This window comes from Lytechinus variegatus, chromosome 12 (genome assembly GCF_018143015.1).
Source record: "Lytechinus variegatus isolate NC3 chromosome 12, Lvar_3.0, whole genome shotgun sequence".
Lineage (NCBI taxonomy): Eukaryota > Metazoa > Echinodermata > Echinoidea > Temnopleuroida > Toxopneustidae > Lytechinus > Lytechinus variegatus.
In genome coordinates this window covers 2829622-2901710 of record NC_054751.1, presented here as the reverse complement: position 1 = coordinate 2901710, position 72089 = coordinate 2829622, and the positions used below count along the sequence as shown (strand labels likewise).

At 35.4% G+C, this 72089-nt stretch overlaps 2 protein-coding genes across 2 annotated transcripts; one reads left to right on the top strand and one right to left on the bottom strand.

Moving 5' to 3' along the window:
* The first annotated feature begins 29659 nt into the window (after window positions 1–29659).
* Window positions 29660–38076, top strand: LOC121424648. Its single transcript, XM_041620379.1, has 6 exons — window positions 29660–29871; window positions 32737–32981; window positions 34043–34102; window positions 35301–35486; window positions 36073–36156; window positions 36614–38076. Exons 2-6 carry the CDS (start codon window positions 32748–32750, stop codon window positions 36752–36754), a joined length of 705 nt encoding a protein of 234 aa, XP_041476313.1. The 5' UTR covers window positions 29660–29871; window positions 32737–32747; the 3' UTR covers window positions 36755–38076.
* Window positions 38077–57531: 19455 nt separating this feature from the next.
* LOC121425552 lies at window positions 57532–64916 on the bottom strand. The gene is made up of 6 exons (XM_041621634.1): window positions 64692–64916; window positions 63417–63735; window positions 62560–62595; window positions 61649–61831; window positions 59897–59956; window positions 57532–58502 (listed from the first exon to the last, which is right to left on the bottom strand). The coding sequence occupies exons 2-6, from the start codon at window positions 63624–63626 to the stop codon at window positions 58254–58256; spliced, it is 738 nt and encodes a 245-aa protein (XP_041477568.1). The 5' UTR covers window positions 63627–63735; window positions 64692–64916; the 3' UTR covers window positions 57532–58253.
* Between the last annotated feature and the right edge of the window lie 7173 nt (window positions 64917–72089).

Sequence of the window (72089 nt, the reverse complement as noted above, 5' to 3'; positions counted from 1 at the left end):
AAGGAAATGCATAAATGGACATTTTCTGCAAATTATGGCAAGACAACTCGTTCAAGAGCAACGCTGGACATCAAGTGGTTTCATGTAAAACATAATACTTTTCAGAAATGTTTAATATTCCTGCGAAGGAATATTGCTATATAATCCTAATGATCAACCTTGTCTTGACATCGTCTACAAGAAGATTAAAAAAAAGGCAGTCATGCTTATAATCAAAAGATATTGAAAATTAGAATTAAAACGTGCTCTATTATAATACACGTACGTAGCAATATAATGGTTAACATGTCGTGCTGATATGATATTGTTCTCTAAGATAAGAACAATTCAAAATATCTAAATATTAGATAACTGAGGTATAGTAAGAACTAAAATATGCATTGTACAGAATATGATATTTACAAAATTTGGCACTTTGCACATAATGCAGTCACAGTGAATAATGTGGTTTACTAATACACTCAGTCTCTTTTTAAAGAATGTATCTCATATTTGCTACAATTGTTGACATGTATGAAATTATTGTATTCATAGTATACTTAGATGTAATAAAAAATAACAAAATTCCAATGTATACAAATAAAAAAATATATCTAAAAGTGATATATATTCAAAAAGATTACATTACAATAATGAATAATGAGTAAACAACAAAGAGTGAATGAAATTATTCAAAATAGCAATAGATATATCAACCATCAAAGTAATCATCAATCATCAAAGTAATCATCAAACTAGCAAAGAATTGGAAGATTGACATCTCCATGGTTGGACTAAAAGAAGGAAATACAGATCTATACTAAACTACTGATCATTCAATTGAGGTAACTGGAATGATTGGCAGGGGGGGGTCTTCAGCTATAAAGCTCTGACAAAATACAGACACAAACCTAGAGCCAAAGGATCAACAAAATTCAGAGCATCCCCCCCCCCCCATATATTTGGATACAAGTAGTACTAGATACAAGAGAAAGAGGCAGAATGATTGCCATGGCATGTACCTATCAAAATAAACTGGATTAAAAAAACAATTATTTAACATAAATCTCCTTTTAAACAAACACATAATCATTTAAGTACTTTCTCTTTCTTTAAATTGTATGTGAGCAGATAATAATGAATTCTCTTTAAAAAATGATTACTTAATATAAAACTATACATTTGTCGATGGATCAATAGCACAAAATAGCATATTTACTGCTTGACACCAAATTAATTTTTAATATACTGAAACTTTTTTGTCAAAGTTGTTTCACATAAGAATAATTTAAAAAAATCTATATGGGCATTTAAAACATAAAATTGAAAATAGCAAAACTGAGGCAGTCCTTAGAGCAAATTAACGAACATGTTTATTAATACACCAATCATCATTCATGCCACATCGAAACAATTTGCATTTACACGATAACAATGATAGTGATTGTGAAAATGATAATACTAATAATATAATAATGTTCAATCACAAAAAAAAAAAAAAATTTAATAGCAACAAAAGGTCAAAGACCATGTACATGAAATTGAGAAGTGCAATAGCAGGTGTACTATATCACAGCAAACACCCTGTGTAATGAGAGCCCTGAGAAGCATGTTAAATGCACAGAAATGTTCATCTACTAAGTACTGCATGCATAATGGGCTTAACTTATTAAAATTGTGAAATTTGGGGAACACATTTTCTATCAGGGACAAAGAAATGGTGCTTTGTACGAATTTGATATTCTTTAACTAAGAAGGATAGCCAAAAGCCCAAACAAATTTGGTTGGAAACCCCAATGTAATGCCAAGAAGTTGCCTACTTGAAAACACTCTCTATGTTGTCTATGAAGCTAGCTTGTTCAGCAGTTTGAGGAATACGCAGATAGCGACACTTCCTCAAAGATCTCCAATCTTCTTCTGTCATAGCCTTTGAGGTCGATTGGTCCTCTTCCCCACATGCAGAACTAGACCAGGAACAGCGTCTTGGACTTGGCTGGAACTCTTTGTTCTCACGAATCGGAGGCAAGATGATGGGTGGAAGATTGAGAGGAGAGACAGGTCTTCCTGGATGTTCATTCTTCAACACCCTAGAGTTGGATCTTGTAGAATGTCCCGCACCAAAGAGATGACTGGTGTGCAGAGGAGACGGAGTACGCATAGGGTAGACCTTGCTGACCTGTCGCTTCCGCTCTTCTGGTGCTAGAATGCCCTCAACGAGAATAGGCATGGATGTCTGCTGGTCATCGATGGCTGCCAAGTCACTCAAACTCACGGCTGGGCCTATCTGGGTACGTGACCTTGCAGCATCTGCACACGTCTTATCTAGAAATTCCTTTATCCGAATTTGGGTGCTGTCCATAAACTTAACATCATTTTTCTCAGGTAGCTGCATGCTCCTGTAGTTGGAAATTTCTAGACACTTCGCTGGTTCTAAATTTGGACCCGGCTCCATTCTTATCTGGAAACTCTGAGCTGGCTTGCATCTCCTATGTTTCTTTGGTGAAGTGGGTTTGGTGGGCACCAGGAACTGAGCCAAGCCAGAACTTGGTGAAACACTTGAGAACTTCTTGCTCTTTGGTCTATGATGTGTGGGCACTGTGCTTGTTGTGGGAGAACGGAATAATGGGGGTCTCCTGAGTCTGCTCAACTTGTGTTTTGCATCATTGATTTGCTCACCATTTTTACACTTCACACCATCCCCTTCAATATTTCTTTTCCAGTCATAATAATCACCACTGCCAAACTTTTCATTTCCTGATGAGCCATATTTCAATGCTAATCCATGTCCATCATCAATATCTGCCGATTCAGATGCAGCAGTTTTGCCTGAAACCTTTGCATTTCTCTCATCATTCTCATGTCTGCCTATTACTCCATCCACAACATTAGAATTGGTCTGGTGACTATGTGAAGTTCCATGAGAACTCTCTTTCACTTTGTTTGAGAAAATCTTTGATTTCTTCAAGTTTTGTTGATTTTTCATGGATGAATAACTCTCCTGACAAGTCTCTAATTGTCGCCTCATAGATCGGGTCCGTCGGCAAAATAATTCCCTTTCAATTGAGTTGAGACGAACGACGTTTTTCGAATGGTCCGCAGCTTTTATCGGAGAATACATTTTTTATTGGGAGCAATAGCTGGGTCTACACGTCACGTATAGGGAAAATTACCTCGCCGTGAAGACGATGATTTCTACCGGGCCGGCCGCGCCCTGGCTATTGTGTTGTTGGGATGCGTTGCGGGGTCAGGATGCGGGGTCGGGTTACTCTGTGACACTGCGTGGAGTGCGGTGAAACTCGAAGTCCAAAAGTTTCGTGAAGAAGTCGTCGAGCTCGTTGTCTATAGTTTCTACAATTCAGACTTTTGCTGAACTTCAAAGGCCTTTTCATGACTCCGATACAACCATCCATAGGCCTAGATCTACATGTACTTGGCTGAACACTGATGGGGCGAATCAAACAACTCTACACCAGGCCAGATCTTCACGCCGAGTTCAGCGCCAACGCATAACAAATGCAAACTTATGACATATGAATATTTTCACTAATAAAATACCGCACCATACACAGTCACACCTTTTGCTGTACCGCATAGGTCCATACGGTATGTACGTAAAGTATAGAGTGAAGAATCGATGAATGGGTGGCCGATAGGGGAATCATGGGGAGGGGGCTGCGCGGGCTTCAGCCCCCGCCCTACTTATTCTGAATCCGCGTGGACAAAAACGTAAAAATGACTGATTGATCTGATTGTGATTTTTTGCATGGATGCAGCCTGCCCACCCCCACCTCACTTTCAAAACTGCGGCGGCCGCCTGTTAGTGTGACCCCAAACTTGTTGCATACCTCACTCCCTTTTTCACGAGAAAAAAACAGAACTTTTATATATCACTTCAGTTTTGTTTACTGTGTGCCCATAGCCCTATATACTACCTTGCTACTACTCCATGACGTAGATCTATACTCTACGGGATGGCCGGAGGCCTTGGGGAAAAACCATGACCAAGAAAAAAGGTATAAAGGGAAAGAAAAGGAAGAATTAGGGTGAAATATTTAATATCATTTTCTGAATATCTTATTAAAAGCTGTCACAAAAATTGATTTTTGTAACAAAAATGTCGAACTAATTGCCTCATACGCCGTATATCTCCCCCATCAACATTTCGGCTCATATGTACTGCTATATACTACTGAAAGGGGTAGAATACCTGAACAAGAACCAGTCTTCAGACAGGATAGTTTTAGAGTCACACAATAACATTAAAAGGCTTTATTCTACAGATAACTCATAACCAAGACCATATAGCTTTAGCAGCTTTCCCAAACTGAGTCGCACTCCTCTCCCTTACATGTATCAAGCAGTCCTCAGTAATATATATGAAAGCTTCTAGTGCAAACAATACTGTGTATGCCTGTAAACCCTTACACTACTGCTTTGTCCGAAACTCCCCGAAACTTTACCTATACAGTGCGTATCAAAAAAAAGTTTACACTTAGAAAATATCCTGTAAAATTATATATTTGTAATATCCTGACGATTTTTCCACATTTTAGCATTGGTACAGATCCATTTAAGCAAATAACGATATAACTGTCGAAAAATATTTCCGCTTGAGCGAGCACCACTTACTTTTGAAAAGTTGGTGAAAAATGATTTGCGCAGAAATTTGAAATAGTTATGCGAATAAAAGTAGACCTTAATCATGAAGAACACGTGGAAATTAGTTAGTAAAATTGATTTGAAGATATCTTTACCTTTTTAAACTTATTTCCTTGCCCAAACACTTCGAAGAGTGCATTACGCCCCACCCCACTCCCCCACACCGAGTCCATCGTGACGATATTTGCTTTACACTGAGCTGTGATTTACATGAAATGGCTTAGGCTTGATTTTCATTTTGTTAATCATTGCCAAGCTTGGGAAAAGTGTGGAGAAACAAGTACTAAATGAAAAATCAAATGTAAACCAACTTTATATGATAAAAACTTAGTGAAAAATGCTGAAGATGTCTGATATAAACTTTTGTTCAGATTCAGTTATGTCCTCAGATCCAGCTGGCACAAAAAGGGTAAAGGTTGTGCTTACTAAGTGTTGATATTTCAAATTTGGGCGGCAAAATTGTTACAAAATGCTTGAATATATCCGTTTTATGTCAATTGGCTAAGAGTGCTAGAGAAATTTATGACAAATGCTTCGCAGGGTAAGTTTGATTTCGCCCTTTCCCCTTGACACAGCGTGAAAACAAGCATTTCTGCGCAAACAGATTTCTGCCAGCTTTACAAAAATGGACAGTGCTCACTCAAGTGTAACATTCTGTCAAAATTTTTACTGTCATTGGATAGATGAGACCCAAACCCATAATTATATGTGGAAAAATTACCCACATGTTGTATATTTGTTAATTCCCATGGCTTTTTCAAAGTGTAAACTTTTTTTTGATACGCACTGTAGTGCTGCATGGGGCCGTTTCATAAAGCTGTTCGTAAGTTAAGAGCGACTTTAAGAACGACTGGTAAACCCTTCTCACCAGTTGTTCTTAACTTACGAACAGCTTTATGAAACGGACCCCAGTTAGACCAAATGAGACCTACAGGCAAGTGTACACCCCATTGCATGGAATTAGACGAAAGGCATGAACAGGGAAGGAGTCGTGCCACCCCCCCCCCCCCCCCTATTATCGGCACAAAAAGGGGGAAAAGGGACTCCGACAAAAAAGTGGAGGGGAGGAGAAAAAGGGAGAAAAGGAAAAAAATGAAAAGTAGGCCTAAATAAAACAAGGCGAATACTTTGGAAAATAACATTCATGCATGTATTTTTTCGCTCATGCTTCGCGCTCCTATTTCTTTTTCAATGAGATCTTGTTCATTATAACTCGCGTATCGAGCTTTCATTTTGTTCGATTTGCAGTTTGATTTACTATGAAATAAGATTCTCCATTTTAATGTGAAACGAAGTTTTATTACTACTTGAGTGCATGGATTGCCATTGTTGCTACCTATAGACCTTGGTATTCTTAAAGATGCTAACGCTATGCCTAAATCTGGGAACTACGAAATTCTATGGCCTATTACAATAAAATACAAAAGAAATAGTGAGACATTATCGACTTTTTATTTATTTATTTATTTATTTATTAGAACATATTTAATCAGGTACAAAAGATCAGTTTGTTTTTCATCAATGACCTGATGAAAACACAACATAAATCATCAAATAAAAAATGAAAATAAAGTCAAAATCTAAATCAAAGATAACAATACTTAGTAACATAAATAAACAAATATTTTTACTTAAATGATTATATGAATCAAATGAAAATATTTTAAATTATTAAAGGGGAACAGTGACTAATTTTAAAACTATTAATTGTATAATTCATTCGCTGATGAAAACAATAAACAATGAAATAATTCTGGCACAATAGAAAATCGAGTGAAAAAATGGCAATCAATTATATGTCTAACCTGTAACTATAAAATATCAAAGGGTTAGGATCATTACAAAATAATAGCAACGCGACAATAATGTTTCAATTTACATATTACCGTGGCATTCACATGACTGTTCTGTGAATCGTAGATCAAATTTTAAAATGTTATACCTTTCCTATCTTACATCCTATTCAATGACATTTTCAGCATTATGCTTGTTAGATTTTCATCAAACAGATTTTTAAAATACATGGAACCAAAAAACCATTAAACTGAAAAATTAAGTTTAAATCTCAAAATAAAATCAGTCAATCCCTCCTCGTCAGCAGTCAAAAGAGTGAAGAAATGTCTGTTCATAGGTTAATGACAGAAGGTTAGAAATTTCATTCTTACAAACAATGTCAGAGTGCTGTCCTTGCCATACAAGTATGCCCTCACATTAAGAGTGTATGGATGTAAGCAAGGCAATTATTAAAAGAAAATACTCGATTGCTCATTAGACAACGTCATTGACAGACACAATCAATGACAATGGAATGACGCATATTAAGATTATACAAAACATGAAGATATCTAAAAGGCAGTCGATGAAGATGAGCTGTTCAAAAAATGTTTTTCAAGCTTGTTATAAGACCACGGAGACAACATGTGATATGCGAGTGACAAGTCCATGAAATCAGGAGTCTTCTTCAAGCATGTCAAGTTAGAGAAATTTCTGCTCCTTTTTTATTTAAACTCTTATCATGGTGTATTGTATATGCTTTATAGTCAGAAGAGGATTCAAGGTTTCCATGATATTTGCTCCGACGACAATTGCCCCGTTCTAAATTCCACACACTAAAGGAATGGCCAACTTCAACAGTGGGTTTAGCATTATACCCTAAACCTAGCATAAAACCCTATTGCAACCCCAACCCTACATCTTACACGAAATTAAGTCCGGAGCAATTGTCACCGATTGTTTTTTTTTTTTTTTGGGGGGGAGCTTATTGTATTTTGCAAGGGTAACATGGCTTGAAAACTAATCCTAATTAATCATGACAATGGCTAAGCTTTCATAATTGTAATTCTTTACGTGTTTTATTCTGCTTCTGTTCTGTAACTCCCGTATGAACTCGGCACGTCCAGCTTTTTATGATGGTATGACCGTGATAACGCCAATCTGGTATATAACCAATTATTGCATAGCAAACATTTCACATTATCAGGCATAGTGGATGACCTAATAGACGACAGAAATTACTCTTTTTTTTAATCAAAGTTAATCCAATGGCAAGGCGGGGATTCGAAACCATAACCTTATACGAGGCTAGTGCTCATAACTACTAGACCACATACAAGCAGTTACAAAAACATGGGAAAAAATACAATAAGCCCCCACTGCCCCCTCACAAATTATTGGACTGCAGGTTTGTATATTTCATTAGTTATTTTTTAGGCCCATGCTGACAATGCTCTTTTGCTTTCGGACTATCGAATATTAGGAATTATGAACCTTATTTTATTATATTATATCCTTCGGTATAAAAATATATAAATATCATTTAAAAAATATATCGTTTTCTTAATGATCCTTGTAAATAAGGGAACTTCTGAATAGTTCCATTAATGATCGGATCACGAAACATGTTAACCAGTGGCGTACCGTGGGTCATGGCATTGGGGGGGGGCACCAGCAAAAATTTTGAGTCACTAAGTGAGCGCGCGAAGCGCGCCCAGTTGCTGGGTATACTGACCTATTAGAGACATTTTAAGGACAGTGCCATCAAACGGAAATGTCTCTCACTGGTCAAATAATGCGAGCGCGAAGCGCGAGCTTAAAATTTTTTAAATTCAGACCTAAAAAGGACATTGTAATCAATCTTTTGTAATCATGATACGTACTTGTCTCGCTAAATAATGCGAGCGCGAAGCGCGAGCTGAATTTTTGTAAATATTGACCCCCAAATAGGAAGATTTTAAGGACTATATTTTAGGAATCCATTAAGATTATACACATCTCACCGTAGTAATCTAATGCGAGTGCCAATAAGCGCTTGCTTATTTTGTTAGGATTGCATCTAAACATGCACATAAAACACTATTAATCATGATTAACATACCCATCTCACTAATCAAATCTTGCGAGCGCGAAGCGCGAGCTGAAAATTTAGGAAATTCAGAACTGAAGAGGGGCATTTTAAGGCTTGTTTGTAGGAATCCACGAAGACCATACATAGTTTATTAACCAAATGTTGCGAGCGCGAAGCGCGAGCTGAAAATTTTTGATATTCAGATTAGAAAAAGGGACATTTTAAGGACTGATTCTAGGAATTCATACTTCACCAATCCACTACTGCGAACGTGAGCACGGACAGGAAATGTTTTATATTAAGACCTTAAAATGGGGAAATCACTATTATAAGTAGTCATGAAAAAGAAGCATACTATTGTACATAAAACAATAATATTAAACTCGAAGTGCGAGGAAATATATTTGGCAGTTTGGTGTATGTGGTGTGGTGGTATATGGTATATGCTCGGTAAACAGACAATGCGAGCACCAGGAACAATGAAGACATAGGCCCTGAGCAAATTATGTCTCATAAAGTTATGAAAAAAATGTTTCTTATGTAATATAACATAATTATGATATAATATAACATTATAATGAACAATAATGCTTTCTTTCCCACTACGTTTCTCTTCCTTTCTCTCTCTTTTTCTCCTTTTCCCCCTTTTTTTTTGGTCAGCCGATTGGGGGGGCACGTGCCCCCCCATGCCCCCCGCAGTTACGCCACTGATGTTAACGAATCATTTAGGAGTATTGCCACAAATGTTCGGAAAATCAATTGTTTACCAGACTACCGGATAACTTGGGTTATGTATTTTGCGTCTTTCAATAAGTGAACCTATTACCTTTTACAGCCTACGAAACCCCTCACAATTAAGAACAAGTTAAGTGTTTATCTGATCTTGGGTACTTAAAGAGGAAATACGGAAAATGGTTGTATCAATGGTATAAAACACCTTAAACATTTCTGTTCAATTATTCTTATAGTTTCTTGAAAAGCGTCTCGAGCACTGTACAGAGTGGATGTGGGGGCGGTACAAGTCCAATTCATTATTATTACTACTGTATAAGTAGATCATTCAATCAAGAACAATTGTTGTGTCAATTCCAACTATTTTCATTAATTGCAGTTTAAGGATCCTTCATTCTCGAGGTCCATGCATGAATTCCACTTATTCAACTTATTTACATAAGTATATATATAATTCACGAGCATGGCGTATAGTTCAAGATTCAATTTGTGATTTATTCTAAACTTTGATATTTTTTTTTTCATAATACCCCGTTCATAATGCGATCTTCACGGTTTGAACGGGAGTTAACCGGTCGATTGAGAGTATACCCTAATTCGAGTTTGATTTCAAATAGAATCGGATGTAATACTGTATAAAATAAGAAAGTATGTGGTATTTCAAAGTTCCCCTGACATTTCTGAGTTAAACATCGACATTGATATTGCAACACAGGTGGACAAGTCGACGATGTTACACATGCACAATTTCTTTATTAAACAATGAGAATTTTACATTTTGTTAAACGAGAGAATATTGAAAAAAGTAATCTATTATGAATTATAAATTATATTCGATCACAAACAACAAAAAAATTGATGTTAAAAAACAAAGTGCGAAAGGAATATGTGACGATTATAAATGTTGTAGTGGTTTTTGGTTCCTTCATTTCCATTCCGCTCATTCTGTACACATCACCATTTTTCTGAAACTAAGCGAAACTTAAAAGATATTTTCATATTTTTTTTTTATTTTCTTCGTCCGATTTTGATTTAAAAAAACTCATCATTGTTTCTTTCTCTCAATTCAAATTATTAAATGGCCTACTCGTTGGGTCTGTACTTGGGTATGAATCAAATATTTCTCGTGTTAATATTTTCTAAAATCATACTCATTATACTGGTGACTGCGGAATCGAAATTAAAGAAAGCAGAAATAGAGGTGCCGACGAGGGTGCCGTGGTCGAAGGCGACAGATTAGACACGCAAAATTCAGGAGTTCGATCCCCTGCCACAGTACCTATTCCCATCAGCAAGGCATTATATCAGCCGTACTCATTTTACGCATTCTTGGCTACTTTGTGTGCAATTGTTTTTGTTTAATGGAATCCAATGATTTTGAAGGGTGTTGAAAATGTTGATATAGACTAAACTTATAAATATTTACCATTCATTATCTCCGGAAATTAAAACTATATTTGTCGTTATCAAGTGGTTCTGATCCTCCTCGCCTTTCTTTATGTAGGTCGTTGGTTCGAATTCCAGCCATTGCAGCTCGGGCTAAAGCCGGAGTACGAAATTGATAATCAGCTATTCGAATCTTACGAAACGAGGTATCGGACTTCGAACATCAGATCAGGAATGACGAAATTTGAGAATATCGAACATTCGAACCTTTGTGATATGAACTGCAATTGTATTATAGACCTTGGAATGATGATCAATTTTTTACCCAGATTATGACTAGTCTAATATGCAGACTCTGAATGGCTCGTGAGGTGGATCTGCTGGTTTGCGAAGCAAACCAGCCTGAAAGGGCGAGCGAAGCGAGCTGCAGCCTCAGTAGACCTAGTCTGCTATGCAGACTCGTTGAATCAGCTGAGGTACACACACTGCAGATGTGGGTCTACATTTGTAGACTAGATTATGACTGAAATGAACTTTTCTTTTGAGGCATAAAGGATTTGCCAACTTCATTACACTTAACGTAGAGGGCAGTCGACTACTGATTTCAGTCTGTGCTCGGGAAAAGCTCGAGCACCCACTTGTGTTATGCCCCCCCCCCCACGGGGGGAGGCACTAACTTTGATGAGTGGATACCATGTGTGACCAGACAAACACGTAAAAGGGATGTCATTTTTAAGATAGGGTACTATACGTACGTATCGTAATAAGAGTATCAAAAACACTAAAATAATGAAAAAATTGTATCTATTTTTGCTAGAAAAGCTACGTGTTTAGGGTCAAATTGCGAAGGTATAACAAAAATTAAGACTAAAATGTTCAAGAAAGGATGTACTTTTTCCCCCCAAGAGTGAACACTACGTGTTTAGAGTACCGGAGCGAGGTGTGGGAGGTGGGGCTGTAATAAACCCAATGATGTAGGTAAAGGTAAAACCGACGACCGACGTCCGTGACATAACAATAAATAAAATATCGCTATACTTGTTAAGGGGTTCAATTCGGGAAATGCTTGCCAATAGTTTCGGGGGGGGGGGGGGCACTCAGTATATAATGCATATAGTGGGTATGTGCCGCGGAGGGGACCCCCATTTTTACACTCAAAATTCTGTTCCAAGGCATAGCATTTTTGTCTTATTGAGAAAAAGAATAAAGAAAGCCGCTCCAAGGCATAACATTTTCTTCTTATCGAGAAAAAGAAGAAAGAAATCCGCTCCAAAGCTTCGCATATTTTTCGTTATGCCGTTCCGGTCGCATTGATATGCTTCAAGGAGCTGCCAATTTTGGTGAAAGCGGCCGTAGAGCGCTTTTCGACCATCGCCTCAGCGCAAGCGGCGGAGGCCGCTGCATCATGCTTGATTGCCCGTTCCATAGGGATGCATACGCACTCACACGCTGGCGATCCGTTCCAAGGACCCCCGTTTTCACAAACATTTGTAGTTCCGAAGCCCGTTCCGAGGACTCTCCTTTTTACAGGAAGCCCGCTCCAAGGTCCCCGTTTTTTGCCTCGCCCGCGGCATACCCCTACCACTTTTTTGTCGAGTGCCCCCCCCCCCCCCGGGTCATATATCACACGACCCGTAAATCAAGATGTCATTAAAGTGGGTGTTAGGTAAAAAAATAAGACTGGGGACTATCTCTTTGACATATTTTTATTATGTTGAATGAATTTTCGAAAACTGAGACCTCCCCATTCAAATAACATGCACAACACAACATCGAGCGTGAGTGGATGAGTCAATATCAAGAATGCTATGGCTATAATTATGTCAATTTTCTGTTTGGCGAATAATCAGTTTCAGAGAAGAGATATTTCTGGAAATTTCATTATCTTCATTTTTTCTTCATTCTCTCACTATTTCTTTACTTGATAAAAAAAACCTTTAAATCCGTAAAAAAGATGATAGAAGGATAACAGTGATACGATGAGCAAACAAGTGAGAAGGATCCCAAAATGACTGATATCCCTTCTTTTTTGTTGAAAATTCACCACAGGCCCTCGTTGATATCCTCTTGTTTATTGTCACGACAGTCAGATAGCAAAAACAAACTGGAGAAGAAAAGGCATTTCGAAATGAAAGTTTTATTCTTTGCAACTGCAAGTGGACTATACCAGCTGTGATTATACTTTATTTGTATAACTATCACTTCGTAATTAATTATTTGATCTTAAGGGAATAAAAACAACATTACCAAGAAAATCTTATCAGATATTTTTTAGATTGCGTCTTGATGTGTAGCAGAAGAGGAAAGAAGGCCTTTAGACATTCTATTTTTACTTTGAATTGAAAATTTCTCGCCAGATGCCTGTTGGTAGCCTTTTATTGTTCTGTCTTTCCCCACTCATGAGCGAAGCATGTCAATTTAAATTTTATTTGAATATCATTGGTATCTGCCAATATTCAATACAAATTGCAAAGTAGTACAAAACAGAATACAATTTGATAATCAAAGGTGTATAATGATGGAATGTACATCAAGACTTTGCATCAAAGGTGCAAAATTTCCAAATAAATGTGGAACGAAGCGAGAGAGATTAAAGAGTATTTATTATGATTGCTTTGCTCGTATATTCAGTTGAATTCCTTTCCATCATCCTCATGCCCTTCTTCTGCTTCTTATTCCTTCTCCTTCTTTTTCGTCATCACTATCATCTTCTTCTCCTCCTCCTTCTTCCTTTTCTTCTTTTTCTTCTTCTTCCTTTTCTTCTTTTTCTTCTCCCATTCTCAATTTTCTTCCTGTATTTCTTCTTTCTGATCTTCATTTCATTCTTTCTGCTCGCCTCCTCCTCCTCCTTTCATGATAATTTGAGATAGGCCTCGAATACGAATTTGCCACCCCCAAAAAGAATGAAAGATAGATAAATAAATAAAATAAATAAATAGATGAGTAAATAAAAAGTAAATAAATAAACAAACCAAATAAATACTGAGCAGCTTCTGTCATGCGTAATCTGGATTTCTTAGGTTTTTTTCTGATTTGATCGGGTGACGAGAGTTCACAGTCCCCCAATAAAATTCAACGACCCCGACCATGGATCTTCTTCCTCCATGCTCGAACGATGACCTGGTCAGCGAACCGAAGTTCCAAAACCATGTAAAAAGTGGTGTTAAAGAGCTAATCCCCCTAATAGAATGTTAATTGTATGGTCAATATTGTCCTAAACTCACCCCCAGCCAAGAGGTTCGACAAGTTCGATGGCCTGGTGGCATGTACCACGGACCTACAAAGAGATGTATCGACCACAAATACTATGCTTTTTTTTCACCGCAAACCCTAATGAATGAGACCAAACAGCGTAGAAAAGAGGCGGCAGATGATCACCTTAACAGTATTCATTGAAGATAAAGCCTGTCAAATACCGCCCTTTGTAGCTCGCCACATTGAATGCAATTGTAAGGAGATAACTGTCCTCTTTAGCAGCATTACTGGACTATGCTGAATCCTTTGGGTGTATTGTTGCTATTCCTGACTTCCGGTCAATGGTACCAATAATATTTGTTTGAAGGATTAGAGTCGTCCAGGAGATACACCTTCAGCTTTTCCATGGCCGATTTTCATCTCTATTTCTTTTTCTTCTGTTATGATTTTCCTTGTATTTTACTGGTTTATTAATCTTCGTCTGTGAAATTAAACGCTCGCCGACATTTTCAAAGTTCACTTGGTCATGATAGTTGAAGTACAGTAAGTCCAAAGATTTTGTTAAATTGAAATATACAAAAGAATTCCTTTAAAATCAATAAGGTAATTACACTCATTGATAATGATATATATCAACCAAAAGAACTATTTGGTAGAAATAATGTGCATACCGTAATTATTTGTACATTTGGGGGTCAGTTTGACAAATTTCTTTTCAAATAGTTGGGAAATTTTCTAGTCACGAGCCCCAAATAAAAGGAAATGTTAATAATGAAAGCAAGAAATCAACACATTCAATTAGAAAATAGAGGGAAACTCTGACGTGGTGCAGCAAATCTTAATAAAGTTTACATCTTTTTTTTACTGGACCTATTGTAGAGAAAAGGATTTGTTCCATTATCCAGTCAAGAAGAAATTCGGTAGAATTACTGCACAAAAAATAACTTTATTAAATTTATAATGAAATAAAAGCATTATAACAAATGTCAAAAATGTTGCTAAAACACGAAACACTTGAACATGTTGAAATACACCTGATTTTACAAATTCAATGATTTAATAATTTTAATAATTTAAGAGGGGACGCGATGGCTCAGTCGGTAGAGTGGGGGTTTCGTATTCCACTGACCGGGTTCGATTCCTACTTGGTGCGCTAGTGCCCTTTGGTAAGGCATTACATCCTCGTTACCATGTCCACCGGAGAGGACCTTAAGCAGTCGGTCCTCTGGTTGCTTGATTCAAAGTATTAACGATTTCTTATCAATCCCTATCAATCAGGTAAAAAATCACCAACAATTCATAAATCATTGGGGAAATAAAACTTGTAATGCTGAAAGAAGAATGAATACCACTAAGAAAAAATGTTTTTAACGGAGAAGCTGATTTTGTACTTAATTCAAGTTTTAATACATTCAGGATCGGTTGAAGATGATATAGTTGTATAAATACCATGTTCGAATCACATAATGAGCAGCTGCTGCAACAGTATTAGTAATGTATGTATTGTAGTATTAGTAGGATGAGCAGCAGCAGCAGCAGCAGCAGTAGTAGTAGTAGTAGTAGTAGTAGTAGTAGTAGTAGTAGTAGTAGTAGTAGTAGTAGAAATAGTAGTAGTAGTAGTAGTAGTATAAGTAGTAGTAGTAGTACATGTAGTATAGTAGTACTAGGAGTAGTAGCAGTCGTAGTAACCGTGGTCGTCTTCGCCGTCGTAGTAGTAGTATAACCACAACCGAAATCTAGTTTATTGGAATATGAGATCTAATGGGTTACCCCTTTCGTAATGGAGTGTCTTTGTACGACCATGAGAACGGTGTTGTTTCATGGGTTGACAATCAATTCATTATTTCGAAATGTAGTACGATACTTCGTTCTTCGTAAGAAAATTGTTAATTACTTTTTTTGAAGCGCCATATTTCTTGTTGAGAATCTGTAATGCTCCACTATCCATTACGCAAACCAGCAATGTATCAGCGGAGGGGGTTCAGAGGCCCCTGGTGGGGTCGAGGGGGCAGAGCCTCCAGAAGTTTTGGAATATAAGGCCTTTTAACTGCCCAGAGGGGCTCTAATTAATATCAACAGAAAAAATACAAATGCCAATTACAAACTGCACAATGTTAATATTAAAAGAAAAGTGACCAGTGACCTTGGGGACTTTTTCACAACATACCAATATTCTATTCTCTTCCTTTAGGGGGGTTCACATTATACAAGCTATGCTTTTTAGTGAATCCCCCATTTCCACAGATACTTTTCTCCTATCCAAACTATATATTATTCGTCTATAAAATATTTTGTATTATTTTTTATATGTTATCATGATTATTATTAATGTATTGTAAATATTTGTTATAATCTATGAAAATGATTTGCATCAATATTTGTTATTTCTGTTGGAAATAAATCTGAATCTGAAACCAATGATACCACTAGTTCAGACTGTTCTGCACCAGATCTATTGGCTGAAGCAAGTGGCGTAATGAGAAAAAAAACGAGGGGGCTAGAAATGGCAGCTGAAGCAAAAATATTGAACTTTTCAATACAAAAATCTATATTTTGACATATTAAGAAAATAATATTCCACTCTTTCCCTTTACTTTTTTCTTTTCTCTTTTTTTCTTGGCCGTGAAACACTTGGGGGCCCCCATCTGTACGCCAGTGGATGAAGCCACGTTCCCCGATTTGGCAAGGGCTGAAAATCAGGCGTTGCACTGCATTTACGCCATAAACTGCCCCTCTCTCTCTCTACAACTCACGTACAGTATCATTCATTCAGTTCGTGTTAAGCAAGAGTGCATGCAGGCAATCACGACAGGCAATACATCTGAGCATACATGTATTTCACTGTTACAACTTTGGATTTTAATCGGCTCCAGAAACAGAGTTTCTGCTTGTTATGTTCCACATTCATAATCTTTTATGATCAGGATGTTCTTTGAATATCATATTATTTGATGTTTAATTCTTAACCAAATCGTATACCCTGGAAATGTAAAATTTCCCGCCGTTGAAATAGAATCCTACAAACATGACAAACGGGATTTTCAGATCACTTGTGTGGCACATAAACTTTGTACATCATAGAATGAATAAAAAGGAGAACACCATCGATCCTCCATTACAGGAGTTATCGAGTGCTAAATTGGACAAAATCTGAGGAAATCGATTAGCAATTAAATGTCAGATAAAGAGTTTTTGTTTTCTCTTTGTATTAAAATGATCACCTAATCCTTATTTCCAGGTTACAAGTAGATACATTTTTTTCTCCCCAACTTTTTCCTTATCTTTTATACCGGCTCCCGAGCGCCACTCCGCAAGGCCAAATCTCCTCCGAGTTGAAACGATTCGGGTTTCTGACGTCACATTTATAACGGAGGTGGCGTGGTTTGGGAATAATTTGTTCAGACAGGGATCGCGCTGCAGGGGGCAGCATGCGACCGCCCCTAGGGGTTTTTTTTTGCGAGAAAAGAGAAACAAAAAGTATTTTAAAACAGGAAGATAGAAGATAGAAGAGCACAAAAGAAGAGAGTTATCAGTTGTGGTAGTCCTAAAATATTCAACCTAGAAGATTGTTTTCTGTCTCACCCATTCACTATAACAATAACTGGCGCTACTCATGTGTTCACAAGTAAAATTATGAGAAGAAGGGAGAGAACGAATGCAAACTTTTTTCAAACGGACAGAGAGCGGACTGGAGGATGAAGAGAGGTAAAGAGAGATAGATAATAGAGAGGGAGAGAATGGGGAAAGGAGGAGGCTGGCCCCATTTATTGTGTTCTTCAAATATTTTCGGTCGCCATGGTTGCCGGTTGCTTCTTACTTATACAAATTCTCTAAAAAAAATTGACGCCATTACTACTTTATTTTTTTTCATCGAATAACTACTAAAATGCATAGAAGTCTTTAGACGCCTTATACTCTGTAGTCTGCTATCCTTGTTCTAAGTGTCACCTCCAGACAACCTTGTCTCCTCGTACTTAAGTCTTCAGACTCAACTTTTTCTTGAGACATCTTGCATATTTCACTACCTTCTCACCAATCTTACGCAATCTTGACAAGCTTAAGGGGCCCGTGCAATCAAATTCACGTTGATTCCCATTAATACTCAGTGCCGAATAAAGCCTAGTGTCCATATATGTTTTGGGGGTACAAGTTATGCATCTTTTCCATTGCCATTTCATGTTATTTGAACCCCTCACATAAAGTCTTAGCCGCCTGAGTACTAAGAGCACTCTGCCAAAAATTGAAAAATACACATTCAATCATTCCAATAGACAAAATAGGGCAGTAAACGGGAGTTGGGGTCTTTTTATTTCTAATATATCAAAGTATTATTTCATACACCTGTTCGCTTGTTTATCAGTTTCTCGGAGATAAAAGTCGATCCATTTTGTCGACTTAATATTCGTGTGTATTCTTTCACCCCTTTAGTTTCAGGATAACATAATTGCGGAATTCACATTCCTTCTATCCAATCTGCAATAGAATCAAGGCTACTCCGGGCATCAAAATCTTTTATTGTGGCAACGTGTCCTCAACTGCCGTCCTCCAAGTTAGAAGGGATAAAGACTGGAACAATGTGGATGGCCCAATGAGCAAAAACAAGATATGTAGGGTGCCAGACATGGCGAATGGGGCAACGTTTCCAACTTGATTTCTAAAAAAGGTTTAAGTTTGTGATAGATTTTTACATAATTTGAAAACGAAAAGACTACTTAAAAAAAAATCTATTTTACTTTTCATTTCTTTCGTGTTTTCAATTTCTTTTTTTGGAGGGGGGGGGGTTCGTGAAAATGTTGGTGGTCCAAGGAGCCCTCTCATCTGTACGCCAGTAAGCAATGCTATGGAGGAGGGAGGGGGCAAAAGCGGCAGCCCAGTGTGATTTACAAACGATTTTAAAAGGGAAACGACAAAAAGACATTTTCTTCATATTTCATTTTTTGTCATTTCAATTAAGAAATAAAAATGTAATATCTGAAGTGTTATCATGAGAATAGAAGACATGTAATATATAAAAAAAAATAAAAATGATATCTTTTTGCAATCGAAAAAGAGGATGAGAAAGATAAGAAAAAAATAATTACATTCTAAATGCAAATTTTCGTATTTCCTGGCTACTCTGGGTAATCCCGTCCGCACCTTTTTATAAAATATCCTTGCGTCACTCCATGAGAAAGAAAGTGTGCAATCAAACAGGTGGGCTTGTGAGAAAGGACAAAAAGAAAGAGTTCAAAAAAGTATCGTCGTTCAACACCGCGATTTTGTAATTATTACAAATTGATATTGACCGTTGCCCCTGAGCGCAAGAAAAAGTCAATGTGAGATAATGTTATATCACTGACTGGTGGCAGCAATTTATGTGTGTGTGTGTGTGAGAGAGTGTGTGTCGCGGGGGCGCAAATTAGACTGTGTTGGTTTTCTCATTATTGAAAATAAGGGGGCTAGAATTTGCAACCTCTTTATTTCCCGTGAGAGTTACGGATTTTGCCACCATAGTTACATTATATAACATGCAGTGATAATGATAATGCAATTCTTCATGCCACGCTTAGAGATACTCATGATCACTTTTGGCTGTTTCATCATCATCATGTTGTTAATTTCGTTTGTATTCTTTCAATTATATATTGGTTATTTAGATATTTCATGTTTATTTTGTTCGGAGTATTCTGCCACTTGTAATAATGTTTGCAGAGACCAAATACATCATCCTAAATGATATTATTTCTTGTGATTGCATAGGCAACCTCGGGCAATCACCGTGCCAATATTTAGATACGTTACCAGTGAATAGAGAGAGGATTGACAATCAAATAAACGGCGTGTTCATCTTCCCGACCTTCATCGGATGATGACGTACTTCCGGTACGGTTACCCCAACTTCACCGCAAATACTTGACAAACATTCACAAGATTTCTTTCCTTTAACAAACATGGCTGTGTGTACAGACAATAAAATGTATGAAAGGGGTCTTTATTGAGAATGATACAATATACTTTAATTGAATAGGAAATAACGAATGCTTACATCGGGGGCTTCAGTCACATTCACACCAAGGAGTGATTGACACGTATTACTTTTTTGGATGCCGAGATCTTTTAGACATGTTCAGAGAAACAACAACCCCTGTTGATTCTACTTGTACAATGTTTACAAGACAATGCCCCCTGTACGATGCATGATCAATGATTACAAAAGTGGCAAATAGCAAAAATACATTAATTTCAGATAGATAGCGTTCATCGATGGTCAAAGAAATTGAGAGATTATACCCCTCAGTTAATTTGCATTATCATATTGTGTTCTTAGTTATTAGGATTATTAAAATTTACATACATGATTATCGACCTGTATTCACCGACTCTTTGTGTATTCACCGACTCTTTATCTCTTTATTTGTACGTATATTACATATTATTTAACATATTATATGAAATGCAATTATTACATTTTTTGGGTATATTTCGTATTCCTACACACATGTTCGATTTATTTCTTTCATTTCCCTTACCTTTCTCCGACCACCAAGCTTATACTGTTCTCTGTTAAACTTTTCTTTCTTTGTTGTCTTACCTATTCCCACTTTGTATCTTTCTTCCCATCTCTTCTTTCTGTCAACTCATTCAGGCCTTTTCATTCCCACTTCTCCACCCCATAATTTATCCTTTCTAAACATTCCCCCCTCTCTCTCTCTTTCTCTCTCCCTGTTTTCCTTTCTCTTATCCCATATATACACAACAAAAAAAGTAAGTCCCCCCTAAACAAACATCAATAATTTCCGAACCAATGCGAGTTTTTGATATATTTTTACATGAGCGTGTAGGTAATTTTATAAGCTACCCTATGAGTAAATGTTGTGGATGTATCTTACGTCATGCTTCAGTGAGCACCGTCAGAAGGCAAAAATGTCACTTTTCAAAAGTCACAAGCAAAATATCACGACTTTGATTCCATTGTATTGGAACTAATTCCACATTCTCATCATGAAAACTAGTCAGAAGGCTTGGAAAGGGTACTTTCTAAAAGACGATACAACTTTTTAAGCTAAATTTCACGGTTGAATAAACTCAAGTCCAAATTTGCTATAATTGGATTTTTACACATTTCTTTCAATAAAAAATGCTAGAATATGATGACAGTTATTTTGGGGAAGACTATCTCCAACAATATTCACCGTTTCACGGTTCAATGAACATTTATTGGAAACAAAAAATGCGATTTTCAAATATCGTAGCAAGTATTGCTTCATTTTTCTAACTGAAAATGATCTTTTCTCAACTTGTTTGTTATGTTCATGACCAATTTACATGCTTCAATGATTCAAAGGGGTCAAATTAAACATTTACGCTTGAATGAACATGTGGAATGTGATTAGCTCTTTTTTACGTTATTGGAAAAACTGCAATTTGTAACTATGGATATCTGTCACACAACTCCTTGCACAGTTCATTTGATTTGATTTTTATGAAAATCCCGATGTTTAATGCATCAGTGAGCACACAATATTCGAAAATTATGCAAATGAGAAGAAAGTTCAAGGCCTTGGCCCCGCTTTGTACCGAATCGAATGGTTATTTTGGTGTGCGCACATTTCGGATAGTGTTACTCTGAAGCCATGTGCGAAGTTTCATGAAATAACTGTTGGCAGAAGTAACAAAAACCGTCCATGAAACAAACCCTCATTTCATATTTGTTAAAATTTTGACTTCCTCTCTCATAGACTTGTGTACATTATGGGTGCATATGTTTAAGCATACGTAAACCCCTTATTCAATATGGTGGAACTTTTTTTCAAGACTGTCTTTAGCAATGCCGTTTGACAGTAATGTTTATCAACATATGGGCAGAATTCTGTGCAAAAATGAAATCGATTTGTTTGTTTATGGATGAGTGAGCACGCATCAAAGTTGGAAAATTGGTATTTTCAATGTCACAGACTCATTTTAAAGGGTAATAAAGTGAATATTGGGGGCAAATTTGGTTTGAAAGGTGTCTTTAATTGCTGTTGTTTTTATCATCCATCATTTCTATCACCAAACACTTTCCGAACTTTAGCCATTTCAAGGTTGAGCGAGCACATTCAAAAATTTAGGAATGAATACTCTTTATACTGCATAAATGTATTCTTTTCCTAACAATTTCTCAGGATCAGTTGAATGTATGGACAGATCAGTGGTGGATCCAGAATTTTAAATGGGGGAGGGGCCTATAATCGGGGGAGCCATCATCATCTTCAAATTTTAACATGATCTAACAAGTTGTAAAAGATAATACCCCCAAAACCCTATGATGACACGTCACAATACAGGGGCCGCTGAGCAGTTTTCAAAGTGGGGGGGGGGCTGACCATGCCAAAAATCACAATCGTATTACATTTTTGTACTTGCTTATGGAAAAAAGTGGGGGGGCTGAAGCCCCCAGCCCCCCGCCCTCCCCGCTTTCGCGGCCCCTGCAATACATCGTGCTCACTCAACCATGAACATACGATATCAAAATTTGGTCTGAAATGGTTAAATGAAGGATAGTAAAACAGCATAACACTATAAAATTCACCTAAAAACAATTTTTGCCCAACTTTGTATTTGCACAATCTGAAAAACGACTCTTGTGACTTTAAAAAATGGTCATTTTTAATTCAATCTTTAATTACTCATGCATGACTCAACCGATCAATCTCATTTTTCCCCAGGAGTTGCTTAATGAGTGTATAAAACCACCCATGAAATATCATATCTCAAAATAATTCGGTTCAAAAGTTACAGCAGTTTGATTTAGGGGGGACTTACTTTTTTGTTGTGTATATATTCATCCCTCTCCTTCATTTCTATGTTTCTTTCTCTCCTGCTCTCTTTATGCCATTCTTCCAACCCTTTGTCTGTTAAAAGTTGTATTTAGTCTTAAGATGTAGTTATTTCATATTATTATGTAATTGAATTGTGAAAATAATGACTAATCAAATGTCTAACATTACAATTGTAAACTTCATTTGATTCAACCTTTGGCCTACGATGTGTTGTTTTGCCAATAATAACCATTTTACTACTACTACTACATAATTAATTTTTCGCAAGGTCTTTTCACTTTCAGTTCCTTTGTTGTTCTTTTACTCATATATCTTGTATTGTTTTTCCCCTTTGTATATTTTTATTATTATTACAAGGAGCTACAGTGACCTTTGCTTGTTATGAAATGAAAAAGAACTGAGGTGCTTGCCAAGGAAAGGCCATGATTGTATGGGAAGCAAACCCCTGTAACCATGGTAACTTAGTTTCCGACTATAATAAGCAATATGCAAAACTGTTCCATATAAAGTGATGGTTGACAGTCCTAAACAAAATATTTCAATTTAAAACGATTGATGGACAATTCTTTAAAGAAGAAAATAGTAATGATGAAGAAAAATGTATTCTGATAGTCAGAGAGAAAATACAGCACTGAAGGAAGGAGGGAAGGGTGCAGCTAAAAATGGAAGGGCAATTAAGAACGTGTCATGTGCATGGAAAGATCTCACTCGGCAAGACTGTAAAAACTTGCCTGAAAATTATACACCACTTCTATAACCTCAGCCACCGAAATTATGGAAAATTCCCCGTTAAAACAAAACTTCCTTTTTTTTGGGGGGGGGTATTTTCAAAGTTATCATTCTCCTTTCGTTAAGAAATTCGAATGTATATTCCCTTAAAGTAAGTCCCTTCTATGGATATTTCTGGACGTCATATTATAGCTTATCACTCTCAGTAGGGTCATCCAGATATAATGTTGTTTTCTCTCTCAAAACTAAATGAGGTGAAAGCTTCTTCTGCGAAATCTAAAATTTTTAACTTTAATTGTCAACGATTCCACAGCCCTCTGTCAGTCAGATACTAAACACAAGTCACTCGAGTACACTCTTCTAATTACTAGAGTATACTCGAGGGAGTTGTTTCTTTTTTTTAGTTCAATATTTTAACTTGAAATCTTTTTATTCCTATGGTTTCATTTTGATCAATATCCTGGAACAGCTTGGAGCTGGCAACACGCTTATTATGGTATTAATAATTACTCTGAAATCTTTATATATGTTGACGCCCAATCTTTATATTCTATGGCTTCATTAATTAAGGAAAGAGAACCCTCAGAAAAATATAAAGTTTGTTGACGCCCAACTCAAACTTAACATGCTCAACAAGTCCATTATTACCATCATTCACTTGGGGCTTACAGTGTACAGTCAAATGGTATTCTACAAATGTCAAACAAACAGGGCATATTCTATCGTGTACATCAATCCTATTGTATCTACCTTGTTCTATCATAAGTTTACTATTGCTTTTTCTTAAATTTGCAAAATTAGTGATGTGCGTCTTTTCAATATCTAATAGTAGGTTATTTTCAATCTTATAATTTTTTTCAGTGTCTTATAGGTTCTTAGTTTATTGCATTGGTCATGGGAATGTTGGGTGTTATCATTGAGGCTGTTTTTTCATGATATTACATAACGATCATTGAGTTTGTTCACAATTGATTTCAGAAGTGCCTTTTTTGAGAAGGTTCCCTGGTTTTCCCACACATGAAGGAAACCGATTTGTTTTAATAACATTCGTATGTAATTTTTGAACCCGTTATTAAAATGAGGCGACACATCATATGCTCTTTTTTTACAAGACTGTTATCTTTTATTGAAATTACGTGGTGCCAGTATCAAACGCTTTGTTTTAAAGCTGATATATATAACGGATATCGCCCAAACTCGGGAAAATAGCATTAGTTGCTGATCTATGAACGCCAAGAACCGAGTCAAGTATTGGTTATGTATCTTTTCAGGAAGAAAAGATTTATACAGTTTTTCTCTCTCTTTAGCTTCACGTAAGAGCGTTGTTAAACTTCAAATTTCAGTACAATATAATAGGATGGGTTTTACACATGAGTTAAATAATTTCTTATTTTGAAGTGCTGCAACTCTGTTGTCTGGTACGATGTCAAAACACGGCAAATTTGTCATCAGTGGCGTAAAAATGGGGATGGGTGCTTTTGGCGCTGCCTCCCCCCCCCCAAAAAAAAAAGAAGATCACGACCAAGAAAAAAGAGCAAAGAAAAGAAAATTAAAAGAGAGAATGGTGAAGTGATCTTCTATTTGTAAGTATTATATCAAGCGTTGTATTGATAATTCAAATGACAAACATGTGGTGCGAGCCGAATGATTTTTGGCCAATAATAATTGATCTTAAAACAATAAACGAGATGAGAGCGCACTTTCTGTGTTCCAACTCCCTATACATGACATATCTACAAATGGTTTATATTAAAAGAGTGGTGTTACAACTCCCTATACATGACATATCTACAAATGGTTTACATTAAAAGAGTGGTGTTACAACTCCCTATACATGACATATCTACAAATGGTTTATATTAAAAGAGTGGTGTTACAACTCCCTATACATGACATATCTACAAATGGTTTATATTCAAAGAGTGGTGTTACAACTCCCTATACATGATATATCTACAAATGGTTTATATTCAAAGAGTGGTGTTACAACTCCCTATACATGACATATCTACAAATGGTTTATATTCAAAGAGTGGTGTTACAACTCCCTATACATGGCGTATCTACAAATAGTTTATATTCAAAAAGTGGTGTTACAACTCCCTATACATGACATATCTACAAACAGTTTATATTCAAAGAGTGGTGTTACAACTCCCTATACATGACATATCTACAAATGGTTTATATTCAAAGAGTGGTGTTACAACTCCCTATACATGACATATCTACAAATGGTTTATATTCAAAGAGTGGTGTTACAACTCCCTATACATGACATATCTACAAATGGTTTATATTCAAAGAGTGGTGTTACAACTCCCTATATACATGGCGTATCTACAAATAGTTTATATTCAAAGAGTGGAGTTACAACTCCCTATACATGACATATCTACAAATGGTTTATATTCAAAGAGTGGTGTTACAACTCCCTATACATGGCGTATCTACAAATAGTTTATATTCAAAGAGTGGTGTTACAACTCCCTATAAATGGCGTATCTACAAATGGTTCATATTCAAAGAGTGGTGTTACAACTCCCTATACATATTGTATCTACAAGCGGTTTATATGCAGAGTGGTTTTATTGGTTTACATTCACTTAGTCTAAAATCTTGTGGTCTTGTTTGGAGAGCCTTTCTTTCTTTTTTTACCTCCCTTAAGTGTTTGTTTAGAATATGTTATTTTAATGGGATTTTATTGTGTCAACCTTAAACATGCGTAATCATGTCAATGTTCAATTTTTCATCTGTTGAATCTCACGACAGGAGAACGTGACAGTGCCAGTAAAACTGAACGTGGGTCATCCACCGTATTTTATTGTTTATATGTTTTTTATGGCTGAAATGAACACTACTTCTTTTACTACTAAATGTTGTATAACTGCCGTCTGGTCTACACAACTCTTAATCAAATACATTGTCGTAACATTACTAAGTTTAATGTCAATAATGTCCAAATATGTTGTAGGAATCATTTTACACTTTTCATAATCATGAACAGTTGGTTCATAAACTGTTTATCCAATCATATAGACTTAAATGGTGTAATTTTCTTCGGCAAGAAAGTTATCCACATTGTGCTGCACAAATGATTAGTAGCCTCAAGTGGTCCGCTTCTTTGAACTTGAAGACCATTTTTTTTTTGCTTGTCATTTTTTTTCTGGTATGAGAACCTTTATTTGTGGTTGAAGTCCCTTTTTTCTTTTTTGCTTGTCAAAGTTTTTTGGCGGACGAATTTGCCCACCCCCCTCCCTTTGGAAAATCCTAGGTACGCCACTGTATAGTGGCAATTTACCATAATCATGATAATATAGGAATTACATCACTTACATGCTACCCATGGACAAGCAATTCCATCTACGCTTTGACCTTTTTGAATATGACAATTTATTATTAATTGTACGCGTGGTTTTGATAATGACAAGATAATAAGAGATGAATCAGCTTACCCAATCAGTTAATTAGATGTTCATATTCTAACATGAATAATTTATCTTTATAACCAAGGTGTTATGATATGCTGTCAGACTTCCGTTTAGAGGAGTGGGCGTGTATTTTCGTCGAAGAGGTGAGAAAGTATTAAGGTTGGATTCGGGGAACGGATGTGATTCCGGAGGCTCTTCGCTCGGTTAGACGATACTTTGATTGCCATCCGTTCTACTTTCTGCAAGAATAATGATACTAGACGCTGGTTGGTTTCATCAGACATTTCACACTATTGAATATTATTTTCTAAATTAGCATTATTTTCACTGGAACAACTTAATGGAGAGAAAGACAATGTTTTTTGTAAATAAATAAATCAGCTGAGGAAGGCTGCATGCAGTCAATAGAAGAACATTTTCGAGGTAGCTCTTCGAGATTTTTTTTGTGTGCTTAGAGAATTTGTTTAATCATTTGTTAATTTTCATCCAAGACAGATGAGCTTTTATGATCAAATAAATCAGTTGTGTTTTACATTGCCATCCCTTTGAGTATTGTACATATCTACGGCGAAAAACAGGAAGGGGCCGTTTCGGAAGAAGTGTTTAAAATCAAACCCCTTGTGCGATTGTTTATTATGTTCATATATATTTTGAGAAATCATTGAAATCGTCTGCTTCCAAACTTTGACAATTGCACCTTTTCCGCTTTTTAGTGAAATATAAGGTTTTTAAAGGTTTCTCTCTTCTAACTTCCCCGTTTTAATGATATACTTTTTTTAACCTTTTCCTCTTTTCGATATCTAAAGGAAAAGAAAATGATTGTCAGGTAGATTTGTTACATTACAAATCAACTATCGAACAAGAAAAAAAGGTTATTGAAGAATGACGGACGATGACGAGGACGAAAGATGACGGCGATGTTTTGAAGAGAATAATCGAATTACCCATTAACATCATGCTTTGGATGAGTGGTCTAATGCGCCTAACAAGAGACAAAGTCACGGGTTCGTTCCCATGTCATGGCAGTTTTTCCCTTGAGGTAGGCAATGCTTCTCCATTTTAATATTGCTGTATAGGTAAACATAAAAATGCCATTACTACAGAGATGTGCCATATGATTTTTTATTAATCCATAATGAAGAGCAATGAACGTAGCTTTCATTGTGTTTACACGTCACGAAGTTTGCCCAATTTGGAAAGATTCTTGAAAAAAAAAGCAAATAAGGAGTCTCCCGCTCATTGAAGTGTGAACATAATTTATAACAAAAAACTTTAGTGATGGAAAATACATCACTTTGTCAAAATAACTAAATCTATTGATGGTTAAATGCGTTTCTGATTCTAAAGGTATGTACAAATTTTCATGGTATTTATGCAATTAGATCATTAATTTGAAATCTCGAGAATTTGTAATGATTCCTTAGTATCCTGAGTATGATAATTATACAAAAAAAGTTTGTTGCGGTTACACCAAAACACACACATACACACACAAACGCTGAAAATGATAACCCAAATGCATCCTCGCAAAATTACAAATCCTTTGCCCCTCAATTGTATTTTGTAAACTATGTTTTTTCGTTATAGAAGAGAAAAACCCAAAATATAAGAAATTGTGCACATAGAGGTGTCCCAAATCGCAATGCGAAACGATGTCCATGGTTATTTAGTAATAGTATCAAGGGATCATCAGTAAACAAGATTTCTACTGACACAAAAGTATGGTTGAATACTTTACTGAAAAAAATTAATGGATTTGTTGCATTTTTCCTATATTTATAATTTTTTGTTTTGTTTCGAACCGTTCAATGGCATTCACAATCACACTAAAAATATCGTCCCAAGACACGCTAGAAAGACAAAATCTACTTCTTAGATGACATCGGTCGGTTTGGCGTCTCGTTTGTTGGTTTGGCTGTGGGATTTTGATTCCATTTCTGTGCTTTATATCATCAACGTGTCGTGGAGATTATTTTAAACGGTATTTTTTCTTATTTGTTTATTGAAAATTACACAATTACAAACTAGTTTCCCAGAATGCATACAGCATTTTCCATGTATGTGAATACAGGATAAAAGAGCACTGTCGATTAATTTCTTTGTATAGTCGGCGCATTTGACCACTCGGCCACGGCACCTCCACACACACACATACCTGATAAATGCACCCACCCACCCACTGACTTCTCTGTCCCTCCCTTTTCATCAGGATTGATAACTTTATGGGTGATACGACATTTGCTTCGGTGTCAGGATCTCAGATGGTATAGGGTTAGAGTTAGGATTGAAATAGATTTGTTTGTTTAATTTACCTGAGAGAGAGGGAGTGGGAGAGAGGGGTGGAGGGAGGGAATGGTGGAGAGAAAGAGAACGTTCAAGAGACTACGGTTTATCTAAATTTGGGAGGTTAGGTTTTAATGTAGGCCTAACTGCCTAACGTGCAGATTTTCCATTGAAGGAATTGTCGCCGGAGAAAATGTCATGGAATCACTTTTACGACCTTCACCTTCAATTGAATTGTATGATATCTCAAAGTATTCTCTTAACTCAACTGATTTGCCCTTTTTCACGAAAACGAGGAATGGATGGGCGTGTTTCACGAGAACCTTCTCAAAGCATGTTAAGTGAAGCCTCATTACAAACAAAGTAACAGCTTATCCCTGGATTGACCTGAAAGATAAAGAGAGAGGGGGAGAGAGGTCGATTAATGAGTTGAGTAGAAGGGTTTTACGTTCCTTCGTCATCGTTTAGCGACAAGAATGAGGTAACTTCTTTTTTGTCCGTGTCGGATAATTCCTTTTGTGTACCACGTGCTGATAAGTCCTTCTGGATGACGATATCAATTCTGAGAATGGTTGGTAAGGGTATAAAAGGACCGTGTTTGAATAGTAACTGACCAATTATTGACCATATGATTCCAAGTGGAAGCCACCACGTGTGCCCCATTCATCAGTTTATTCATTCTTGAGCAACAAGCATCTCGACTTCTACCAGTGCTAAGTCTAAAGAGTTACGACTTTTATTTGGGGTTTTCGTCGAAGTTTGTGATTATCTTGCAGAATCTTACCCAAGTTTTACCGAATTTCATTCATTGTCATACAGTCTACAGCAATTGGTAAGTTGTGCAAAATCATTATTTTATTTATAAATAATTCTTCGTCTGTCATTTCCCCCTTTTCATATCATTCGTTGAAAATATATGTTTTAATCTTTCTTAAGACACATGTATTTTGATAAAAAAGATATAACGTGTATTTTATATTTCACATTTGTTGAAATTAATTTCTCATTATATAAACGTATGTAATCTCAAAGAAAAATAATGAAGAAAACTGTAAGATAATACTTATGTTAATACTTATCAATATCTCTAAAGTATTAAAACACTCTGAATTTAATAGCAAAATGCAATGAAACAAATATTGACTTTACTCGCGTCTAAACCTAACCTGGCAATTAACATTCATTTCAACCCTAGGAATCATGTTCATATTAAAGGATACTATTATAGTGAATTGATTGACCTTGGAGTTATTATCCATCACAGTTATGTCACAGTATCAAAGGATTTGATAATACAACGATTGCTTTAAATTATTTAATTGTTTTATTATTATAATAACATAAATAATGTGCTTTTCCATAATATAACCGCCGGTCGGTCTATATGTCTTTTTAGAATCAATATCTGGAAAAAGCAGTCGTATTCCAATTCACATTAACATCTTAAAACCTTATGTTAACACCAAAACCAATATCGGTTCTAGTTTAATCTAATACCATTCGATATATCAAAATTCACCAAATAACACATTATATAGCTTTGATTTTTACGTGGTCGGGGTTTATCGCCTTTTTATTAATTCAAGTTTAGTTTCAATTGAGTATAATATTCATTTAAAGTGACGGGTTTTACGTGGCTTACTAACTTTTTTCTGAATTTCATAAATCTTAATTGTATTTTGGAATTTCCTCATTTTTTATCATTTGTTTCTCTTCACAATTTGAATCAATGCTTTTTTAACCCATGCTGCACATTGCTATGGTTGGGTACTAATTTTATATTTATTTGATTCACTATTCATTCTAATCCGTTTTAACAAATGGATATTGAATTTTCATCATAAGTCGATTAAAAATTGTTCAATAGAGCAATTAAATGCGTGACTTAAATTTGCTTTATTTCTTTTATTCCTTCTAACCATTTATTCCATTCTGGAAACAGACTATAATTTTTGCAAAAAAAATATTTTTGATATCATTCTTAAGGGAGAAAAAAAATCAACATTCAAAGAAGGATTATGACGAAATTGTTGGTCTTAATGAAAACAAAGAAATAAGAATCAATTAAAAAGATCTCACCGGAAAAAGCAAATATTATAAGGCTGATATGCTGGAATACTATTATAAGATAGATTAGTGATTAGTTTTACAATAGAAAAAATATTGAAATTCATACATTAATGGTGCACTTAAAATGATGATTAGTTTGACATGAGAAATCGGAAAGATAGTGAGACAGAGAGAGAGGGGAGGGACAGACAGACATGCAGAGCTAATGAGTTTCGTGTAATTAATATGCAATTTACTTCTCCATGTGCTAATGATAAACTATTACAAAGATAGCGTTTAGGGTAACACTTTCAAATATAAAAAAATAATAAAAAATTTGCTGAAATGATGAGTTTACTATTTTATGTCAAGCAAGGAGAGTTTGATAAGCTAGTGTTTTTATCTTTAGAATAACACGTCTATAAAATTGAATATCTAAATGAGATATGAAGTGTGGTATGATATACAGAGTTATCTGTTTGTGATGAATTGCGATTGATTTATACAGCCCATCAGGCTATACAATCAAGCGTTAAATATGATAGTCATACATATCATAGTATCATCCCAACCGCTATTTAAGACAATTTAGGAAAACAAATGTCAAGTTATCTCGGTGCAGATTTATTTCATCTGGGTCGATGGTAAAATTGTATCAATCAGTATTAAATTTGTTATTCAATTTTTTTTTAGGATCGTAGGTAATTGCCCAACGATCCAGCGCTTATATGCTTACATTAAAAATTTATTTTAAACAGTTATATGAAAGATCTGGGTTATTCAATTAACTTTTTCTCTTTTTTTTTGATAAATCGAAAGTAATGTTTGTTCTCAGAAAAGAAGCAATTATACAACCAGATTTATTATCCCGATGAGAAATTTGTCATGCCTAAAGAAATTGTTGTACTTGATTCCGTGCAGTATGATAATACTAACGTAAGTCAAGTGACTATATCTAACGAATTGCAGCGTTTACATTACATTACGTACTAGAAGAATCATTCTTTACTGAAATATAATTATGATTTAATAAACGCACGAAAACCCCAATCTTTTACGGTTTCTTTATTCAGTGATCTGAATTACAATTGTCAGGTCTTACAGGATTTCAATTTAGATCAATATAAATCGATATTAGAAATAAGATACACTCTCAAAGTTTGGGCAAAAAGGCAAAATTTTTAACCATCTCTGTCCACACAACTATTAGTTAAAATCTTTCCAAACTGGGTAATAAAAATTAATTGGGTAATAGATTTGCTCGATTGGATGATAATTAACAAGAATATATGTATATTACCAACATTCATTACCCAAAACAGGGGACAGTATCTTGCCCAACATTTTAAGTGTGTAAAAAACACTATATTTTCAAAACGACGAAGAGTAAATAATCGAGACATAAAACACAACATGAAAGTAAGATGTTCATACATAGAATAAGACAAGTGGATAGTTGAGAGAGAGAGAGAGGGGGGGGGGGGGAGTGGGAGGGGAAATGGAAAGGGGAGGGATGCTGTTGAGGGATGAGCAACCAACATTTTACTATACATTTCCAACATTTCAGATTGGAAGATCATCATCATGTATATTATGGTAAACGAGAATGATCGATATGGTTTTCTTTTTTCTCACATGTTTTTCCTAGTTGCCGACGCCATGTCCTTGAGGTCCTTGGTCGGGGTCCCTGTCGGCTACCTCACCGTCGTCGGTGTCGTATGCTGCATGGGTATTCTACAGACACGCGCAGCCTCTATCGTCGAGAAATTACATAACAGCAGAACGAGAACGAAACGGCAGTCTCTCTCAAACGACAGATGCAAACTGGACAAGGGCATACACAGACAATTAACAGAGATTGAAACAGATATTCAGATGATCTTCATTCGCTACGTAAGTGGGGTTTCTTCAATCTTGTGGACAACCCTCCAAGTGAAGTTTATTTTCTGAATGACATTGTCTTACATAATCATCCCGCCTACACAAATCTCAAGACTCTACACTAATAAAAGCATAATTCAAGTTGACGTATGCGTAAACTGATTTCTGTGCAGCTTTATGACTGTATGGCACTTGATCTTTTATGGTGCTTAGAGGATAATGGAATGATACATGATTATGAAAAACAATTAAAAAAAAACATTTTAAGAATTAAATAGAGCAATATGTGCTTGTATGCTACTTAAGTAGACAAGGGTTAATGGCCTTATTTGTAATTAGCTATTACAAAAACTAATTTCACATACTGACGCATTTGGTGACGTCAGAATTTTTGAAGAATTGCATAGGTATATTAGTAGTTCTATGGTTTCACGAATTCTGTTTGTTCATACATAACTTCTTATATAACAATTAAATGTTAGATACAAATTATGTACTTAAAGATTATATGGAAATGACAGATACATACAAAAATCCTTTATATCTTTCTTGCAAACTATTGTTTACAATTCCTTTGTTTTATATATTTTCAACCAAAAAGTTATATGTATATATAGATATATATATATATATATATATATATTCTTTTTTTTTTTAATATATACACACACATAATGGCATCTGGCGCCCTCTCTGGGCAATGATTGCATTTTTAGTGCAAAAAACCCATTCCTTTCAGCACAAATTTAGTAATGCGATATTAAAAAGCTGCAGGCGAAGATTATCCTACGATTTCCAGCCCATTTCATGATTATACAAAGACGACAAATATACGCAGAGGTTTTATTTTAATATAAAATCGGTAAACATGTTTGTTTGTTTAGTTCATATTCTTCACCCAAATCGTTTTAAGGCTCACACATTTATTTCATTTAGTAGTGAATGGAAATAGTAGCATGCACTTTTTTTTGGGGGGGGGGAATTACCGAAATCAAGGAGAGGCTTTAACCTTCCCCTTTCTGGTGTTATATTACTGCAAGAGCTAATATTATTTGTGTGCTCCCTTTTTTCAGGTATTTGACTCTCCGGGGGCAGAATTATTGGAAAGCTCTTCGTGTTTTCCTCCATTACATGTAAGTATTGTTAATCTTGTTCCCAGACATAATAATAGAAATTAAGGATTATTGTTGAAACCAAAATGCATTTTAATAACCATGCGTCAAGGTGCAGATCTGTACTTAAATTGAGCGTCATTTATTTGTTGATGCATGGTTTTGTACCCATGGTAACCAAGCTTGCGAGAAATTGTCAAGGGAGGAGGGTCTCAAGAAAACTCCTTTTCTTTTCCACATGATGTAAATTATTGCCATTTTACAGTTCTATGAACTGATAAATCTATGGAGCTCCTAACTCAGTTACACAAAGTTTTGCAAACTTAAATGTATTCCCTGGTCATACCGACTTCAGACCAAACAGATATATTACGTTATTTCTGAATTCATACCATTGGTCGGTTTACAGTCAATTTTGTTAATGTGACCATAGTCCATTAAGTAAGAGTGGTGGTAGCCAGTAACCTTGCCTGACCCATAATAGCAGTGGCGTAATGAGCCGAAAAGTTTGAGGGGCCAGGCAAGATATGCCGGGTAAAATACCTGCGAGAAAGTGAAGAGAACGAGCAAAAACTTTGAATTTTCTAATACAAAACTTTAATGTTTTGATAGATTTTGACATTTCCGAAATCAATATCGTATTCCATCCCTTTCCTTTCTTTCCCTTATCCCTTTTTCGTGGTCGTAAACCTTTCGGAGTAGGCACATTGATCAGATGAATAACTTGCCGTCAGTAAAAAATAAAGTATATTAATGATTGAGAATTAATTCACTGTAAAAACTGCGGTTTTAAGATAACACCACTCAGTGTTTCTGTTTCTGTTTCTGTTTGTGGTAACTCCCGTAGGAACTCGGCAGGACAGCATTTTGCTGGTAAACGCCAAGCTGGCATAAAACCAATTACCTACGAAACGTTTTACGTCTAGGTTAATCAGTCATAATGGCTGACGTTATAGACGACAGATATCACTCTCGGGCCTTTTTATCAAAGTGGAGACAATGGCAGAGTTGGGATTCGAACTCACAACCTTGCGATTATGAGTCCAATGCTCTAACCACTGGACCACACGACCCGTGTTGTGTAAGGGGCCGGACCAAGTCCGTGTTACAAATACTTCATAAAATTTGAGTTTTAGAACTGACATTGCGTAAAAATAGTAATAGTACCATGTTTTTTTTTTAAATGTTTTGCCTTATTCTTTACTCTCTACCTGTATAGTCCTCGGGACACAACGGACAGTGGATTGCTGCTCGAGTAGAACAGATTCGCCAATTTATGCCGTGGTACAGAGAGATAGAGAGGCAAGCAAACCAACCTCAAACAGTTCTTCACTCCGGCTTTTATCCAGCTTTCTTAGGTCTTGTTAATTTGATTAATTCTACTGTGGATCGACTAGAGCAAAGAGTACGTTATGTATATCTTTTATCCTTCATATTTCAATACTTTTTACCCACCGATTTTACATCTTATTCATACTTTCATTTATATTTACATTCTATGTCTTTCTCTTTTTGTACTGTTTTTATCGTCCCCTTCCATGTTCTATCCCTCTTTCTCCTCCTTATGATTCTTCTTCTTCTTCTTATTATTATTATTATTGTATTTTATTATCTATTTATCTTCTTTTGCGTCTCATTCTTTTGCTTTATTGAATATTATCTCACTTTATCTTCTGCATCTTCTGCCTTCTCTTACGTATTATCTTTGCCCTTTTTAAAATGTTAGTCCTAGTTTATTTTCTTGTAATTTATTTTTCTAAATATGCGCCTTGCATATATTTCCTACGGTGATTCCGAAGAGTTATGTGGCTTCTTTTATTACACAATCAACCCTCCCATATGTCAATATCATCTTCAGAATAACCAATTTTCCTGTTAAGTAGACGGTTTAAGTATTTTCTTGCTCATACTTGATGATTGTCTCCCAACCTACCTAAACAATATTTTAGTTAAAATGATCAAATTTTGGCTAAAATTTTCATCATTAACAGGTAGAGACTTTGAAGAATCGTTCGGTGTGCGCATGTCCAGAGAGTGTACTGGACGCCACAGAAGTTTTAACAACAAGTTGTCATGTAAGTATTTTGCTGTGAAAAAAACTCCTACCTTAAGGAATTTGATGAATAATTCAGTTTCTATCATTTGAGATTCGGCATTTACCCTTGCAATTACTCGTATATCCCACGTGAGGTAAATATATATATATAATGAATCGTAAAGTAGATAGATTTGCATTTTATATCACGTGGCTATAGCTAATATTAATCAAAATTGCCAGCTCATTAAAGGATTTCAACATACATATGAATTCCTGTGACATTCACTTCTTTCAAATGTAATATGAAATGATCTTTTGTATGGAGACTAGGATGACTTCCATTCGCCATCGAATATTCGTCTCTGGGTCGTGTGGGTAACACCTTTATTGTATTAGATGTTCAGCGAGAAACGTTACACATTGCAGTCACTGATAATCTACTCAAACGAAACATCCCAAAAGACTATTCCTTTTTTGTAATTATTATTTTGTAGGTGATACCCCCTCCTGATGTGATAGCCCCCGAATCTTTGCGAGCTCAAATTTCTAGCGTCATTAGGCTACTCCTTCAAATCATCAGCGACCTCCATTTAAGAAGGGTGCGAGAAACTATATGCAGGAATGTACCATTGTGATGACGTCATCATTCATACTAGCCAATCACCGACGTCTGCTCCGTTTTGGAACGCCAGGGCTCCGTAACATAAATGTGGACAACAAAATGCAAATATGAAAGAAACCATCTGATTGGATCGTGCATGGTGAAAGCACGCATGCGACGATGGTTTATTTGTATTTAGGTATTGATTACAAACTTTTATGGTACGGAGCCAAGATGTTAAAATCTTTAGCCAAAAATCTGAAACAAATCTATCGTACTTAATCTCTTTATTTTCTACAATGTAAGCCTATATGTGTATATCGTTTTCCCTTCACAATATTTATATAAACGTACGCCGTTAAGACGAATTTGTCTATAATCTATTTATTGAAAATCATTTGCTAATATAAAAGTTAATGTATTCATACATACTATCAACGTCTTCGATTGAATATGACTGTGGAATTGAATCATTAATATGGGATAAATGATAATAGATATGTATATTATCATTTATATCAAAGTTGATGGGTTAAAAAAGATATGCTATTTGTTGCCGAATATACCTTTGTAGTTTGATCTTAAGGTTCGTAGCTCTCCTTCTGTTACAAAATGAAAGAAATTTATATATTTTTTATGAAATTATAAATATGTGGATCACTGTGTATTATTGAATTCTGATTTTATTAGATACAAGAGTGACAAGCTTGTAAAATTTATAGAATGTTCTTATAATATGCAAGTTGATTTTTTTTCTTTTGAAATGTTTGGACATATTGTGACTTCAACACGCAGTTGGTAGGCGAGGGTTTGAAAAAACTAACGATATTAATAATGATTCCACAAAAATACGTTATGTAGCGTATACATATGTATATATATATATATATATATATATATATATATGTAAACATTTTATGATCATAACATAATATTACAAACAGAGCTGAAAATTAAGATAACAAATTGTCTTGTGCAGTTCTGTAGGCCATCCGATAAAACCTATATTGATGATGATGATTATCATTATGAGGAAAACAGTGATAATAACAACAACAATAACGATGAATATGATCATTGTTACCAATTACTATAATATTTGCCTGTTTTTCATCATCATCGTCGTCGTGTTCAACATCACCATGAGTAACAGTAGTATCAGGAGTAGTAGTAGTAATATTAGTTGTAGTAGAAGTGTAAGCAGCAGCAGTAGTAGTTGTTGCTGTAATAGTACTATTAAAAGTAGTATCACTAGCCGTATTTATAGACACAGTAGTTGGATAAATGATAAGATTATTTGTTCATAATGTATTATCATTATTATTATCGTTATTATTAATATTACTGTCATTGTTACTACTATTTTCTATTATTATTATTATTGCATTATTCATTAATATTATTATTATTTTATTATTATCATCATCATCGTTGTTATAACTATTATTCAAAACAATATAACTCATATTGCTAATTAATATCATTGTTACATTTTTTGTATTATTGATATACTTCTGGTGCTACACAATCATTACTTTGCCTTGAAAACCTATAAGGCTAGTATAAGGAAGGAATCAATTTAATGGTATCATAATACCATGGACAAAGTTCCGTAATAATACTATAACATTGGCAGATTTTCTTATTGGTATTATTGTGTTGTTCGTAGGGATGCGTGCAATTTGAAAGGTACCTTTCCAAAGTGTTATTTTTTCAAAGTATTTATTGGAGGCTCGTAATTTATAACATTGACATAATATATTGATAATAAAGTCTCTTATATTTTGTGCCTATAAAAAAAACGTTTCTCGTGTTAGCGTATTTTGATGGAGACTTGATGATCATTGATTGGGTGAGGGGAAGAAGAACAAGAACGAAATGAATATGAAAGTGGAGAAAAGAAGAGGAGATGAAAGAGAAAAGGCAGAGGGTTGGAGAAGAGAGAGAGGGGGGGGGGGGAAGGGGTAGATTTTAAAAACAAGCAGGACGATGCTTCGGTTTGAAACCTGTTCAATAAATTGAACAAAACATTGGAAAAGCCCCATAAAAGTATATGCATATACTGGCATCAAGATAAGAACACGCAAGTAGACGTGCGGGGTTGAGAGTGTGTGGGGGCAATCCTGGCGTGTTTATAAACTATAATGGGAGTGGGTGTGGGTGAGGCTATGAGAGAATGCAGGCCTATGTAATGTACAAGCGAGAGTTGGTATTATGCGAGTGTGGGGGTTGTGTGTGAGAGGGTGTGTGTGTTTTATTTTGAGGGACAGTGCTGTCGAATGGATGAGACTGTGCGTGAGAGTGGGTGAGACAATGTGTGGGTTTAGCAATGATTTAGCATGCGTGGGGGAGGGTGGGTTGATGAGGGCGGTGGTGGTTTATGTAATTAACGTGTATGGGTTTGGAGGATTGGTGTGGGTATCTCTGTGAAAGGTGGTAGCTTATGAATGTTTGGTAAGGGTGAAGGTGTGTGCGTATGCGTGTGTGTGTGTGAGTGTATTCCAAGAAGGCAATGCTGGCAACAACTAAAAAAAGAGAATGAGCATGAGGGGGGAGGCAGGCTGTCTAGATGAAGCGATGGGTGAGGAAGTGCGTTCGGGTGGTTTTGGTTTGGATGCTGTATCTGTAGAACGGTAGGAGGAATGGCAGTGTGCGTGTGTGAGGGTGTGATTGTGTATGGTATAAGTATGGTTTGAAGTGGGACCGATTGTGTATGTATGTGAGGAGGACAACGCATGGGGAGGATTGGTAGGGTGTTTGGATGTGTATGTGGGAGGAGTGTGTGTGTGCGTGTGTGGGAATATATTCGGAGTGTGTGTTTGGGGTCGAATACTGTTGGCGTATATATAGGTTCGGAATATAGCATGCAGGAAGCACGAAGTGTATATGGCGTGTATACGGGGATGAGTGTTAGAATGGTGATGTTTTGTATTTGGTAGTGGGGGGGGGGGGGTAGAAAGAGGAAAGAGAGAGGCTAAAAGACAGAGACGTGATTCTCCTTCTGTAGACACCTTTAAGATCAGACTCAAAACATATCTATTCAATGGACTGTAGTTCGATTCACTAATTCCATGTCACCCCATCTGTTTTTTTTTGTTTATTATAATGTCTTGCAATGTAAATTAACGTAATGTAATTTAATGTAATATTATGCAACGTAATGTGATATAATTCATTATGCTCTTAATAATCCTTATACTTGTATTGCTTTAAGATATAAATGTTAAGCGCTTAGAAACTATTGTAATAAGCGCTATATAAATGTACATTATTATTATTTTTTATTTTATTAGGAAAAATAATATGTAAGCATGAATGGAGAGAGCTTGATAAAATAAGTTGAAACGGAAATGGCAAGGATGAATTCAAGTAACGATATTATAAATTACAGTGCAAGTAATAACAAACAGGAAAAGGATAGGGGCTTCTGCGGGGACAGAAAAGGGCGTTTGGTTAAGGAGAGTGAAGCTGAGAAAGAGAGGGAGGTAGAGGGGTAGAGAGGAGGAAGAGTGGGAGTGTGTGAGAGAGGGAGAGACACGGAAGAAAGTAGGAGAGCGAGAGAAAGAGAGATAGAGAGGTTGAGAGATAGAGACAAGGAGGGACACCCCCTATAGTCTCTCGAGCGCAATGCATGAATATTGATGAGATAACGATGAAACATGAGGAAGAATAACAGATAGCGCCATGATTGGGATTGGCAATTTATTTGAAACAATATTCATTATATAGATGGGAAGCAACAAATCAAAAATCTAAAATAAGAATTTTCAAAAGTGGATTATTTACACATTCTAAGTTGTTTCCAGACGGGCTATTAGCCATTACTGTGTTTTATATCCATTCAGTCAAAATACACATGGGGATATGCTTTTGATCGTGTATAAAAACGTCGTGTGTAGCGGTTCTGACCCTTGCCCTTGTAATCAGAGGGTCGTGTGATCGAACCCCACTGTGGGACGAGTGTCCTGTACCAAGGCGTCAATCATGAGCTTTCGCTTAGCGACGTACGGATGATTCAAGAACACAGTTTATATATTGAAAATGCCCGTCAACTGATAAAAAAACCAGCCGGGGGTCTTTGTCGACAATTGGTGAACCGGAAGAGCGGTTTTGTCCTAGGGTTTCCGACCCAACCAAAAATGTCGTTTCCCTGTGTCAAGGACTAAACTTCTGTTTCGATTTACCAATATTCGACAGATTTCTTGTTCTGTTCTGCGTCAAGACGGGCTGTTTTGATATCTGCCCTTGAATCATACATACTGCACTCAACACAAACTCCCCATCATCTGTTTATAAAACTTAGAGACGGAATTAATCTACTTCAAGGACGTAAATGATCACTTTCTGTACCTCTGTGACAGTTCATTTAAATGTTAACCTTAGCTTGTGTTGGCTAGATTGAACTATCACGTGTTTTACATACAAATTCGTTTAACCAGAAGTATAGTTTGTTGGTTAGTGACCACCAGATGGGGTATGGGACCGAACATAATATACAGGGGAAAAAATCATTCCCATTTGTATATTTTTTTATTCAAAATTACCCTTTTAAACATGTTAAATCGTAGTGTAGCTTTTGTGATAAATTTTGACATAATATTAAAAGAATTATATCATATCTCCCTGTTTCCTTTTATTTTAATTCTATTATTCCTTCTTTTCCATTTTTCTCTTGATCTTGGAACATTTTTCAGGACGATCCTATCTGTATAAAAGCTAGTCCATGATGGTGTGTTCATAACATGATGTGTTTATATTTAACCATCCTAAAAGAATTCATGCCAACATGTGCAATTAATATCTCTAAAGAGAATAAACATCTAATCAAACAATATCACCACAGTTTACACTTTTGAGTATGGATTGCTTTTATTACTACGTTATGCTTACAATTTCACAAACAGTTTTGCACATCGATATCAATACATAAAATCTTAGATTTTGAAGTTTTCATAATGACATATTTAATATTACATTAATCCATGCAAGTTTTTGTTTTATATTATTTTCTACAGATTCTGAAACGATAAGGATGATCCGATTATATTATTTTAAGCGTTATGTTTGTTTCCTTGATTATAATCAAATTTGCAAGTCAATATTCCATAAATCCAGTTACACTTAAATTATGGTTTATGTCTGTGCTAAAATACGCGAAGCTGAGAATATATTTCAAAAAAAGTATTTTCACTCAATATAATTCATTTTTTTTTTATTCACGCTAAAGAAATACTTGATTAAATATTTTCCGAATTTTATTACGATTGCCAAATATTAAATCTTCATTGCAAGAAATTTATACGATTATCTAGTAAGCATTGTTAGGTTAGCAGGGATTCCGAATACGGATTACTTTGTACTATTTCAAGGTTAATGAAATGAATACACTTTTATATCAAATTTATGATACGGAGAAAACTAACAATCATTAGACACGTAACGATTCATATCTCATGACATTATATTTTGAATACATAAGCCATAATTTAGGTTAAAGGGCAAAATGACTATTTTTATGGTGAGAAAAGGGTGTCACTCTGACAAAATCATGACAACTCACTAAAAACAATGAACAAGTAAATGTGAGTATCTTGTGAATAAATAATTATGATACTTGGAATCCAAGACATGTAAGAGTCAATATCCGCCATTTTATAGCTTGATTACGTTTTACGACAAAGAAAGAAAAAAAATGGTTTATTTATACTTTTTTAGGCTATGAACTATTAACAACTTCTGTTTCCGGATAGTGTTATATTGCCGAAAGTGCGATGTGACGTCAGAGTGGATATTTATGGCAATATCGTTACAACTTAACACAAATTCATATCAATTACAAGGGCAGGATTATACTATTGGTCCCAAGGGCAACCGTATTATACTAATACAGCTTATTTCCTTGCCTTACTATAAATCACAATCTAATAAGCGAATATAAATGCACAAGATGTAATAATCATTATTAAACTATCTCGACCATTAATATAATAGTTAAAATTGAATAGAACTGCATATTAGACTCACCCATGATTCTAAATGACCAAAGAAATTATAACATTGTACGGTTTGTGCATACAAGTACATAATTCATCGTGATTAGACACTTATGATAAATAAACTAATGGTTAAGCGCTATATAAACAATTATAATTAATATATTTATAATCATTGTTGCTATTTCTTATACGGTGAGAAACAGCAGAATTTTCTAAAATAATTTTTACTCAAATTTGTATTTTTTTTTTGGTTAACTTTACATGAGTGAATGGAGTTCAACCTTTATTACATACTGGCTTATATTTTTCGTATAATCTACCTATATATTTTGTTCCAAGTATTATCATTTCTTTAATTGAAACATTAAACATGAAACACTAAGAATTTGTAATATAGCCTTTGGATACAAGAAATATTTCAATATATAAAGACCATTATTGTTGTCATTACTCTAAAAAGAAGAACAAATCTCATCTCATGAGTGTAATATTATCATTCTATCGCAAACTACCAGTGGATGATTATATAATGATCAAATATTCCTACAATTGTGAAAGATAATATAACGATCTTAAAATGTGCAGTAATAAATATTTTCCAATATATAATGCTTATAAAGCATACTTTTTAATGTAAGTACCAAAATTACCATTGCTTACATTCTGCAAATCTGAAACATGTTCAGAAATGAACATACGCCATTTTTTCGAATACTATTTTTTTCAAACAAAGTGGATTAAAGAGTATAAAATGCATCTTTCAAAATATTGTAAGATCAAGGGCGGTACGTCAGAGGGGAGGGGGAAGGGGTGATAATCCCTTGTGATTTTCTAGGGTCTTTTGATAAAAAATAAGAAAACAATAATATTAGATTAGAGGAAGAACATAATGCAAAATCATGACAATCAAGGTTAAAAAATTGTTTTGTGCGATCGATTAGGTCTGAAAATAAAAGTCACACACCTCACTTTTAAAATAATTCTATTTGAAATTTCGTTTGATTAGGGACATCCAAATGACTATGCAGTAAATAAAACGGATCTCCTGCGTTTTTAGTGCCACCGGCCATCAGCACCCACAACGTTAAAAAATGTTAAGTATTATCATAAGACCAGCCTTAGAATCATATCAGGTGATCAGCGATGATATAGTACTTTAGTGATAGAGAAACATTTTTTTTATCAAGACCACATCACCATTTTGTTTTTGCGTTGCACCAGGCTACCTTATTTCTTTCGATTTTTCTCTGTTTGTAATCCTTGTTTTCAAGTTGTAATTTGTCTTAGCTTTTTTGTGGTCGCTCTCAACTTTGTAATCGAAATTTTCGACTTCAGTTAGATGTACAATAGTAAATTTGCTCATTAAAATGAATTAAAAAATGATGATTGATTTTTCGATCAAGGAGTGAGGTGCTAAGGTGGGGTCGTCACGAATGCAATCTTCAAGTCATCTTACCGCTCATTAAAATGATCTGATTCTGTGTCCTGTTAAGTTGTATTTTCATGGTTAATAAAGGCATTACGGTAACATATGCTTTGGATTTGGAATGGTTTTTATTAATAATAGTATTGTTTCTTCATTGCAGAATGTATGTTCAATATTCACCAAGATACATGTATCAACTATCAACAAGAAAATATAAACTAATTTCGAGTGTGCTCGGAAATACAGAAATGGATAGTCTGCGATAAACAACCAAACACATCAATGTACATTCGTAAAGGATTCAGAGGGCGGTAAACTCAATTCAGACATGTCCAAAGTTTGAAAATGCTAGCGCCCTCTGTCCATGTCTAGCTATACGTCTATAAACTAGCTGTAAAATAATTTTAAAGTGTAAAAAAACTTGTTTCCAAACGGAAAAGCTTTAATATATAGTACTTAGGAGACGAAGAGAAGGGGAAAAGTCCGTGAACTTCTACCGCTGAAGCCCCGCCCAAATATATAAGATGGTATATAGGGATTCTGCAATATATCCTTACATAATTTAATGCGGACTATATTTAATTATTCCTATCTATATTGGTATCTTTTTTATTTAGAGAAAAAAAATCAAGAAAACAATTTTTTTTAATTAGATAAGACCAACTATTTTATGTGACAATAAATTAAAAAAAAACAGACAGTTTATATGGTTGCATAGGCCTATCGCAGACAAACCATTCCCGTTATTCACGACACAAGCAAAAGTCATCAATATGATGTTACAGAAAAACATGGTATAACCACTACGTAATGGATTTTTTAAGGGATAGATGAAGAAATAAATATCGAGAACTTAATTATGCGGCACGACACATATACTATACGAGCAATCTTGTCGACCGGTGTCTGGTATGTGTTTCGCATACAGCTGCTTGGCGTTCTCATGGATAGAATCCACCTTCTCTCCCCAGACAACCCAAAATTTGGCGGGAAGAAACGCCGTGTCTGGGCCATCTTTCCAAGACTGGTCCACGGTGTCGTCTGATTCCTGGGAGGAAAATTATGTGGAACGAGAGAGGGGGGGGGGCGAATAACATTTTATTTGAGCATGATAGGCAAATGAATAGTAAAATAGAAAGATATACAGATAACATAATGAGCCAAATATCTTGAAGGGGCTAGATATGGTGTATAGGACAATAATCCGAAAATGTTGCGAGTGAGCGTAGCGAGCAGGAAAAAATTGTGAACTTTTTGGAAAAACCCCATCGCGGTTCACGGGTTTATGTCTGTCATGTGAATGTTATAATTTTCTTATTTCTTCCGATTTTGATGGAGGAAAATAATCCGTGCTTTATTTTCTTCGGCTTTTCTCTATTTATTCAACCAAACATTTACTTGGGTCGACCTTTCTTTCATTGCACCTTGAGAACTCCAGAAGATGTGGCGCATTATTATCATAATTTCTTTTTTTATTATTTCAATTATTAATATTATCATGGTTATTATTATTAATATTTATATGATTATTCTTTTATTATCATTATCATTTCAATTATTAATATTATCATGATTATTTTTAATATAATCATTATTATTATCGTTATTATTATCATCATCAATAGCCCTTCAAAACACGGGGAGGAAAATGTTTTTCAAAATTTTAAAAATCTTTCAGCTTGGTGAAAAATGAAATCCCGTGACTTACCAGCGAGATGTCAGACATTGAATAACCGGAAAATAGCGGACAGCTTTCGAGAATGGATTTAACCTAAAAAAAAAAGACAAGACAAAGCTATGAAATAGGATTTATAAACATGGTTACACAATGGGTAAAAATAATTCATCTAGTCTGTAATTTTCTGTAACTTCATTCGTTACAATGGAGATATATCATATTTTTTCAAAATATGAAAGAAACATTACTTCATGTAACAACAAATACAAAAGGAAAATGAGGGCATATCATCATCAGCCCACCAAATGCAAATTCATGAAGACGCACAACTGTTTTCATAAAATATTACTTATATTTAAAATTCAGTAACTTCAATATTCCTATCAGATTGATGGAACTTTTCGCATTTGGCGTTGTGAATTTAACTCTATTTGTTTAGATGTAAATATTTTCAGCCCGGAATACCCCTTTAAGATAAATAAAATAACAAACGATATTCGTACGATGATACCGTTTGTGTTCAATTTTAAAAATAGTGGACATCACTTACCTTACAATATAGTTCGGTTAAATGTGACTCCAAAGGTTCGATTACATCTATCATACTTAGTGTTCCAGTATTTATTCGGCTACGAACGCTTTCGACATCCTTACGAAATTGTTTTGTTGCGTGCAAGGTCTCGACAAGAAGGTACGAAATGACCTAGGGAAATTTACAAGAAGAAATTACACGGCATATTATTGTCACCATTATCATTACATTAATAAAGCCTCTCTGAAAAACAGCCTTTGGCTAATCGAAGGCTATTTTAACGTGATTGAATAATAATAATAATCAATGTTATTACTATCTTTATCATCTTTATTGTTATCATAATTATCATCATCATCACCATCATCACCACCATCGTCGTCGTCCTCGTCACCATCATCATCATCAACGGTAGCAGCATCATTATGATCGTCATTATCATCATCATCATTATCATCGTCGTCGTCATCATTATCATCATCGCCGACATCATCAGCAGCAGCAGAATCATAATTACCCAAATACTCACCCATTTATTGATAATGTAGTTTGTATGGTTCCTCCCTACCAAGAATCTGAAGAGGCTTTCGTTTCCTGGGAGTTTTTGCGCTTCCTACAGATGGAGAGAGAGAGAGAGAGAGAGAAAGAGATGAGAATTTGCAAATTATTCATTATACTTATGAAATATTTCTGAATTATTCTTCAATAGCCTATACATTATAATAAAATGAAATCTATTCGATTTTGTTTTGAAAATAACAACTTTATTTTGCCAGAAATATACGAATAATAAATTTGTGCATTTATAGAACTAAAAGACATGTTTCAATTTAATATGAATTGTGTGTAAAATGTGACTTGTTTGAAAGGGAATCTATCTGTACACAATATTTAAGATGTCTACCAGGAGGTCTAGGTGGGGGAGGACGGAGCAGGAGAAGTAGAAATTATCATAATCAGGATTACCATCTTTATCATGATCTTATCATAATTATGGAGATGGTAATGGTGATGATGAGGAGGAAGAGGGGGAGAAGGATATGACGATGATGATAATAAACTTACATCATAATCATAATAAAAAAAATGATAATGTTATAATGATGACCACCATTCATGTCATTATCATCAATCGTCATCACCATCATCTGTGTATCATCGATTGCATATATTTATGTAATCTGTAAACTTTAAAAACTTCAAAATATGATTATCATTTATACCTCTGTCACATTTTGTTCTACGGCGGCCGTACAGTTAGTTAAAAACAGCCGTTTAAACATTTTTTGTAATAAAAATGAATAAAACGGCTGTTTTCGACTCGCCGTACGGCTGCCGTAGAGCAAATTTGATCGAGGTATAAGGTATGATACAATGAATGACACAACAATATCTTCCCTTTGCATATGCGTTTCATTGTTTTGAACGCAAGATTGTATATAAATATAAACACACACGAAAAAAAAAATCCCTCCTTATACAATTTCTCAATTTTTAACAAAACGAATTAGGGTGAAATATTGTGACAAGATTGATATGATCGATATGTTTCAAATGTTGGGAGCACTCGATCCTTTTTTATTCATATATATACTATAACATTTCATTTAGTGTCATTAATCATTGAGAAATTGGATATGAAATATTCAGTATGTTAAATATCACTATTTTAAAAAAACGTGCCTTTGTGAATTTTTATTGGATATTATTGGATAACTTATAATTTTGGCAGGCCCCACATCATGAATGATTATCCGCATGTATGAATTTGTCAGTCGATTTATATTGCTACATTATATTGTATTTTGCTTTACGTAATCAACACGATTTAAACGGAATGTGTTTATAAGTATTTATACAAAAAAAATACATGCACCCACAAGACAATATAATAAAAAGGATTCTTAAATAATTCTTAAATAATTTCTTTTCATTCATAGGATATTTGAAAAAAAAGGAACAGATGATTCCTCTCTCTCTCTTTCAGAATTACTTACTCCAATCGCGTGAGTTTTCTCACTTTCGACACTTCTTTTAAGTTGCTCTAATCTTAGCTCCAATTCACTTGTCAAAAAACAATCCGCGATGTTCCCTGTCCCATTTTTTGATTGGCAAGTCGGCAACACGTCTTCGTCACTTTCTGATGTAGATCTACTCAAGATATGGCGAGCTCGAGCGATGAATGCGAATTGAACAAGGAATACCGCCATCAACGTTAACTTGTTGTACACATGCATGATGTCGGTAGAATATCATGAATATGGGGAAAGTCTGATAAAACCGTTCCGTCTGTAAATTGCGCCTCGATATTATACTGACGTTGTACCTTTCTGAAAATCAAGCAAAATGGAATATTTGAAAATGTAATTACCCTTTTTAGTTATACACGTATTTGAATTTTTAAAATTACAATTCGTAAAAGCAGAAGAATTCACACATTGGATCCGAAACAGGCGACGGAATCAGATTTCTAAAATTTATTTCATTTCAGAAATAACAACAACAGCAATAACAAAAACCCTGAATAAACATTCATTTTTATCAATCTTTACTTTATGCAAAGATAAGATTGATATATACTATTAAACACAAAGTAACAAGAATATATACTGCAATAAGCTGTAATGTCTCAAGGAACGGAAAGAATTCAATAAAATCGTTTAAGATCTATTGATTTGCATATACAAATTCTTACTGCAATTCCTTTAAAAGATTCAGCAAAGAGTTTTAAAAAAAAGATTTACCCTATAACAGAAACTACATAACGCAGATATATATTTTTCTTAAATTGGAGAATTAATGGAATCCATGTTATTTTGTCGAAATATTATTGGATAAAAATCTAGACTTTGACGAAAATGAGCAGGTTTTTTTTCCTTGTTATAATAATATTTTGCTTTGAGTGAACACTGCAAAAATACTGTTTGAAATTTTAAGCATGTTTAAGCCCATTAGTCTAACAACAAATGTTTAGAGCTTTAAACAAATTCTTTAAAAAAAGTTTAAACAATTACAAAACAGTTTAAACAACTTTTTGTTAGAGTGACAGACTTAAACAAATTGTTTTTTTTTTACTGTGAAGAGGATATGCATTATGATACTGTCGCTGAAAGATTGATTGAGAAAAATAGAAGGGGTACACTCTAAATTGCAGGTATTTAAAATAAATCCAGATGGACTGTATTTATGGACCAACGAATTCTGCACTCAGGATTGTTAAATCTCGAGGAGGTTTGAATTTTAATCCTTCGAGATATGAAAATATATATTTGTAGGATTCAAACTAAATCCAGATTTAGATTGGTCCCTAATTACAATCCATCTGGATTTATTTTACAACCCTGCAATTTAGAATGCAGGTTAACTGAAATATTGTTTTGAATCAACGAAAGACACTGCCAGTGAACTTTTTAAATGCAACTCTCGTAGCTGGAATGTTTACTTGTAAATCAAATTGTCCCAGGAGCCCAGTTTTAAAGAAAACGAAAAATACTTTACCTGTAAATGGACTGAGGTAATATGAATGTAGATCGATAAAAACAAATAAGAGATTAACGCTGAAGATGAGAAACTGATCGCCTTTGTCTCCGAATGCAAGTTGGTAAAAGTGGTGAAATTAATGTCCTAACGCCGGTATTTAAAGAAGTTATACCACTGGGAATTCATAAATGGGGCATTTATCATCCACCCCTAAGTCCGGGTTTTGCTTTTAGAACGGTAATATTTTCAAACTCATACCGGGGGGGAAATCCAAAGAGCATGGTACAAGTGAATGGATGGAATACTAGGATTGGTAAGACCGGAAAATTTCCGGTGATCGATATAATACTGCGACAGATTTAAATACGGAAGCAAATTTGGTATCAAATATTGATAGTGTATTATTGTTATATACATTTATATTTTTAAGTTGAAACATGTGTCTCGCAAGGATGCCTTATTATGCATAACTGTGATATTAGTGGAACAATAGAGATCGATATGGGTGCGCTTTCGGGTAGCAGTGGCAAGGAGGAAGCTGTTTCCAAATTATTGCGAAATCTTACTCCCATTTTCGTTTCCCACTCCGTAACTTTAGAATGCTACTTTCTATTCGAAATAGGAAAATTAAACACCATCGATGTTGATTAAATACAACTGTAGGCATGGTAAATTTGCATATCATGTAATATCAAAAGTATGCCAGTCTAACATGCCTGCCGTGAAATCTCGACTTTCATTAAAAAGATTCGTTGCCCACAAAATTGGCATCGATATGGTGATAGGCCTATTGGTGTAGGCCTATATGAATATGTTAAACATGTCCAAAATATTCAAAGTATAATCACATAGTTTTCATATTAAAGATAGACTAATCCCGATAACCCTGCTAAACCGACAAGCGGGCCATTTCATAAAGAGTTGGCATGGATGACATACCAATCAGTGGTGTAATGAAATGGGCAAAAAAAAATGGAGGGGGCACATCACAATGTATGAGTAGACCATACTCCTTTTCTCTCTCTCTCTATCGTTGAACTTTGGAGGGTCCAGGGGAGCGTTTCATGAAAGGACTTGTCGGACGTTTTATCCGACAAGTCCCATTTTATCCGACAGTTACTATAATAACAGTGCCTCTCAGCCAATCAGGATCAAGAAAAGATGTACGAAAAATGTTGATGAAACGCTCCCCAGAGCTCCCTTCCACCACCCCCCCCCCCCCCCCCCTGTACGCCTTCGATAGGAAATTTTCTCCAGCGGCCTCGTATCTCGGAACTCCCGATTTCAACTGCATCCCTTAACCAAAGAATGACAATCAGTCCAGTTAGAGCGAGTATATATAATATTCAACCATATCAAGTGAAAGATTATTAAAAAATGAAGCCCAAATGGCATTTAATTATGTACGATTGGCATGAGAAATTGACCCATATCAACTGTTCAAAAACCGAGATGGGGAGCTATCTCTGTTTTGAGCAGTCGAACGGTGCATCGAAGATAGAGGTCATTGAACCGCGACTACCTACATCATTCATACCAATAATAATAATAATAATGGTCTTTATTGGTTCATCAAAAAACATTCGTTTTAGCCAAAGGCTGAACTGCAAATGCCAATACAAGGTAAAAAAATGACATATAAATTGACAAAAAACGCAAATATAATAACAAGGTATATATTATATATGGACAAAAATAAACAAATAAAACAAACAGTCAATACACAATAAAGAGTGCCCTCCATTCGACCTTGCAAAGACACCAAGAAACATGAATGAGTGCCAGTATGGAATTAGGTTGATAAAAAATCAATAATCTCTGTTGATAAAAAATACTCACCTTTGCACATTATCTCAAAGTGATTCTTAGTTTGTCCACGGGTCTTTTCCTAAATCTTTTGTGAAAATAATGAAATTCTGTTATAGGTTTTTAAACTTAACACGGGGGACAGTGAGTGACCGAATGATTGAATGGAAAATATACTTAATAATGTTATTCATGTCATATCATATTCTCATCTATTCATAATAGTCTCAGATATAGTATATAATTATAACAAAATTTAATCATCTGAACTATTCCCGTGTATCATACAAGAAAGACCATCGTATTGTTTTTGTCTTGTAATTTCTCTTATGTGTTTTGTGATTTTTATATTCAAAAGTAAGGTTAAAATCAGGAATTCGGACTATTGAAAATCACAAATAAGATTTATGCAACCGATTGATTTCAATAATAAAAAAAATGCTTATTGATTGATTGATTGATTGATTGATTGATTGATTGATTGATAACGAATTTATTCATTCCAAAATTTTAACAAAGTTACAAAGTAAAGCAAAATATAATACAACATTTTGAAATGAAATAGGAACCTTCTGGAAAGCAAAGCTTGTGATCGAAGGTTTCCTTCAATAAATAAGTCATATTAATGCAAAAAACAATATATATCTATATATAATATACAAATCATATCGTTCTTGTTGATTAAAGAAATATTCGAGCAAACGAATCGAGTGATAAAAAAGGGGTTATGTTTTTTTACCAACGTAATATAAAAAATGAAATCGGCTAAATATTCAAATGAGTTCTATATTAAGTGAAGTTGTTGAAAAAGTACGATTCCTGCAATTATCGTGGGAGGAGGGGGATGGTTCTCCATTCACGCCCCCTTCGAGCATTCAAAAGTCACGTGGTTATGACATCAATGTATAAAATAACCAGCTCGAAGTGCCATCAACGCCGACTTATTTGCATATTTTCAGAGATCCGTCTTGCGGTTATAAAGCTGAATATAAATATTCATAGAATTTAGTTGGGCGTGGTCACAAGTGATGGAAAAGAACATCATCAAAACTGAGTAAAAGAACAAACTTTCCAATACAAGTGAAATGGAAACAGAGAAAGAAATGTCAAGGAAGGTTTCACACTCCTCTTGTGTTGCAAGTAAATCTCGATGCACAATTATGAGCCATGAACTAAATATACATTATTCTCAACGCAGAAGCAATATTTGGGTTATTCCAAGCGCAGACGTATAAAGAAATAGAAATGGGGTCGACCAAGCGTGGGCAATAATTGGAGCAAGATTTATTTGTTTCCTTCATGAACAAACACAAAAGCTCTTTCACTTTGCTGCATTGATGATTGAACTTTAGACGTATAAATTATGGTAGACGCACATGTGGGAATTTTAATGAAACTAACTTCAAACCTTCATTTGATTTGCTCCCATTTACTTAGATTTGTTGATCAAAATTTACATTTAATTTATTTCATTTAGGTTTTATTTCCACAAATCCGTTATGTTACAAAACTTTGATAACTTACATAACTTTACATTACATAACATAGCTGAGCAGCCATTAAACGCGTAGACTATATAAGTATAAATAGCAAGCATTCTTAATCAATATATATTAATACATGTTTAAGTACATAAAACGGAAAAGTGGAGGAAACCTTAGAAGCAGAATGCTTGTAGATAAGGTTCCCTTTTTTATACATTACTTTTGATATAACTACTTAATAATAATAATACACGTGACAACATTATATCAATCAAATTACACCGACAAAAACAACACAACACAGAAACGTGACAAAAAAAACAAAGAAAGAAAGAAACGAAGAAATAAAAGAACAAAAGAAATAAAGTAAGCAGCTGCCATCCAACATAATTCAAGAAGCTTCTGGATAATAAGCTCTGTGGACAAAAATACAATAGAGCATGCCAATAAAGAGCAATTTCAGTTTGTTTCATTATATCGAAGAAGAAGCTTTGCTTTCAATTGATGTTTGAAAATATTATAATTTTGTAGTTGCTTAAGTGTCATATCCAAGGAATTCCAATAAACTGGACCAGTATATACTATCGTTCTTTTCCGAAATACTGTTCTCAACCTATTCAAGTGAAAGAATGACGACTGTCGGGTAGGATAAGTATGCAAATGTTGATTCTTTTGGAATAGTGATGTAAAAGCATGAGGAAGAGCATTTGAGTTCAATTGAAACATAAAACACCCTAAAAAGAAATTATATAAATCATGCACCTTCAATATTTTATTGTTGAAAAATTAGATATTTGTGTGACTTAACCTTTCAGATTGGCAAATTATTCGCAATACCCGTTTTTGAAGAATTTCTATGTGACCAAGTAAAAGTGACCTTCATTTTTGCTTATTTCTTTTTGTCGCTATAATGCCTGCCACGTTCATAGTAGCGTAACCCCGGGGGGGGGGGGGTATATCTGCTGATAAAAATGAAGAGATAAAAAAGGAAGGAGTTGAAAGTCAGAAAACAATAATGAAAAGGGGGGATACGGAATATTGGAGATACATATTTCCTTCAAATAGATTTCAATGCTCAATGAGATGATTTCATTCTTTTCAAAATTTAAACAGAAGTCCCAGACTCCTATGTTTCTATATGACCTTCCCTTCATTTGAATTACTTGTTGGGACATATTTCTCCCAAGAATGTTTATTAATTTGTTCCATAATTGGTATTTGCATAATTTTAATCTTAGGACATACTTGCTCACTATTTCTCGTAATATACATGTAGTTTCTATTATCACAAAGAGTCCTGTATCGAATAATGGTCGATTGCTCGATGTAGACCCATTAGAAACATTTTCGAAAATTATGTTAGACATGTTCGGAGAATATTAAAAAACAAACAAACAACAATTCAAGAACGATGGCGGTTCAAAGCTTCGGTGCTTCTAGTAAATGGAAAAGTAGGAATCCCGTATATAATCACTTACACGGCTGTCCATTCTTCCCTATGATAATAATATGGTCCATGGGGGCGTCATTGTCTAGTGGTTACGAATCTCGTTTTTCAAAGAGAGGGACGTAGGTTCGAATCTCAGCCACGGCGTATTTTCCTTCAGCAAGAAATTTTTCCACATTGCGCTGCAATCAACCAAGGTAAGTCGAATGGGTACCCGGCAGGATTAATTCCTTGAATGCACCAAGCTGGAGCTACAGCCGGGTTAATATATAGTGCGCCATTGAATAGGAAAGTTGATAAATCGGCACCTCATAAATGTTATATATCATTGTATGGCTAAGGTAATGCATTTATTTTACTTACTGAAAACCAGCATCGAGGAATAGACGTTGACTTGTAACAGAAAATAAAACAATATATATAAATTCACAGGTTCTGCACCTCGCGTGATAGCGTAATAATAATATTCCGCATTTAAATAGTGCCTAACACATCAGAACGATGTCTCTAAGCGCTTTTCAAATATATAATTACAGGTAGAGGTTAAATCATCTCCCTCTGCATTTGGGAACCCACTTCATCTCCTCTCAAAAAATTCCAATCATCCATTTACACTGACGTATGAGTGTGGGGGATTTAATGTGTCTGGAAAACACGACTGGCGTAAAGATGGGGGGTGAGAGTTATGGATCCCAAACTGTTACACGACCAAGAAAAAATGTAAAGAAAGGGAAAGGAGAGGGAAAATGGTGTAATATGATTTTATTTTCTGAATATTGTGTCCAAATTTCTTACAAAAACTAAATTTCCATATTTTCATAAAAGTCGTTCTTTCGCTGGCTCGCCACTTTTATAAAAGACAATCACCCCATGTGCCAGGTTGTGTCTCGTCAATTTTTGGCTTATTACGCTACTATACTAGAACATCCTCACGTTCCTTAATTTAAAAAAAAAGAAAGAACAAAGTCACCAACATTAACTTTGTCTTTGATTGTATTTACATTAATTCTTTTAACATCATATTAAAAACAGTATTCAATTTATTTTCTGGCAAACGTTCTTTCTTGTTTAACAAGCCAAATCTTTCATAATTGATTCAAGTACTGAATGTTAATCTTGCATATTTAAATATTCCGCATTTAAACTGTGTTTAACACATCGGAACGACGTCTCTATAAGCGCTTTACAGATATGTTATTACACCGGACATCGGATCCTTGCATGTCCACTCCTATCAGGGGAAGTATTCCAATAAGAGTTTCAAGACTCAATTGCTGGGCATTACATATACCACATAGGCTTTCCCAATAAACAAGCGTTCGCTTAGCTCACCGGAGTATTTTTTCTCTTCGATGTAATTTAGGGACTCTTGCAGCGCTAGGACAATAGACAAGTAGCTACTGTCGTCATCGTCATTAACACCATACACCCTCTCCGCCTAATTACCATTGTTATCGCTATCATCCTCACTAAGGATCTTTGACAGAAATACACTCTCATCAACCTACTTCTTTTGCCTCCTCTTCATCATCATCATAATCATCATCATCATCATCATCTTCATCATCATCACCATCACCACCACCACCACTATTACTACCCTCATCATCATCATCGTAACCATGCCTATCTTTATTATCATTGTCACCATAGCCATCATGTCATCATCATCATTATCACCGGCTTTGCCATCATCATTATCGCCATCATTGTCATCATCATCATCGTCGTCGTCACTATTATCATCATCATCATCATCACCATTTTCATCGTCATCATCATCATCATCATCGGCATCATCATCACCATTATCATCATCATTATCACCGGCATCCTCCTCCTTCACCTCATCATCATCATTGTCATCAAATCTACCGTCATCGGTATCCTCCTCTTTCTCCTCTTCATAATAATAATAATAACAACAACAATAATAATAATAGGCATTCATATTGCGCCATCTATCTAGAAATAATCTATTATTATTATTACCCCTCACCTCACCTGGGTTGAGTGCAGCACAATGTGGATAAATTTCATTGCTGAAGGAAATTACGCCATGGCTGGGATTCGAACCCACGACCCTCTGGTTCAAAGTCAAAAGACTAAATCCACTGGGCCACAACGCTCCATCATCGTCATCATCATCATCATCATCATCGTCATCATCATCATTATCATCATCATCGTTGTTGTTAAAGTCATCAATAATATTTACAGAAAGTATATCGCAATGAGATATGTTAATGCTTTTATTTCAAATTTTTATCCAGACTGTACAACATCACTGGCAACGAGAATTTTCTGCATAAATATAATCAGTATATAAATTTACAATATAATAATTATTTCCTAAAGATAAAAGTGTTTCTGACAATGATGCCATAAACTTGCAAAATATAGTACATAGAAAAATAAATCTAGAGATATCATGCCCAACAAGTCTCCATTTCTCCAGTAGTATATATTGACCTTTTTAGTAGAAATTATATTTGATTTTGATTAATTGAGTTATAACAGTCACGATATAGTGTCTTGAATAACAATGCGTAAGTATATAAATTGAATATGTGTAAAGTAATTGACGCATTTTGGGTGTTCACTTATTTATCTACTTTATCTATATAACATAATAGGACATCCTATTCAACATAATGTTAATTTTTATTGGATCCACCCCCCCCCACACACACACACACACTTTTATCAAAAACCGTTTACAAAAACGTAAAAATTACCATATGATTGTGATTTTTTGCATGGTCAGTGCCCCACTTTTGGCTCAGCCCCCCCCCCCTCCCCTTTAAAAACCCGTTCCGCGGCCCCTGATAACACCACTGAGTTTTTGCTGAGTCGGCCCTGCTACAAATTATGTATAATATACAAGTAATCAGTGTATGCCTGTCAAAGTGTCAATATTAACAGTGATCACTTTGATACCCTCCCATTTTACAATTTCCTCATCCCCTTTTCAATAGTTTCATCTGAATTACGCTGGGACGGCGCCAACATATTTGACAGGAGTTTGAAAGATACCCTGAAGGTGACGTCACAGTATAACAATGCATGTGTAATAGACCAGTTCGTAGTTACTTCATGGACAATTTTGGTCAAATGACCTTTCATTTCTTTCATTATGATAGGCAGATTTCAAAGCAAGATATTAAGTAAGCTTGCCTTACATAGCAGGATGAAGAAATTTAATAGACCAAGTGACTAGAATAACACACCAATGAAACCTTTATGAAGGTATTTGTTGAATTCCTACTTTGAATGCATATCATATATGTTGCACAATGTACTTGGCAAACAGTGAAATACCAATCGTTCGTGGACGCATGGTTGTTTTTTATGGATGTAAATGAATACCACTATTCAAAGGAATATATGAATAATCAAGACATCAAAGTTGGTGCTTATCTCATTCGATTTTAAACCACCATGTCACTTTAGTACAAATGACCTTCCTCTGATCATGCGTAGAATATTTTGATCATGCGCAGAAAGGAACTACGAACTGGCTTATCGTATAGCACTCTTACTTATTTATTCCCCACCCCTTCACTACTTGAACATATCATATGGTTGTGGGGTAGGAGGGGCATGTTCTGTAAGCCTTGGTGACCCGAAGCCCCTCCTACAACGCTACGCGATTTTATTGACTGCGAATCTCTGCTCTGATATTTATTCCCAGTACTGCCAGCCCCCCTCCGCGTTGATGGGGGTGTGGTCAAAGTTTGCATTTGTAATTGTACCCTCAGCACAGAGTATCTCGTGCATACAGCTGCTTGCGAGGAGCTCCCGCCGGTCGGGGCCGGTAAACCGTGGTGCTAGAAGATCGGCTAGCTTGCCCTGGACCTCGACCAGGAACTGTGTCCAGGTAGATTCTCTGTGTTGGTCTGTTGCCAAGGAAACAGTTGCAAGTGTATCCTCCTGCGAGCGAAATAGAAAACATGCGTCTGGTTTGTGAAACTGCAGATATTAGGTAATACCTCTGTCACATTTCATCTACGGCGGCCATACGGCGAGTCGAATTTATTCATTTTTATTCAAGCCACCTATATGTAGCTGGTGCAAAAATGTTTCCGACTCGACGTAAGGACGTCGTAAGGAAAGTGCACTCTAAAAAATATTGGTTAAAAATGCTTCATGAGGGTAATTATGTGTCCAACCAACACTGGGCATTTCTTTTGGGCATTTTTATTTATTTAGTGTGAGGAAAACCTTGCCCCAAAATAATTGTTGTTTAATTTTTAATTTTACTGGACAATAGGCTTCCCGCAAAGGGTAAAATACTGCCAAAAATTGGTTGTAATATAGGGTATTTATATTGCGCACATATCCACCTTGTTAGGTGCTCAAGGCGCTTCAATATTTACCCGGCTAAGATAGGCGTTCAGAGCGCACACAGCTTCTTGAGGAATTACTTCCTACCGGTACCTGTTTACATCACCTGGGTTGAGTGCAGCACATTGTGGATCAATTTCTTGCTGAAGGAAATTACGCCATGGCTGGGATTCGAACCCACAACCCTCTGTTTCAAAGTCCGGAGACTAATCCACTGGGCCACAACGCTCCAAATTTAGTAGGTCCATGGTTGGACGGGTTGAACACATAATTAACTTCGTGCTGGTTAAAGTTTCACCCAATATCTTTTCAGTGTGTGACTAAGAATAACTAAATTGAAGGGTGCACTCAAAATTGCAGGGATTTGAAAAAAATCCAAATGGAGTAGTTAGGGACTAACTTTGAATCCTACAGATTCATTTTTTAAATTCTAAAGGATCTAAATTCAGTTCTCTCAAGATTTAAAATAAATTTTAAGGATTCAAATTAAATCCAGAATTCGATTGGTCCCCATAACTACAGTCCTGTTAATCCCTGAAATTTAGAGTATGCGGGGGCCGGCTATAGCAGGAACGATTATAGTACGCACTTCTTTCCAAAATTTATCCTTCAAAGGAATTTTACAGAAATGTTATGCAATAAGAACGAAGGGGAAATTTTCATTTTCGTTCTCATAGGCCAATTTTTATGGGCCTGTTTTTAATAGCAATGCATATTTTCACGACTAATTTTATGATAAATTTGTTTTCATTACCATTACTGTCCAGCTGTTTTGTCACGTAAGAACGGGAAAATAATCCTGCCTATCAATAATTGCTATTGAATTTTAATTAATATACTTATCCATCTAAATGCGTGATAAGTTTTCTTTCAAATTTACAAACTATATTATCAACTTATTTGCTACATCCCTGCCTTTCTATAAATCTTGAATTGATTTAATTAGAATTAGGGGGTTCAAGTTGGTTTCGAAATCTTACCTCTTCCAGTTGTAATGGAGCGTTTGTAAGAAGAGGACATTTTGTAACCATTGTAGTAAGCTGTAATACAAAAAGAGAATATGGTTGATGGAGATGAATGAAATTAAATTCATTTACATACACAAAATCTAACTGATGAATAGAATAGGGCATCGAATGTTTTACTCGAGACTACCCCCCCCCCAAAAAAAAAACATGAAAATATTTATTAAATAAGTATGAGTTAAAAGGCTGCCTGCAAAAGTCATAAGTGTTTAATTATCAAAGAATAGAAATAAAAGTTATTGTATAAACATATTCAAGATAAAGGTTAATATAAAGTAATTAATGTCGTGTGTTCGTATTTAAGAGTCTTGAAGAAGTGAATTCAAGAGGCTGGAATTAGACCATCTCCGCCAACACTAGCGTGTTATGCTCTATTATTTGTTTATATTTGAATATGTCACCATGTTTGATATTTGTGTTTGTTTACGAAGGGCCCCAACGAAAACAAGCTTGTTGCTGATTGGGCTACCCTTCTTTTAAATATTTGAAATAAATAAATAAATCGGGGGGGGGGGGGTGGGAACAGACCATCTCCACCAACACTACCGTATCGGAGGGGGGGGGGGGTAGAGGCAGAGTGCCCTACACCCCCACATAATTTTGATGACCTTTTTTAATTCCCCGGTTCCCCCCCAAAAAAAAAATTGTTAGCCCGTCCTGGCTAGGTTTTACAAGCACATCACAGTCCACATAGATTTTAAGACAAAAACAGTCATCGATTATTTAGGCCTGCACGTATATTTATATTTGTTATACTCTGTGTTTTAAGTGCCCATACAATGTTTGTCACGTAACGACGTGGCGCAAAGTGTCATAAATTTGAAGTATATAGGCATATATCGAAACTGCAAGGGTAAAGTGGTGAACAGTGGCTCGATGAGCCGAAAGATTTGAGAGGGATAGTAAAATTTCCACCTTTTCAAATACAAAACCCAATTTTTGACATAATATTTAAAATATGTTATCATTTTTGCTTTTTCTATTTCCTTTCCTCTTCTTTTCTCATTTTTGTTTTCTTGCCTGTGGAACTATTGTTGAGTGGGGAGAGGTGTTGATGCCCTCTAAGCTACTCCCTCACCCCCCCCCCCCATGTACGCCGATTGTGAAACAGTTAATACTAAGTGGATCGAAACGTTCTTCTTCATGTTGTGATGCATGTATAGCCACACCTTTGAGACCGTCCCCAAATCCATTGATGATATGTTATTGGAAATAACGCATCGGTCTGGGGCAGGTCTTAACAGTGTGACCTTTTTTGTATTTAGAAATTTTTAATCTGTTGTTGACATAAAGAAAATAAGATCCATATAGATAGTATCTCTTTACAAATTAGCAGATACATTTTCAACTCATAGACTTAAACCTATACATTTTCGGTTCTTCTTGCTATTCGAGCACTAAACATAATGTATCATATGGTGTTTTTTACACTATCTACTTATTTCGTTTAAATACGTATGGATGTCTTAATCCAATATCATATCATTATGTGTTACATTGAAATCCCATATGACATACATGTAGTTGTAAATAACATTGACGATAGAGTAAACTCTACTTGTAATCTTAACATACTCATACTTTTTTCGAGTGTCAAATATTCACAACAAAACATTAAAAAGAGGTTTTCCCCAATAAAGCCTAAAAGATTTGAAGCCATTGCCAATCTTTTTCTTAAAAAAAGCATCATATTAAGATCGAACTTACCGACGAGTTCAGGGATTGGTATGCCACGGCAAGGCGATCTCGGAAAATATCGACGTCAAATTCGTATAAGGCTTCGTCAGCGTGGTCGAACTCGTGAATGAAAGAGTTCATCAGCACCAATCCTCGGCAGAGAAATGTTACGGTCGAATCACTCGTTCTGTTACGAATACTGTCGTCTGGATTCTGAGGGCGGTTGGAGGGGGACATTGTAACAATCATTGATAGCATAAAATCAAAATAGCAAAACAAATCATCAAATATGGTATTTATTGAATTTCAAATAGGTTTCATACTCTATCGCAGATGATTACAAAAAATAAAACAACCGCAGCTGGAATATTCCTGTTTAAAAGTTTGTAGGCACAATGCACATTGTTAAGTGGAAGTCACTTTAAATGAATATTTAAGAGATTAGATGATGTATTTCAAGTTAAAATGTCTCATTTGAACAGAAATCAGTTCCCTGCCAGTCGCTTCCACATCATCATTATTGGTATTATTATTATTAAACGTGTAGTAAACATATTTTTCTTCAAATTTTCAGTAGACGCTTTACTCGTTTGAAAATTTAATAACTGTGTGTACAAAATAATATAAAAAATAATCTTGAGCTAGATATGTTTTTCAATTCAATTATTTTATTTCATTTCCATTCAAAACATAATACAAAGTAATATAAAGCAATACAAATCAAGTACAATTTTATAAAAAAAAATTATATAACATATCCCCTTCCCCCTTGTATTGCCGCCTCTGGTTATATGGAATATAAAAATGACACCTCATCATTGAATGCTATAAAGCGCTCAATCCATCTATCATTATTACAATTGACTCGTGGAGAAGTGTCTTCTCGTTACAGCTTAAGGCTTAATTAAAACTTTAACGATTAAGAAAACTCGTCAACTTACCACCGAATTGATCACTGCATTGAGTCCTGTTCTGTACTGTTGAACGAGAGATTCGAAATAGGATCGTTATAATAAAATTCAATTTTTCATTTTTTTTAATGAATCAAATCACAAAGAAAATGGTGGTTATTGGATTGTACATCAAACATAACGAATAAAGATGCTCCTAATCCTAAAGTTATCTAAGCGGTATAAACTATTTAAGGAAATAAACATGAATTTGCAGTCCCATTTAGTCCTATCATGTCAGTTTCTGGTGTCCACTGTCAAAATCAATAATCGTGAGACACAGTCTTGGTAGAGATAAGTGGAATGACAAGAGATCATCTAAAAATGCACTTGATATTCATATAAAAACTGTATAAGACTTTGTATTTCGTTTAACAACCTATCGTTTGTAATCGAAATTCATTGTCTGGCTTCATTTGCTGGCACTTTTATCAGAAATACTCCATTGTACATGGTAAAAACGTTGGTTAAAATATTAAGCACGTTGTTTAAGCCTATATCTTTAACAACATTTATCAACATTTTTGAAGTAATTGAAACTTTTTAAACTTGTTTACCACTTTATACAATGGTTTATAGAATAGCAGGTTTAAACAACGTACTTACAATTTTAAACAGCGGTTTTTTTTTTATTAATAACCTCAGTCCGTCAGTGTCTCTGATTCAATTCAATTTGTTCCCTTTGTTTGTAAAATAAGTAAAATGGGCCAAATGCCAATCAATATCCAACAATACTAGTCGTTGAATACAAAATAATTCATACTTTTTATATTTGAAGATGTTTGTTTATATTTCATTTCACTTCACTGTTACCCTCAAGCTGACGCATGAAAAAAGTCTATACTTACCTCGTCTTTCATGACGTCATTGAAAGCTATTATGGTGGAACGGTTGAAGAAGCAGTTGTTCATTGATATTCCTTTCGAAGCCCGGGGTAACGGTGCACCACCACGCATCCCACATGGTGTCCATATCTGACCTTTGACCTGTAACGATGACGTCATTAAGAGTACCAAAAGCGACACGAGCGTGGTCGTTGTCATGGTTGGCGTAGTCATTTTGTAGTAAAAGTTTTGCCGATATGATGATCTTGATTGACGAAATAATGATATTGTGTTTGAAGCTAGACAGCCCTTGGTGCTCCTAAAGTAGTTGTTGTCTTTCAATCTGAGGTTGAGAAATTGTAATGTTTTATCAGAAGTTATGAAATTAAAAACATAAAAGTTACGCATTGCTTTAGAAGAACAATGTAAGAAAGGTTTAAAAGTCATCCAGGTAGAGTATCATGAATGAAGTAAAAATATAAACCTTGTCAACTCGACTTAGGCTATTTTAATTTACTGAGACGTCCCATGCCCTCTCCAACAGTGGCGTAAGTCTGGTCCGAGCAGTGCGGGGAGGGGGTGATAGTATGGGGGTACCCCTTCATAAAGGTCTTCGTATATGTGTGCATAATACAGCATGTATATGATTTCTAATGATGACAGTTAAGAACTATCATTTTATTCATTTGTGTAATGGTTTTGTTGTGATATAAATTACCGATGTGAAAAGGGTGCTGCAGTTGTTAAAAACAATGTGATTATAATGTACAGGGAAGTAAAGGGTCACTCATGAATAACGAAATAAAAACTTCAGAAGAAAAGGATAAAGAAAATACAAAATTGTTTTCTACATGTGTGTGTGTGTGTGTATATATATATATATATATATATACACACACACGTTCAAAGCTGGGGGCCCGGGTTTGATTCCCGGCAGAGACATTTTTTCGGCATCACCAATTTTTCCAAAGGGTAGATAGCTCTAGGGAACCTTGATTTAAGCTACGTCTACCATTGCTCTCTTCATCCATTTCTTTACTATATATATATATATATATATATTATAGAGGCAAAGTGGTAATGCATTGTACTAAGTTACAACAGAGTTTTTTCTGCTCAAGAAATGAGATGACAAGAAATAAAGAAAAGAATAAAAAAAAGAAAGAAAGAAAGATAGATAGACAGAAAGAAAGAAAGAAAGAAAGAAAGAAAAGAACGAAAGAAAGAAAGAAATAAAATGAAATGAAAAAAGAAAAAAAACATATGTTTCAGAAAAAGATACAAAACTAATTAATTTACCTGGCACAAGAAGAAAGATATAAACCCGCCAATTCGATAAGTTTTTATCTGAGCTCACACCGATGCAGCTATAACGGAAGAAATGATATATATCTGCAATTTCACTGGGGTTTAAATACTGTCCTTTATCATGATTATCCCAAACAGGTGACATTATTTCGAAATAAGATCTGCGTTTTAAAATTCCGAAGTGCAAATTCCTCAATTATGCTTCGCAATAAAGGTGAGAAACGCAATTAAAATCAGACGAGAGTGTCAATCGCGTCCGGGAAAATGATACTTGGAAAAAATGGAAATTCCGATTGCGAATGCTAAATCAATATAAACAACGTTCTCTCTCTCCTTTCCTTTTCTCTCACCTCTCTCTCTAACTCTCACCCTCTCTCTCTATTTCAACAAGTTGCCTCTTGAAAATACAATTTAATATCATATTCATTCGTCACACCTGAATAACGGTGTGGTTGCAGCACAATGAACTTTTATTAAATCGAAACTCAAATTTATTCCTTTTAAGTGAACCACTTCAACAACGATTGCGCAAGAACAAGAGGGCTTTTGAAGTTCTGTTGTCACACTTCAAAGATTCATGCGCGTTTTCTATAGAAAATATATGTGTAAACTTTTTGATATTTGTGTAGCCTTGCATGCATTTATCTCTATTTCTCCAACTCTGACGTAGAACTACTAATTGGGCTAAATGGAGGGGGGGGGGGGGTTCTTCGCCACCGATCCTTTCTAAAATGTAGTTCTGTTGATGCAGTGATTTACAAATGTTACTAATTAAAAGCATTAAATGGCGATTCAGATTTTTTCAAAAAAAAGTGAACCCTCGTTTACATTGCGTACCCTATTCATATTTTCTGCTGCAATACAGTATGAAAAATGGCAATGACATGGGAAAAAATAGTTTTTTGTCTCACCTGCGAAGCAGAGTGAGACTATAGGCGCCGCTTTTCCGACGGCGGTGGCGACGGCGGCGGCGGCGTCAATATCAAATCTTAACCTGAGTTTAAGTTTTTGAAATGACATCATAACTTAAAAAGTATATGGACCTAGTTCATGAAACTTGGCCATAAGGTTAATCAAGTATTACTGAACATCCTATTAGAGTTTCATGTCACATGACCAAGGTCAAAGATCATTTAGGGTCAATGAACTTAGACCACGTTGGGGGAATCAACATCAAAATCATAACCTGAGGTTAAGTTTTTGAAATGTCATCATAACTTAGAAAATATATGGACCTAGTTCATTAAACTTGAACATAAGGTTAATCAAGTATCACCAAACATCCTGCATGAGTTTCACGTCACACGTCACAGGTCAAAGGTCATTTATGGTCAATGAATTTTGGCCGAATTGGGGGTATTTGTTGAATTACCATCATAACTTTAAAAGTATGTTGGTCTAGTTCATAAAACTTGGACATAAGAGAAATCAAGTATCACTGAACATCCTGTGCGCATTTTAGGTCACATGACCAAGGTCAAAGGTCAATGAACTTTGGCCATAATGGGGGTATCTGTTGAATTACCATCATAACTTCGCAAGTTTATTGATCTGACTTTTGAAATTTGGACATAAGAGTAATCAAGTGTCACTGAATATCCTGTGCAAGTTTCAGGTCACATGATCAAGGTCAAAGGTCATGTGAGGTCAATGAACTTTGGCCACATGGGGGTATTTGTTGAATTAGATCAAGCTGAATTAGATCACCAGATCAAGCTGGTTCATGGTCAGCCCTTTCCCATTCTTAGTTTTACTCCTTTTTAAAAATTAGTTGTCTTGTACTGTCCTGTCTCTTGTTTTGTCTTGTCTTCTACGTCTTGTCATCCCCTCTCTCTGTTTTTTTTCCTGTCTTGCGCAACATATCCTTTACAACGAAGACCTCTTTGTGTGAAAAGCTTTGCATTTGTTCAGTTATTATGTTTCCGTCAATATGATTTCTTTTTCTCTTTTCTTTCCTGTAATACATGCATGTACGCATATAGTAAGTCGACTATAATTTCTTCTTTTCCAAGGGGGATCCATAGTTTTACAAGCTTTGCTTTTTAGTGGATCCCCTCATTTCCATATCCATTTATGCTCTATATTATACTGTTTTTTTTACGAAGTAAGAATGCCCTTCTGTAAAATTGTATTTGATTTGTATTGTTTTATATTACTTTGTATTAAGTTTTGTATGGAAATGAAATAAAAGAATTGAATTGAAATTGAATTGAATTACCATCCTATCTCTGTAAAGTATATTGGTCTAGTTCGTAAAACGTGGAAATAAGAGTAACAAAGTATCACTAAACATCTTGTGCGAGTTATAGTAGTTTTCAAAGTCAGCACTGCTGCTATGTTGAATCACGTGATGCAGGTGAGAAGGCCTGGAATAACGAATCTCATTTCGTTTTCGGATTAACAAACCTTCAGAATTACGAGCCATTGGAATAAAGAACCCAAAATTAGTCCACGAGCAATGCATGGTTCAAGCGCTGCCGTGGCGCCACGGTGCGTTGTCATGAATGTTACGCCCATATCAAGTAGACTAGAGCCATTCTGGAAAAAGAGGCCTGTATAAACTTTAAGAAGCATTTTGGGGTAAGGGAACCGGACTATTTCACACAATTCAAATATGCTGAATCTGATAGGATCGGTTCCCAAGCTAATTTCTCATGTTTTGACCACCTAATTTGCATAAACAAAATGGCTGCCAAATTGATAATTCAGAATATTATTTTGACAATGTTCTTTACTCATATTTGCTTTCACAGACATGAATACTGCAAAATCCTGCATACATACGTATATCTTTCGGGAAAAAATTGTTATTTTTGTTTCCGGCTAATTAATTATGCAGATCTATGCATATTTTGGATCATTATGCTTTAATTTGATTATTTTAGCTCAAATATTTATATTTTTGGTACAAATAGTATTTGCATCATTATGAATGATTGTACGCCCCTTAGAATATAATACCACAGTGAATATTAATGTATTTTATTGTTTTTGAATTTCTTATGTATTTCTTTGTATTTTGTGCCATTTGTTTCGTGCATGTTTTTGTAATGGGATCTGTCAAAGTATTGATTATCAATGGCAGAAAATGATAAGTTTCAATGATTTTTACAAATTGTTTGTATTCGTATGTATCCATGGGCATTAACAGATGCACTGACTCTCACACTGACATCTGCATACAAAGGTAAATTCCTGCAGGGAGGGCCTTCGCATTTTAAAAGCACACTGGTGGTGATCCAACGAATTTCATGAACCTATATATATTCAGTGTGCTTTTCTTTAGCAAAAAGAAGTGAAAACAATCTGCTGAAAATGAAATGTCTTGTGTGTTCTCCCTTATGCTTGTCAAATTGTTCCAATTTTGAAAAAAAAATTCTCAGAACTGAACCCACATATTTATAAACCATCTAATGTCTCATTTTGCCTATCAATTAGACCGTTTTAAATGATTTAAAAGCCAGACTATGGTGTTCTAAAGTTCCACAACGAATAAGCATTGGCGGCGGAAGCCAAATTATTTAGGGGGTGTCCACCTGATTTTTTGGATGGACACAGGTAAAAAATTGGACAAACGCCCCGAAAAAAGGTTATCAACCTAAATTTAGGACGTTGCTAGCCCAAAATTTTTGACAAGCAAAAAAAAAAAAAGTCATCAACCTAAATTTTAGGGGGGGACAACACACGTTTCAGGTGGGATCCACGTGAATTAAGGGGGGGACGCAGGAAAAAAATTGACAAGCAAAAAAAAAAAAAAAAAGGTTATCAAAAAAAAATTTAGGGGGGGGACCGTCCCCCCCACCTCAAATTTAGAGGGGGACACGTCCCCCCGTCCCCCCCCCCCCCCGCTTCCGCCGCCTATGCGAATAAGTCACTGCATGTCCTTTTAATAACAAATTTTGATAATTGGACTTCATTAACTGATCACATGTGCATCTCCATAATAAATCTTTTCCAATGCAGTACTGCACCTTTCCTATCAAGAATTGCCGCTTCATCCAACTTAGAGGCATCCGGCTTCCCCCAGCTTGAAACACCTTCGGGGTGTTGAATGATCAATGTCAGTTATCATCGAGCTGGTGTTCCATTGGATGGCTTGATTGATAGGGCAGCCTCATATTATAAAATTGTTGAAATCAAACCAATTTAGCACAAGTGTTCTGCGGAGGCAGTTGGTATCGAAGTCATCGTGTTTGTGTTCTTGAGATATGTCCGATTCTTATGTCACAGATCCACAGAGAAAACCTAAACTTTTGTCTTGAGGGAGAATCTGCTGTCTGACCAGATCTTGTTTCAGGTGTTAAAATGCTCGGACTGCACCTTTCAATACCGCAGTGAATTATGTAATGTCCCCTTGGCCATTCATATCTTCATAAGATTATTTCTAATTGATAACGAAGATATCTTTCAGAGGATGGTGGGTTACTGACATGTTTGGTGTTCCTGTAGGTTATTATTAATCCACTTCTTTTGATCGGTATTAAACCCAACAGCATCCAATAGCTGACCCAGCTCTGATAGGCTGCATGCGAGTCTGAGATATCACCATCAAAGTCTAGGTCAAGAATTTCTTTGTAGAGCAAGGAGATCTCTTTCTACGAAGGAAGCAGTTGCCTAGGTTATGTTTGACTTGTCAACCGGTTTTGGTACCACTGAACATGTCATTCTTCTTGGGAGACTGACAGTGATTGATGATTCTGCACTCCAATGGCTTTGTCCTTGGTCCCATGTCCTTCAAACTGTACATCACTCCTCTTGGCTCTATAATGTGGCAACTTGGTCTTGGTGTACACTTTTATGCTGATGACATCCAGCTGTATACCTCACGTTTGATCCAAAAGTTAAAGATACAGAGGTTCGTGCAGCTGCTGTTGTTGGTGCTGCCACTGAGGATTCGATGTTGGATGAAGGTCAACTTCTTGAAGCTTAACGATTAAAAGCGAAGTAACTTGTTCTGTCATCTCCATATGCGTAATTATTATGACTACAACTCCAGTCTTAATAGGTGATGAAGCTATATATCTCCAGTCATAGGCGGCGGAAGCGGGGGGGACGGGGGGACGTGTCCCCCCCCCCTAAATTTTAGGTGGGGGACGGTCCCCCCCTAAATTTTTTTTTGCTAACCTTTTTTTTTTTTTTTTGCTTGTCAATTTTTTTCCCTGCGTCCCCCCCTAAATTCCCCCTTAAAATTTAGGTTGATTACCTTTTTTTTTTTTTTTTTTTTTTTTTTTGCTTGTCAAATTTTTTTGGAGCACTTGTCCAATATGTCCATCCCAAAATTTCAGGTAGACACCCCCAAAATTTTTTTCCTTCCGCCGCCAATGTCTCCAGTAAAGATATCTTGGCGTAGTCTTTGATAGATCAATGAGCATGAAGAAACTCACATCACATGTCTGCCAATCTGCATAACCTCTAGACTGGACTTCTGCAAACTGTCCCCATGCTGATTTACCTTCATCATGCATCCCTAGCACTTTTCAACCGTAGAACGCAGTGTGAAAATTTGTTCTGCATTAGGCAGTGACTGGGCAGCTGGAAACCTTCTTGTTTTGCCCATGTTTTTACCATGGAGCTAATCTGTGTTTAGCCCCCTAGTTTTTTATAATTTCCTCTTCTGTATTCAGTATCGTTTGGCAAAGAATATTCAATGGCAAGGATTGGATAGAAGCTGTGGTATTCAGTTATTACTTTGATGGGTGACTCAGAGGAAATAGATATATCGGTAATGATTTAAACAAAACGAGTAAGTGATCCGGTAATACAGACCCTTTGCCTTTATTACAAATTCTTCTTTTGTCAACTGTAATTATTGCCGTTCTGATGGAGACGAATCAAATATATGATTTTGCTACAAGGATGTTAACAATGTACTGATACTTAAATCCGATTGATAAACTACACTAAAAAAAAATCATTAAAAATAATTGATTATTGGGTATGTTATCTAATTATAAAGGATATATAAGACATTTTAATATAAATATTTCAATAAATCTAATTCCAGCATGATTACAGGTTTTCTAACTTCTAAACCCTTTTTTTCTAACGGGTTCATTGAATTTGGTAATAGTCATGAATATAGGATCAGCATCAATGTGTTTTATATTGGGCATATGTATAATATACCTTGCAAGTATATTACTTTCTATATACAGGTGTGGGAGCATGTGTGTGTATTTGTTCCTAAGTACTATTAACAGTTGTGGCAAAAGAAGTTTATCAAATGATTCAATGATTGAAGCTTGATATTTGTCTGCCACTGATACTAGTTTTTCAAGAACTCATATCAAACATATACAAAGAAAATTGCAAAAAATACAAGAACATAAAAAAAAATCAAAGAATAATAAAATACATATAAGAATTGACTTGAATATTATATTTAGGGGCCAAACAGTTATCATATCTTATTATATTTGTACCAAGAATAATAATTTTTTGAGGTGTAATAATTAAAATTATAGCACATTTTTGCAAAATATGCATAAATTTGCATAATTAATTAGCAGCAAACAGAAATAACAATTTTTTCTGAAAGGTACATTGTTATGTATGCAGGATTTTGCAGTATCAATATCGGTGAAAGCGAATATTATAAAAGAATATTGTAAAAATAAGATTATAAATAGTCAATTTGGCAGCCATTTTGTTTATGCAAACTAGGTGGTCAAAACATGAAATATTGGCTTGGGAACCGGTCTTATCAGATTCAGCACATTCAAATTGGGTGAAATTGACCGGTTCCGAACTTTTACCCCAAAATGCTTCTTGAACTCAAACTCTCCCCATATTGGTCTTGTCTAAAGTGATCAATCGAACTATATTATGCGCCATCTCGAAACTGATAGCGGTATTACTGAGGGGGGCTAAATTGCTATCATCAGGAACGATTTTTGTGTTTTTCTTTTAACTATCATGATGATTAAAAGCCTGTTCCGGGCGTCTTAATGAAGTCAAATACATCAGTGCTACTGTATATATTATGTTAACACGTGTCCCATGTACATGTATTTTCCCCTAGTGGAATTCATATGCAGCTTTATACGCGAAAACTTGGGGGTAAATCCATTCTTTCTGTCCCAAATCCGTTACAAAAGGGTAATATGCGCCTCCTGGGGCCTGTTGCATAAAACTTTTTACCTGAGAAAACTCTGGTAAAAACTGAAAATTAAGGTTAGTCTGATTTCTCCCATTGACTTTAACACAGGGCAAAAACTCTGGTAAAAAAACAACCTGAGTTTTCTCAGGTAAAAAGTTTTATGCAACGGGCCCCAGGTCTATATGCAAATGAGGAAACTGATGATGTCACCCACTCATTATGAGATATACTGATTTTCACCTCATTGACATGTGAAGAAAGTTTTATTCCTCCCTGAAAATATGGAATTA

Coding starts and splice junctions, on each gene's coding strand:
- LOC121424648 (XM_041620379.1), top strand. CDS start 32,748: ATGTCCTTGAGGTCCTTGGTCGGGGTCCCTGTCGGCTACCTCACCGTC. Junction 32,982..34,042: donor AGATGATCTTCATTCGCTAC/GTAAGTGGGGTT, acceptor CCCTTTTTTCAG/GTATTTGACTCTCCGGGGGC. Junction 35,487..36,072: donor TGGATCGACTAGAGCAAAGA/GTACGTTATGTA, acceptor CATCATTAACAG/GTAGAGACTTTGAAGAATCG.
- LOC121425552 (XM_041621634.1), bottom strand. CDS start 63,626: ATGACTACGCCAACCATGACAACGACCACGCTCGTGTCGCTTTTGGTA. Junction 62,596..63,416: donor ATGACGTCATGAAAGACGAG/GTAAGTATAGAC, acceptor CTCGTTCAACAG/TACAGAACAGGACTCAATGC. Junction 61,832..62,559: donor ATGCAGTGATCAATTCGGTG/GTAAGTTGACGA, acceptor AACCGCCCTCAG/AATCCAGACGACAGTATTCG.